A 72,089-nucleotide genomic window follows, 5' to 3' on the forward strand; every position below is an offset into this window, starting at 1 on the left:
GCAACACATAGAGTTCTTGAAACTTTTATCTCAATATCTTACTATAGAGTAAATTTTACTAAATCATTGGTTTTAGATCTAGGAGTAGATCCAAATCTTCGCAAAAAACGACAAGCTTCTTATGCATACACATGGAGTACTGAAGGAATTCCCTACCTAGGTATCCAATTGGTTGCGGACGTTACACAACTAGCGGATATCAATTACTCACTTCTTACTAGCAAACTATCAAGAGAGGCCCAAAAAATGACTAAATATTAACTTTCCTTGACAGGACGTTTGGCTGCCTTCAAAATGTTTGTATTGCCCCAAATACTGTACCTATTTAGGATGCTTCCCATACCGCTTAAACGAGCACAGTTCGCAACGCTCACTAAATGAATGAGAGCAGGGATTTGTCAGAACGTGAAACCCTGTAGCTCCCATGTCCAGCTTCTGAAGCACAAGTTTGCAGGGGGTATGGGCATGATTGATCTACAAGACTACTGGATGGTGACTCATATGTCTCAACTACGTTGCTGGTTCAAACCAGATACGAATAAAAGATGGGTTGATATTAAAAAAATCTGCACCTCTACTCCGTCTCTCAAGAATTTACTGCTGGTGGACACTTGAAGACCTGGCTCATTAAGACAGATGAGTCTTCCCACCCAAGCCTCATTAGAAGCTTGGAGAATTTTTCAGTCCTTAAAGCACCCCCTAGCACAAAATACCCTAGTCTCTGTTCCACTACAGGCCTTAGAATTGTAAATCCTGAACCTGTCTCTCCAAAGGTGGAAAGAGGAAGGGATTTTTGATCTAAGCCAAATACTCCAGGGAAGATCCCTCAAGCCCTTCAAAGAAATACCTAATACAGAGAACTTTACACACGTTCGGGTTCCGTACTCTATAAATTCTCTCACCTCCCCTGATATACATGTATACACACAAAGCTGGCAATACCTTACGAGTGAAACTTGCGCAATGAAAGGAACCTCTCTTTTTTACAATCTCCTGCAAGACAAACTCTCCTTCCATAAGTCTATACCATACATGAAATGGGAGTCAGATTTGGGGACCACATTTACTACTGCTCAATGGAAAACAGCTTTTAAAACTATCTATCAGGCCTCTAAGTGTGCCAATCATTGGGAACCCTCCCACAAAATTGCTCTGAGGTGGCATCTCACACCAGATAACATTTCTAAATTTCTCCCAACACATTCCCCACTTTGCTGGAGAGGCTGCGGAGGGGTGGGGCAGATTATGCATATTTTCTGGTCGTGCAAGCATTTAACAAGTTTCTGGAATAAACTGTTTTGTATAATTTCTGAGATCACTAAAATAATCACCCCTCCTACAGCAGCCCTAGCGATATTCAATATTGGAATAGACTTGTTCCCCCTGACTGTCGTAGAATTGTTACTCATATTCTATTAGCTGCAAGAATGCTTATAGCAAGAAAATGGAAGACGAACCTAGCACCCAGTGTATCTGAAGTAATTAACATGGTGCAGTATAATTTTTCCTTTGAGAATATATTGGCATGTAGACAAGGCACCAAAGGGCCTTTTGATTATCACTGGAAGCTATGGACGTCCTGGACAAAAAACACAGTAAATTAAAGGGAATTACTCTGATTGGGCTGAGATATGGCTCATGGAGTTGCCTATACCTATACTTATACCTATACTTACACTTATACTTATGTTTATACTTATGCCTATACTTTTGCCTATACTTATGTGAGAATCTCAATATTGTCTGGGTGGACCTACAAAGTCACAAAGTTACATTGTTACAATGTTACCGTATATGTCAATGCTAATGTTTATGTTGCGTGAAAAAGTTTTTATGGCTGAAGGTTATTACCGTAACTTCCAACTCTCTGGACGACTCATGATTCAATAATGTACTGAGATGGCGAGATTATCCCTACTAGTTTTAGGTTATTCAATCTGATTCTTGTTTCCTCCTTTCTTTCTTTTTTTTCTGTACCACCCAACCATTTACAATGAGGTTTTTGCCATCAAACAATGATTTCTGAATGAATGTCTCTAATGAGAATATTGATATCACGACTTTGTTAACATGTATTGCAAGCTTAAGAATGTAAAATTTGTGAAGAATAATAATAATAATAGCGCAAAATAAAAAACGCAAAAAGAAAAGTGCAAATCAACACTCACCAAAATTCTACTAACATGAAATTAGCAGAAGGAGCCCAAAGGGTGGTGCTAAAGAGCTGAAAATCCATGTAGTACGTCTAGTATGTTCCCACATTCGTAATTGTTGGCCAACATTTGTGTGACCGTGTGTATGCAAGACAAGTTGGAGCAAACATTCTTCAAACAAAATTCCAGGCTTTTGTGTTAGAAAGTCAGATCGTGTGTACAGGGCATTAATCCTCATAAATGGCATTACACCACAATGCAAAGACCTACTGTAAATGGGGCACGTAAGTGACTTCGTAAAAAACCTCTGCATTTTGCATTGCTTACACGATAAGCCTGACTGTATATCATATGAATATATCAAATTCATATTCTGGCTTAACTCAATGCATTTATGCGCACATTTAAGATTTTACTAAAAACATGCAGAAAGTCATGGAAAAAAAATACAAAAATGTTGTTGCAAAACATATTGTTCAGCAGCTTCTACAAAAGGTCAGCTCAGTATAAGGCAAAGGGATTTTCAGAGTTTTGCAATGAGAGCAGTCTCTGTCCTTTGGAACTGATGACTTAGCTGGGAATAAGGGAGCAAAACTGCCAGGCAAAGGCTTTCTGTAATGTAAAATGTGATTTTTTTTTCCCGACGTCAAACACAGGCGAAGAAGATTTGTGACTTCAAAGTAAAAGGAAAGACTTGGAACCCGGCGTTGTCTATAAAACAGGGGGGGGGTTCAATAATGCCAAGAAGGACAGAATTGCATCTATTGATCACAAAGCCTTAATATTTTCTTAGAGTCACAACCCTATGAGAAATCATTATATATTTACTACTAAGATGCTTAGACCATTCGATTTGTGCTCTTACAGCCTTGATTTGATCTGTTGTACGGCTGTAATACATGAAGAATCAACAAAAATACTCTAATGCCCCATATACACGGTCGGACATTCCGACCGCAAAATCCGTCTGATTTTTTCCGACGGATTTTGGCCGAAACTTGTGTTGCATACACACGGCCGCACAAAGTTGTCGGAAACGATCATTCTGAACGCGGTGACGTCAAACACGTATGTCAGGACTATAAACGGGCCAGTAGCCAATAGCTTTTGTCTCTTAATTTATTCTGAGCATGCGTGGCACTTTGTCCGTCGGAATTGTCTACACACGATCAGAATTTATGCGACTGGATTTTGTTGTCGGAGAATTTTAGATCCTGCTCTCAAACTTTGTGCTTCGCAAAATCCAATGGAAAAAGTCAGATGGAGCCCACACACGGTCGGATTTTCCGACAATATGATCCGATCGCACATTTTCCATCAGAAAATTCAACCGTGTGTACAGGGCATAAGGGTTAACGCTAGACCAATGTGAAAAAGAAAGGATAAGCATATTAGTTTTTGATCAATTGTATTTTACTGTTTTAGGTTTACAAGGTATAAATTTATATTTTATATATGTATTTTTTTTTAACCACTTGATCTGCGGAAGATTTTCGGCAGCTCTGCTGTAGTTCGTACTGCGCAAGCGCTGTGCCTGCGCAGTACAGGGGGGACATTATCCACTGGAGAGACCTTTCTCGGCAGAACACCGCCACCCGCTGATGGATATCGAGTGTGTTTAATTACAGCACGACCAGGCCACCGGCGCCCCCTACCCGGAAGTGCCAGATCATGTACCAAGTACTGTACGTGATTTGGAACAGCCGAGCCACCTTACTGCTGTATATCTATGTTATACGATCGGTAGAAAGTTAATCTGTACAAAATCTGCAAAGTGGAAAAAAATGGTGAACAGGCAGGAGTTTTAATACAGAAGAAACATATTGGGGGAGATTTACTTAGGCTGCATTCACCCATGATGGCGGGTGGAATCACCGCGATTCCGCCCTCCGCAATTTCAAATGGCTGCAAAACATGCCGTGATTTTGCGTGGTGGATTACAACATGTGACGCTTATCGCTCAAAAAGTAACATTAGCTTATTTTGGGTGACAGCGCCATGCTTTGCGATTTCACGCTATTGTAGTAATGGCATTGCAAATTTGGAGCCATATAAAATTGCTGGGCGTAATCGATGCAATTCCACCCACAACCATGTGTGAATGTAGCCTAAAACTGGAGAGTACATAATCTGGTGCAACAACTCTGCATAGAAATCAATCACCTTCCAGGTTTAAGGTCTGGGACACATGAATGCATTTTTTAGTGCATTTTCAGTTTTGCAGAAACACACTACAGTCCATTTAACCACTTGCTTACTGGGCACTTAAACCCCCCTCAGTCCCAGACCAATTTTCAGCTTTCAGCGCTGATGCACTTTGAATGACAATTGCGCGGGCATACAACACTGTACCCAAATGAAATTTTTATCATTTTTTTCCCACAAATAGAGCTTTCTTTTGGTGGTATTTAATTACAGCTGGGAGTTTTATTTTTTGCTAAACAAACAAAAAAAGATGCAAAAATAATAAAAAAATCATGTTTAATAGTTTGTTATAAAATTTTGCAAACAGGTCATTTTTCTCCTTCATTGAAGTGCGCTGATGAGGCGGCACTGATAGGCTGCACTGGTGGGCACTGATAGGCTGCATTGGTGGGCACTGATAGGCTGCACTGTTGCATCCTGCCTGTGGCCAATTATGGCTCTCCTCGCTGCCGGCGCTGTAAATGGCCAAGCATGCGGGGGACACAGTGCATGTTTGGCCAATCATGAGCCAGCAATGCACTGCGATGGCGTAGTGCATTGTGCCACACGAATTTGGTGCGAACGGTCCACAAAGTTCTGAATTTGCCGGCTGGGGAGAAGCTGTGAGCCATTTCCTGAATGGAGAGGAGCATGAGATGAGAACAGCTCAGGATGGGGAAGTGTCTGTGCTGTGTGCTGGCAACATGCAATGGTAACCGAGCTCAGCGAGGCAAGAGGAGGAGAGTGCCGTCCTGTAGCCACGATGGGACCGATGTCACTGGTGTGGTATGACACTGCTCAGTGTCTCCTAGTCACCATCTGGAATTCTCTGTACCCCACCCAGGGATGTCTACTTACCCCACTTCCCTGACTACTAGGGAAGAGAGACACACACCTCCGGGAGGTGACCTTCCCCCCACACCTGCCAACACTGATAGAGAATCCTTCAAAAATTGCTAAAGCAAATCCCTTAACACCTCCTCGAGGGACCCCTGAAGGGCTGCAGGCTCCCAATTTTGTGTCACATGGCTTTGCCCTCCCAGATCTAAGTTGCCCCCCCAGAAAGCCCCCTGACCACCCCCTCCACCCTGCATGCTATGCCTGGCTGCTGAGCTCCTTTCCCATTACAGCACTCTATACTGTTCCTTCTCCACAGGGCTGAAATCACATTTCTTTACAACACAGCCAGTTAGCCATGATCTGCACAGGGTATATCTGCCTACTGCACCTACACTGCCATTCCTACCAGAGAATTTCACACACATTGTAAATAGTGGGGGGGGGGGGGGGCAGGTCAACTTTTGCATCAGGGCCCAGAAGCTTCAAGCTATGCCTCTGCCTGGAGAGATTGTTCTTTCCTCAGCACAAAAGGTTACAAAAGCCTCTAGGGCTGCTGACCTAGGAGGCAACCCATGGACTGTATAGCTGTTCTTGTAGACCTTGGCCATGGCAGAGCTGAGGGTCAGCTTGGAGTGATCTTTCTAAGGAGTTAGCTATAGGACTTCACCACAACGGATCAGTTCTGGGAAAGGATTGTCTCCCTCACTGGCCTGGAGGAACCTGGAAGGTGTGCAGCTGTCCTGAGGACCTGTGAGTAATGACCCTAAAATGATTCATGATGACTGTGTGCATTTTTGGGATGTAGGTTTCACAGGTTACTATGGACTGAGATGGCTCTCATAGGGTCTCAAAATACTGGCCACTCCCTGTCCTCAGCAGAATCCTGGAGTGGGAGCCTAGAGAAGTCCTCTGTTGCTGTACAGCATTTTGGAGCACCCCATGCCTTAACCCCTCTCTTGTTTAATGTTCTTCAAGCAATGCATTTCAAAAAGACATACCTTAGACAAGTGGTGCTGACCTTTCAGACCTCATGGACCACTAAATTCACAATTCTGAATCCCACGAACCCTTAACAGGCCTTATACACACAATGTTCCAGCTCTCTGCCCCCCTCCCCCTAGATCACACCGCTGCCTTATACACGCAATGCTCCAGCTCTCTGACCCCCCCACAATCTGCATCAGACTTCTGCCTTCACAGACTCATCATTGGATTTCACTTCCTTATCCAGCCACGTGCTTGAGCTCCATGCTCCCTTTCACAATCTGTGATCAGTGCTGCCATTGGAAGACCCTTCCTTCTTCACCTCCCGCTCTCTGCACTACTCCCAGTGCCTCCCTCTGAGTTCACAGGAGCCGGAGCTACAGAGGAGGCATCTGGTATCAATGCACACTGACAGTATTGACTGTTAATGTGCATTGAGAACAACAGTGGAAACAACATGGGGTGGTATACATCCGCCACAATGTTGATTTGTGGTAGAACCTCTGGGGACCACCACAATTTTTTTTCGTGGACCAACCACAGACCACTGGTGACCACTGAGTTATTATATCCGGTGTTTGCTTGTTGTGCTGGGCAGCCTCTATACTAGTTAGGAAGAACCAGCTGTGAGTAGCAGCCAATTGCTGAAGTTAACTGGAGATAATTGCCTTTCATCAGAATCGTTTAAGTTGTGTGTTGTGTGTGCAATCTGATCTCTCTCACCATTTATCCAGATGTATATATTTCAGGTCTTTACAGTGCCTTGAAAAGGTATTCATACCTCTTAAAATGTTTCGCATTTTGTCATGTTATACCCAAAAAAGTAAATGTATTTTATTGAGATTTTATGTGATAGACCAGCACAAAGTGGCACATCATTGTGAAGTGGAAGGAAAATGATAAATGGTTTTCAAATGTTTTTACAAATAAATATGTGAAAAGTGTGGCGTGCTTTCGTATTCAGCCCCCCTGAGTCACTACTTTGTAGAACCACCAAGTCGTTTTGGGGATGCCTCTACCAGCTTTGATCTAGAGAGTGACATTTTTGCCCATTTGCAAAATAGCTCAAGGCAGCTCAGATTTCCGATCTGGTAAGGATTTTAGGGGGGTCCAAACACAGTTCTTTGTGTTTTACATAAAGTTCCCCCATAAAAACCGACACCAGGTCTGAAGGGTTTCTTTGCCATTCTTGCTGTAGGATATACTGCAGCAAAACACACACTTAAATTGTTAGCAAAATTACATTTTACGTCTGGCTTTCTTTCTTTGTTAAAACTGCATGGTGGCCCCCCAAAGATTCCATACCGTTTTTTACAAAGAAGAAAAATCTTGAAGAGAGCTGTCTTACAGGCATTTAGTCTGCATTTTTCTTCTTTGTAGATGTCAGTGTTGCTGTAGTAGGTTATATACATCATACAGATGCACCACTTCACAGCCAGGTTTCAGGCACTCCTCAGGCATGTTATTTAAAGGGAAGGCACATTTTGGTGATAACCTCTTTTAACTTCAAAATACTAGAGGAGATATCATCCTTACAAATTTATTAATAAGATTCAAAAGGTTTTCTTGGAACTTTGTGTATACCTCCAAACGTAAATACACCTTATTTAAGAGCATCAAAATGTTATATTGTATACAAAAGAGTATAAAATCATGTTTGTTACATATATCATTAAAAGCAATATATGTCATATGTACAAGGTCAATAAGAGATACCAACAATATATATATAAAAATATGTAGCGCTACCCCCTTTTTTTTTTTATAATTAGAACACCTATCAAAGTGTAAATAAGTAAACTAGCTATAGTCAATACATAAATAAATGTGCAAATATAGCAAAACACTGTGCTTTCATATACATGCAGAACACAATAAAGTGTACAAAAGTGCAAAAACGCCTAAATCTAGCGTGATATAAACAAATAACGTAGAATGTGCAAATATCGCAAAAACACTATGTGACATAAATCTAGCTTTGGTCTAGGAATTTGATCTGAGCATGCGTGGCACTTTGTCCGATCAGAATTCTCTACACATGATCGGAGTATGTCCGATCGGAGCATTTTGGCGGAAAATTTTACCAACAAGTTGGAAAAGTTGGTCCGTCGGATATTCCGACAGAAACAGTCCAATGTAGACCACAGACAGTCGGAATATCCGACAAAACGGTCCGATCGGACACATTCCGTCGCAATCTCCGACCGTGTGTACAAGGGTTAAGAATGAAGGGTAGGGAGCAAGTGTACAGGGTCAATAAGAGATACCAACAATATGTCTCCCACATGGAATGCCCCAAGTTGGAAAGAATAAGATTGGTGCGTTTCGCTGGACACTCGCTTCCTCAGGACCTCTTTGACCTCTCTTCTATCCACATATCACTAAATTTATAGCTAAGAATAAGCAAAGTATTCAATTAGTATCAAAATAACAACATTAATCCTGTGCAATGATAAATACAGTTCAAAATGGTCTAAGAATGAAGGGTAGGGAGCAAGTAAATGTCAGCGTTGCTGCGGTAGGTTATATACATCCTACAGATGCACCATTTCACAGCCAAGTTTCAGGCATGATTTTTAAAGAGAATTGGGCATTTTAAATATTTCACTTGTAGAGCTACCCCGTAGGAGCTGACGGTGAATAGGGATCCTCCACCCTGCGCAGCCAGGCACACTGAATTTCCACAGCACTCTAGAGATAAGAAACAGGAGCAGAAACCATTGTCCAAAGTGGCAGTTTTTTGGAGTTTTTTTAACTCTTTATATAATTTTTTTATTTTATCCTTAGCGTTATCCCAATTTGGGGATCCAGTAGCGCCATATTCACAGTAATTCTTGTATATTTGTTTGACAATCCCTAGCCTAATATCCCAGAAAATAGCAATTATTGATATTACAGATTTGACTCCCATTGATTTCAATGGGTTTTAGATTTTGTTATCCAAACTTATCTAATGTTCACCGATCCCTGCTCAAATTGAACCCAGGTACGTTTACCACTACCCAGCATTCTTGCATTCTTGGTGGTTAAACAATTCAGATTTTACCCCCTCCCTGACCAGAGCAATTTTGTGATTCGGCACTGCGTCGCTTTAGCTGACAAGTGCGAAGTTGTACCCAAACAAAATTGACGTCCTTTTCCCCCCACAAATAGAGCTTTCTTTTGGTGGTATTTGATCACCTTTGTGGTTTTTATGTTTTGTGCTATAAACAAAAAAAGGCCGTCAATTCTGGGGAAAAAAAAGCAATATTTTTTTACTTTTTACTATAATAAATACGGAGATGGAGAGTGGGGGAAGGGGCTAGTAAATATGTAATTTACCAGTGCCTTCCTTTTGTAAATAAACACAGTGAACACACTCACTAAACTGTCATAACTGAAACATAGTGAACTATGTTTACTATGCTTCAGTTTGTGAATAAACAGAAAGCCGCTCAGCACAGAGCAGCTCCTATTCATTCACTCTCCAGTGCAGCTGAGGCTGCAGAGAAATGCCTGTGTGTTAGAGCTTTAAGGCAGTGGTCATCAACTCCTGTCCTCAGAGCCCACTAACAGGCCAGGTTTGCAAGATAACACACACAGGTGAGATCATAGGTCTGCACAGCCTATTGCATTAGGGTGTGCACACCAAAGCTCAAACCTATATGTGTGTGTACATGTGTATATATTCTGACAGTGTCCATAGAGCAGTGGGCAGTGTCAGTAGGGCAGTGGACTGTGTCTGTATTTTTTATTATTATTATTATTATTATTATTATTATTATTATTATATATTTTTTTAACAGTTTTATTTTTTTTACAATATTTTTAGGAGCTTTTTTAGGGGGCCTTAGTGAAATACCAGGGGTCTAAACAAGGGGAATCTGTGCCACATAGGGTGATTAGGGTACACCCTGGGCGCAGGGGTGGACTGACAACTCATGGGGCCCCCGGAAAATAGGCGATTATGGGGCCCCTGGGCAATAGGAGATTATGGGGCTTCTGGGCAACAGAAGATTATGGGGCCCCCAGGCAATAGGAGATTATGGGGCTCCCCGGGCAATAGGAGATTATGGGGCTCCCCGGGCAATAGGAGATTATGGGGCCCACGGGCAATAGAAGATTATGGGGCCCCCAGGCAATACGAGATTATGTGGCCCCCGGGCAATAGGAGATTATGGGGCATCCGGGCAATAGATTATGGAGCCACACAGTATACACACACACATACAGTATACACACACAGACACACAATATACACACACAGTGTACACACAAAGGTACTGGAGAGGCGGAGCAGCTATAATCTTGGGATTTTTTTAAAAACACAGATTTTTACATACTGTTCCTGGTTTTATTGAGGCTGGCAAACCCGATGGGGCCCGAGCGCCCGATTGGTCAGTCCGCCCCTGCCTGTGCGCACGCCTATGGGTGATATCATTTGCTGCTCAGTGATTGCAGTATTCTAGTCTACATCTCCCCAAGTTAATACATAAACCCTGGCCTGTTAGTGGGCCCTGAGGATAGGGTTGCTGACCACTGCTTTAAGGTGCTCACCCTAATGCAATAGGCTTCGAAACACCTATGGGTACGCCCATTTGCCTGCCTGTGCCATTCTGCCGACGTACACCTGTGTGCGGCGGTCGGCAAGTGGTTAATTCACTTCCTAGTGTCCCAGATTTCCAGTACAATTTACCCAGGTTCTCTTCTGATTTAGGTGACATTTCATTTCAATTTTTTTTTTTTTTTACTTCACATACCGAGTCTCACCTCACAAAAATCCAATTATACAAACAGGCATAAAGATGGCCTGACACAGATAATAACTGCACATGACAAGTTCATTTCAATTATAGTTTGGTTGAAGGGCTCAATTAAAAAAAAGGAGTAGATCATGAGCGACCCTCTACCTAGCTAATTTCACTGTGTCAGCACCGAGCCAATGCCTGCTGGGCCATACCGGCTTCAGAACTGATAGATGTGTGCAGAGTGGGCGCTCCTTCTTGCAAATATCCTGTGGCATTCAATGTGAACAGTGAACTATTTATAGTGCTCTAGATCAATACAAAAAATACAGATCATCAGATATTTAACCACTTCAGCCCCAGAAGGTTTACTCCCCTTCCTGACCAGGCCACTTTTACAATACGGCACTGTGTTACTTTAACCGCTAGGCGACCAGCCGCCGCAGTTGTACTGCGGCAGCATGGCTCGGCTGTGCGAATGGCCGTTATGCTACGTCGTAGCATAAACGGCCACTAGGGGGGGGTGCTTGCGAGCTGATGTGAGTGCCCGGCGGTCTCGATTTCAGTGGCTCCCGCAATCACTCGGGCACACGGAGAACCGAGAGCTGTGTGTGTAAACACACAGTTGCCGGTTCTCTAAGCAGTGAACTGACAGATCGTCTGTTCATACAGAGTATGAACAGCGATCTGTTATGTCCCATACACACTATCAGTTTTTCTGCTAAATTTTTCATTCAGATTTACCAAAACCATATAATATGAGGTCAAACCTTAAGAGTTTCAATTTGTATGCAATCAGGCAGACCCTTCACTCAATAATCAATGCAATTTTAATCACACTGATCGCTGTATTAATGCCAATGGTCCCAAAGATGTGTCAAAAGTGTGTCCGCCATAATGTCGCAGTCACAATAAAAATCGCTGATCACCACCATTACTGGTAAAAAAAAAAAAAAAATATTTAAAATGCCATTAAACTATCTCCTTTTTTTTAGCCACTCTATCTCCTTTTTTTTAGCCGCTATAACTTTTGCGCAAACCAACCAATATACGTTTATTGCGATTTTTTTTTAACCAGAAATATGTAGAAGAATATGTAAAAAATAAAAACGGCAGAGGTGATCAAATGTCACTAAAAGAAAGCTCTATTTGTGGGAAAAGAAGGACGTCAATTTTGTTTGGGAGCCATGTCGCACGACCGCACAATTGTCAGTTAAAGCGACGCAGTGCCTAATCACAAAAAGTGGTCTGGTCTTTGGCCAGCCAAATGGTCTGGGGCTTAAGTGGTTAACAATTGCGAGGTTGTAACGTTGCACCCAAATAAAATGAATGTCCTTTTTTTCCCACAAATTGAGCTTCCTTTTGGTGGTATTTGATCAACTCGGTGGCTTTTATTTTTTGCTCTATAAACCAAAAAAAAACTATCATTTTGAAAAAAAATATATATATTTTTTACTTTCTGCTATAAAACATACCCAATCAAAAATCGAATTTCTTCATCAGTTTACGCCAATATGTATTCTGCTACTTGCTTTTGGTAAAACAAAATCCCAATAAGCGTATATGGTTTGGTTTGCACTAAAGTTATAGTGTCTACAAACAATGGGATAGTTTTATGGAATTTTTATTTATTTTTTATTTTTTACTAGTAGCGATCACTTATAGCGAAACTGCGACATTGCAGCGGAAAAATCAGACAATAAGTGACACTTTTTGGGGACCAGTGACACCAATACAGTGATCAGTGCTAAAAAAAATGCACTGGCACTGTACTAATGACAATGGCAGGGACGGGGTTAACATCAGGGGTATTCAAAAAGTTAAATATGTTCCTAGGAAGTGCTTCCTAAATATGTTGGGGGAGGTGCTTGTACTGTGGGAAGACAGAGATCCATGTACTTGCTTAGCAGAAACACAGGATCTCTGTCTTCCCTTGTCACAGACCGCCATTCTGCCTCTGTTGGGAATGAGCGGCGAGTCCGGGCAGACATTGGGTCCACGGACCTGCTAATTGGCTCCCACTGGGCCCAATTACAGCGGTAGCTGGTTGCTGGCGGCACACTAGGATCACGTTCCTGTACGTGATTCTGCCTGTAGGAGCCACCGCCCCTCAGTATATATACGTGGGGCAGTCAGAAAAGCTGTTAAAGAGATTCAGTCCATTTATCCATTCAGGGCAAAGCAGTAGAGTCTCTTGTAAGCCAACTCCATGGCTTACTCGGTACTGTCGGGACTGGTCCTGTGCGCCAGGTTGTAGGCAGGTGCAGGTTGATCTCCTGACACATCCACATCCACCTTGCTGGAAGAGTGGAGGATGGGAGGAATACTCGTTCCTCTTATGCCTTGTACACACGGTTGGACATTCCGACCACGAAATCCGTCAGATTTTTTCAGACGGATTTTGTCCGAAACTGGTGTTGCATACACACGGTCCGACAAAGTTGTCGGAAAATCCGATTGTTTGGAACACGGTGACGTTTGTTGCATACGACGGGACTACGTGGAGGCTAGTAGCCAATAGCTTTGGTCTCGTAATTTGATCTGAGCATGCGTGACACTTTGTCCATCGGAATTCTCTACAAACGATCGGAAAAAGTCAGATCGGATGTTTTTGTCGGAAAATACTCTATATGAACAGACGATCAGTCTCTTCTCCCCTCAGAGACCCTGAAACTGTGTGATTACCCACACATACATACACACATTACACAAACACATTCTCGGTGTGTCACCAGCGATCGCGGGATCTAGAATCAGCTCCGGGGGGCGAGAAGCGGGCACACGTGCGCCCCTAGTGGCCACAGGGCGAAGTGACGTTACATAATGTCGTTTCGCCCAGCCGTACAATTCTGCCACAGTAAAACTGTGATGGCTGGTCGGCAAGTGGTTAAAGGAATTGCTCCTTAAATTCCATTCTTGACTTACATGGTCTGGAATGTATATTGGGGGGACTCTACGAAATGTTTTAATCATTCTTGCTGTAGGATGTGCTACAGCAGAAGGGACATTTACAGAAAAAATTATACAGTTTAACCTGTCTGCAAATGACATTTTATTGCCAGCTTCCTTAACCACTTGCCGCCCACCATATAGCAAAATGGCGATGGCAAAGGGGTTGTAATATCCTGACCGGATGTCACATGACGTGATCAGGATATAAAGCCGCTGCGCGCCCCCCGGGGCGCACATGGCGGCGATCGTTGTTGCGCGGTGTCAGTCTGACACCCCGCAACTATGATCTCGGTAAAGAGTCTCTGACTCTTTACCATGTGATCAGCCATGTCCAATCATGGCTGATCACAGTGTAAATAGGAGGAGCCGGTGATCTGCTTTTCCTAACTCGCATCTGTCAGACGCGAGTAGAGGAGAGCCGATTGGCTGTTCCTCTGATGGTGGGGTCTGTGCTGATAATCAATCAGCCCCCCCCCCCCCAGGATGCCCTCACTGGACCACCAGGGACGCCACCAGTCCACCAGGGATGCCCAGCAACAGGTATGCCCCCCAGACCACCAGGGATGCCAGTCAGTGCCCACAATGGATGCCAATCAATGCCCATAATGGATGACAATCAGTGCCCACAATGGGCATCACTGATTGGCATGCATTATTGTTTGGCACTGATTGGCATCCATTCCTATACAATACTGTACACTACAATGCCCATCCGTGCCACCTATCAGTGTGAATCAAGCCTTGAAGTGGTTGTAAACCCTTACAAACCACTTTGACCTACATTAAGGCTTACCTGTAGGTCCAAGAAATATCTCCTAAACCAGCGAGACCCACGGAGACCCACCAAGAAGATGGACGCTCGGAACTACAGGGGACAGCGGTGACTTCGCTGGCTCCTGTGTCAGGTAAGTGACACATAATGGACTACTGTGCGATGCATAGTAGTCCATTATGCTTTGCCTTTGCAGGGAATCAAAGAGGAAGTAAACCCATCAAGGTTTACTTCCTCTTTAAAGGGGTTGCAAAGGCAAAAGTTTTTTTCTTTTAATGCATTCTATGCATTAAGATAAAAACCCTTCTGGGTGTAGCAGGCCCCCTAACACAGACTTTTTTTTGGGGGGGGGGGGGGTTATTTTTTTAATAAAGGACTAATCCAACATTTGAGTGTCTGTACTTCTGGGTTGGAAATCTTTTTTTGTACAGGAGGCCCCCGAATTACAAACCTCCGAACGACTCTTACTTACGAACGTGAGGCAGCGCACTTTTCAACGGCGGGCACATCGGAAAACATCGTAAAAAACATTGCAAAACATCAGAAAACGACATTTGCGCATGTACGGCTACTTGACAGAACGTCGAAAAACATCGGAAAACCACGTCTCTGCCATTCTGCCCATGCGCTTCTGACTTACGAACAAATCTGACTTCAGAACATACCAGCAGTCCCTAACTCGTTCATAACTCGGGACTGCCTGTAAATGAGTAGGGGTACTATGTAACCTATTCTTATTCTCATAAAAGGGATGTTATCTTACCCTGAAGCCCCTTCTCTATCCAGCAATGTCCACGATTCCCTCGGCCATCTGGGACTCTCCTCCGGATTGGCTGGGCCATTGGCTCCCGTGGCTGTCAATCAAAGTCAGTTTAGCCAATCAGGGGAGAGAGGGGGCAGGGCCGAATGGCAGCTGCGTGTCTGAACGGACACACACAGGGCTGCAGATTGGCTCGGGAGCCCCAATGGCAAGCTGCTGTCCTATGGGGACACTCGTCAGGAGGTAGGGGCCAGGAGCAGCGAAAAGGGACCAGAGAAGAGGAGGATCCGGGCTGCTCTGTGCAAAACCAACTGCATAGAGGGGGTAACATGTTTGTTATTTTGTTTTTAATTTTTTTAACATGAGACTTTAAGTATTTCACTGCTCCTGGCTACCCGCCATGCTTTTTTTCCACCCTATTTGACACCTATTAACCCAGAAAAGGTACATTTTTAATTTGATTTTAAAAGATTTTAGCTCCTATTGATTTCAGCGGGATTGAAGTTCAGCATTCAAACTTCTTTGAAGTTATGTGAACCCTGCTTGAACGAAATACAGGGCGGTTGGGCTCATCCCTACTTGACATATTCAGCTCTGTAATTTGAATTGAGAATGGTTAGAAGTGACTGTATTACCGTTGTGTTTGTTGGTTTTGGTTTGCAAATTCCAACTATCACCCGTTTCTGGAAAAGGGTCATATTTGCAAACGTGACCCTAGACTGCATTTTATATGCAAATTTAACTTTTTTCCATAAAAGAGCAGTTACACTTTAAATGGTAATCTTGCTATTGAAACAACATTTCTAGATATGGGAATCATCCCGCGTAAACGGTTTGCTTTAAACATAGCAAATGCTACAACCTTCCCTAATCTCCATATTTAATATCAGGAATTAACTCTACATGTCTCATCACAATGACTGATTTGTTTTTTTATGCAAAGATATGTGTAACCTTTTCATAGACATAATCTATCCGTTATCATCAAATATTCTGGAAAATGCTACAGAGGAGATCCGAAAAAAAAAAAAAGTATCTTATAATATTATTTGTGCCTTAAAATGTCAACATAAAATGTTTGGACGGTGCATAGATTCACATTTAAAAATTAGCAGATTTTGTCAGTAATGTCATTTAAGGAGGAACTCCGGTCTAAGCAGAAAAGGCCTCCATGGCTAGCAGAGATGTTTAGATGTCTTCCTATAACTAATACAAGTAGATGAAAACCCAAAGTCAATGATATTTGTAGGTCTGCACAGCCTTTTGCATTAAGGTGTGCACCCCAAAACTCAAACACACATGCCTTTTTCTGCAGCCGCACCTGCACTGGGCAGTGAATGAATGGGAAGTGCTTTGCACCGAGCGGCTTCCTGTTCATTCAAAAACTGTAGTGTAGCACCCTCTAGTGTAGAGTGCTAGTTAGTGTACATAGGTTTTTGTAGTGTAGGTAGATTGTGTGCCTTGGCTGGCAACCAAGCCTGTGAATCTAGGTCAGGGTGAGTGACTCAGGGAGGCTGGATGACTCATCAGGCAGCATCTGATGCCTCCACTACTTTGGAGAAACTTCCAGAAGAATGGGAGGGAGATTAGGAGGAGCTGCCTGGAGTATCGATGAAGGCCCCAACCAATCTCTGGTAAAATGGGCTGGCAGGGGGAGGGCACCTCTTAGACATGTGCACTGACGAAACATGTGTTAGTTTTCCTTTCATTCATTTTTATTTTTTTCAGGACATTCGTTTTGATCACAATTCATAAATTTGTAAATTTGTTAGCTTGAAAGAATATGCAAAAATTCAAAAGAATAACTAACTAACTAACAATAACTAACTATTACATTAAGGGTATTGGAATTTCCTTTCAAATTTGGCTGTTAGTAAACGTAACAAATACGAATTTATCCGAAGTTCTTAATTATCTAAAATAATGAATGCTGCATCTAAAAAAAATGGAACGGAATAAATTAATAATAAATATTAAGAAGAGTAATAAATCGTTTTTTATTATTATTATTGTTATGTATTATTATTAATTTGTTAGGCTCCATTTGTTTAGATACGGCATTCGATATTTTGGATAATTCGAAACTTTGTATAAATTCGTATTCGTTATGTTTACTAACAGCCAAATTTGAAAGGAAATTCCAATACCTATAATTTAACAATTAGTAATAGTTAAGTTATTATTAGTTAGTTATTATTTCAGATGTTCACATTTTCAGAATTTTCAAATTTCGGAATTTCCGAATTTTAAATTAAATTTGAAAATGCGAAAATCCAAAAATAAGAAAGAAAATCCGAAAATTTGAAAGAATAACTAACTAACTAACAAATAATAACTAACTATTAAATTATAGGTATTGGAAGTTCCCTGGTAAATTTGGCAGTTAGTGAATGTAATGAATACGAATTCATGAGAATATTTCCGAATTTGTTGAAATTCGTTAAAAAACTAATTTGGAATGGAAAAAATTGCACATGTCTAGCCCCTCTTAAATATTCTGAGTCAGCCCAACAGGGGCAGTGTGGAGTGCAGGTGGAAGCTGGAGATGGAGTGCTGAGGAGGCCATTGAGGGTTGCCCCCTAGTCTGGGGGAGGTGTGACCTCGGGTGCTGGAGGGATCCTCTGAAAGCACAAGGAGTAGGCCTGTCCAGAGGCACAGGAACAAGAGTGAGAACAGTGGGAGCAAGTGAACATGTCCAGGAGATCTCCAGGGAGAAGACAGCCTGAGAGGACTGAGGAGTGTCAGTCTGAGATGGTTGTAGAGTCAGTCTGGGAGGACTGCGGAAGATAAGCCAGGAGGGCTAGTGAAAGGGGCAGCTGCAGCCAGGTGGACTGGCAGTGCCTGACGAGGAGGTGCTGGGATCAGTAGCCACAGGGATCTGGACTTTTCTACACACCAAAGGGGCCAATGGTCCCTGCCTGTAAAGGGCTTTTGCTGGATCTGGCTGAGGGCCTTGTCAGATCCCTTAAACAGTGTTCCAGCTAGTTTCTGCAAGCAAGTGATATGCTGGAGGAAGAGGAGTGTATGTATATGAAGTGTCCCTGAAGAGACTTTGTTCCAGTCAAGTGAGAATCACATAATACCCCTATCCCCATTCAAGTTATTAACCCTTAAATAAAAAGACAAAACAAAGCTGTGAGCCTGTAGAAAATTCAGTGTGCCTGGCTGTGCAGGGTGGGGGATCTCTATTCACCAGTGGCTCCTGCGGGGGATGTGCTGCAAAAGCATAGTAAACACAGTTTACCATGCTTCAGTTAGAATATATGCAGGGAATGACTGTGTTCATTTAGAAAAGGACGCGGCTGGTAAATTACATATTTACTAGCCCCTTCCCCTGCTCTCCATCATGAAATATCCCCCCAGAGTAGCCAGGGGAGAGGAGCGGAGGGAAGCCAGCATCATTGTGGGGCAGGGGGGCCAACACAAGGGGAAGCCCGGGCAGTAGAGGAACCGGCATCGCGCATATTGATTAGGGTGTGCCCAAGCACACCTGGCGCACCCCCTGCACACGTCTATGAACACATTTAATGTACATCATAGGCAATTCAATTTGTTTTTGTTAATAAAAAACCCGTATTCACCTTTTTTCATCCATTGTTGCATCTCAGTACTGCTGCTCTCAATCAACCTTTTTGCAGCCACTTTCTGTCTACATGCACTCCAGCAAGGGCTGCATGATATTTATCTGTCTCTCAATTCAACCAAAAACTTGTGTTTCAACTGAAACAGAGAAAATTCAGGATTTCTGCCCTATCAAACAGGAATGTGGCTTGTGTCAGAGCTGTGTATATTTTAGAACTGGATGGACAGAAATACAAATCCTGTGGGAGATACAGTTGTGCTCATATGTTTACATACCCTGGCAGAATTTATGATTTCTTGGCCATTTTTCAGAGAATATGAATGATAACACAAAAACTTTTCTTTTCACTCATGATTAGTGTTTGGCTGAAGCCATTTATTATCAATCAACTGTTTTTACTCTTTTTAAATCATAATCACAACAGAAACTACCCAAATGACACTGATCAAAAGATTACATACCCCAGTTCTTAATATCGTCTATTGCCCCCTTTAACATCAATCACAGCTTGAAGTCTTTTGTGGTATTTGTGGATGAGGCTCTTTATCTTCTCAGATGGTAAAGCTGCCCATTCTTCTTGGCAAAAAGCCTCCAGTTCCTGTAAATTCTTGGGCTGTCTTGCATGAACGGCACATCTGAGATCTCCCCAGAGGGGCTCAATGATATTGAGGTCAGGAGACTGAGATGGTCACTCCAGAACCTTCACTTTATTCTTCTGTAGCCAATGACAGGTGGACTTGGTCTTGTCTTTTGGATCATTGTCATGTAGGAATGTCCAAGTACGTCCCATGTGCAGCTTCCTGGCTGATGAACGCAAATGTTCCTCCAGTATTTTTTGATAACATACTGCATTCATCTTGCCAACAATTTTGACCAAATTGCCTGTGCCTTTGTAGCTCACACATCCCCAAAACATCAGCGATCCACCTCCGTACCTTTCATCATAGGCCTTGTTGACTCCTCTTCAAATATTGCTTTTCTGGTTGCGGCTCCATTTTGGTCTCATCACTCCAAATGACTTTGTGCCAGAAGGTTTGAGGCTTGTCTCTGTGCTGTTTGGCGTATTGTAAGCAGGATAATTTGTGGCATTTGCATAGTAATGGCTTTCTTCTGGAGACTTGACCATGCAGCCCATCTTTCTTCAAGTGCCTCTTTATTGTGCATCTTGAAACAGCCACACCACATGTTTTCAGGGAGTCCTGTATTTCACCTGAAGTTATTTGTGGGTTTTTCTTTGCATCTCAAACAATTTTCCAGTTGTGGCTAAAATTTTAGTTGGTCTACCTGACCGTAGTTTGGTTTCAACAGAACCCCTCATTTTCCACTTCTTGATTAGAGTTTGAAAACGGATGATTGGCATTCTCAATTCCTTGGATATCTTTTTATATCCCTTTCCTGTTTTATATAGTTCAACTACCTTTTCCCGCAGATCCTTTGACAATTCTTTTGCTTTCCCCATGACTCAGAATCCAGAAACGTCAGTGCAGCACTGGATGAAAGATGTAAAGGTCTGTCAGGATTCCAGAAACTCATTGACCTTTTATACACACTCACTAATTACAAGCAAACAGATCACAGGTGAGGATGGTTACCTTTAATAGCTATTCAAACCCCTTTGTGTCAACTTGTGTGCATGTTATCAGGCCAAAATCACCAGGGTATGTAAATGTTTGATCAGGGTCATTTATGTTGTCATTATGATTTAAAAAGAGTAAAACAGTTGATTGATAATAAATGGCTTCAGCCAAACACTAACCACAAGTGAAAGAAAAGTGTTTGTGTTATCATTCATATTCTCTGAAACATGGCCAAGAAATCATAAATTCTGCCAGGGTATGTAAACTTATGAGCACAATTGTAAAACAAATAGCTCCCATATATGGATGGTGTGTATTTAATGTGCATGTTTAATATCAATATTTTACAAGAAGATGTATAGTATTAAGTCAGCAAAGCAAAATCAGAATTTGGCATTTCTACATAGACTGAGATGCTGTTCCATTCTGCCTGCTTCTTATGCCATGCTTTTCCCTTTTCCCATACTCTGTAATGCCCGTTTCCCTGTAGGGAGATCAATCAAACAAGTTGCACTGCTTTTACTTAAGTGTCATTTATCCTATTGCTCAGACGGTGCATCTTCAGGGGCTGCTCTTCCACCCTCCCGATCTCTCTATGACATGGATTTTTGTGTAGGAGAACACTTATTTATTCAGTGAGCTGCTTGCTTGCCTTCCAAGTCCTTTAAAATGAAAGACTAATGTTGAAGATGAGACACCGGCGCCGTTAGCCTCGTTCAATATATAGCGCAAAGAGCAAAGCGCTAAGTGGTTAGAGCAGACCGAGAAAATGTGTAACAAACCGTGGCAGTGCAATCCCAGTACATGGTGATGAAACACACCCAGAGACTATCTTCAATTAAATTTTTGTGGATCAATAGATCCACAGTAATAGGACAACCCAAATGGTTAATAAGGCATTACATTCAGGCGAGGTTCACATCTATGTGTGTTGCAATTGATGTGTTTCTGGCATGTTTTGAGGTCTTTTAATGTGTGTTTTTGTCTTGTTTTTGCGTTATGCTTTATTTTTGGTTAAAGGATTAGGGTTAGTAATAATCATTATTGTTAGAAGTAATCATTAGGGTTAGGGCTATTGGTTAACATTAGACATGTGCACACTGAAATATTTTGTTTTCCGGAATTTCATTTCGTCCAAAAAATTAATTTATTTAGTTACTCTCGAAATTCATTTTTATTTATTTTGTTTCGTTAAAAAAATGCATTCGTCCCAAAAAAATCTAAAATAATTAAGGTCGAATCTGTCATTGAAGGCTTATGGTGTCTGTCGAATGTTCTAAGAAGATTTGATGGACAGATAAACTGTATGACGCCGCAATCATACATTTCCGGTCGAATGTTCCGCCTACAAGCTATAGTAGAATTCTAATGTTGTATGACACAAGTAATAATTATATTTATTAATTATTATTACTAGTCAACCAACATTAGAATTCTTCTATAGCCTATGGGCAGAGCATTTGACCATAAATGTCCGCTCGCAGCGATTGCTTCGTGGAATCTTCATGTCAAATCTTTTCTCTCTATGTAGAATAATCTTGGACTAATAGAGTTAGGTTAGGCACATTTGACCTTTTTTGCTATTGTTTCTATAATGTTGAATATTTTCTCTCTATGTAGAATAATCCTGGACTAATAGAGCTAAGGTTAGGCACATTTGACCACAGGTTTGATGGACACAGATCGCTATTGTCAGCGTCATGTCGAATCTCCTATCTATATTGAACTGTTGTCGCAATGAAAACGAAAATAATGTCCTGTACACGCGGTCTGAAATTCCGACAGAAGTGGTCTGATCGGATTATGTTGTCAGAAAATCCGATTGTGTGTGGGCTCTATTAGACTTTTTCCATCGGAAATTCAGACGGAAAAAGTTTGAGAGCAGGATCTAAAATTTTCGACAACAAAATCCGATCTGATTTTTTCTCGTATGAGACGAAAGCTATTGGCTACTGGCCTCTCCGTAGTCCCGTCATACGCAACGAACGTCACCGCGTTCAGAACAATCGGATTTTCCAACAAATTTGTCTGAATGTGTGTATGCAACACAAGTTTCGGGCAAAATCCGACGGATTTTGTGGTCAGAATGTCCGACCATGTGTACAGAGCATCAGGCATTTGGACTGTGCACGTTCATTATCGTTTGTTAAAACAATAACAAAAATACCCAAAATTCGGATGAAAATGCATTTGGATGAAAATGAATGCACATGTCTAGTAAACATTAGGTTTAGGGTTAGTGGTAATCATTAGGGTTAGAAGTAATCATTAGGATTAGGGTTAGATGTAATCATGAGGGTTAATGTTAGCAATAATCATTAGGGTAAGGGTTAGTAGTAATCATTAGGGTTAGGGTTAGTGGTAATCATTAGGGTTAGAAGTAATCATTAAGGGAAGGGTTAGTGATAATCATTAGGGTTAGGGCTAGTGGTAATCATTAGGGTTAGTGATAATCGTTAGGGTTAGGGCTAGTGGTAATTATTATGGTTGGGGTTAGCAGTACTCATTAGGGTTAGGGTTAGAAGTAATCAGCAGGGTTAGAAGTGATCATTAGGGTTAGAGGTAATCATTAGGGTTAGGGTTAGTAGTAATCATTAGGGTTAGGGTTAGCGGTAATCTTTATTTTTAGGGTTAGTAGTAATCTTTAGGGTTAGCGGTAATCATTAGGGTTTTGGTTATTGGTAATCATTAGGGTTAGAAGTGATCATTAGGGTTAAGGTTAATGGTAATCCTTAGGGTTAGCAGTAATCATTAGGTTTAGGGTTAGTGGTAATCATTAGGGTTAGGGTTAGGGTTAGCGGTAATCATTAGGATTAGGGTTAGCAGTAATCATTAGAGTTAGCGTTAATGGTAATCATTAGGGTTAGGGTTAGCAGTAATGAATGAATGAATGAAATACTTGTATAGCGCACAATGCGAACTAAATCGCCTCTAGGCCTAATCATTAGGGTTAGGGTTAATGGTAATCATTAGGGTTAGGGTTAGCTACTGGTGTGGATCCATTGAAGTCTGTTACGTGCAAAATGCAATCTGCTACTGTTAAAAAGTCCCTGTTCCTTTCCAGAAAACTCATTGGCTCAAAACTCACAGATGTGAGGAAACCACGTTAAATCGCCTCTAGTGCATTTCTGCAAAACACACTAAAAAATGCATAGGTGTGAACCAAGGGTAAAGGGTACATGGCTGCTAACTGTGAACATCTCTTATTTACTCCCCATCAGTCTGTTAAAGCAATATTAACAAAGGGTGGGCCAACTCGATATTGAACCCTACGGAGTAAAACTGGGATGCCATTAAAGGTCACGTGTGTGTAAAGGCAGGTGTCCCAATACTTTTGGTAATATAGTGTATCTAGAGTTCAGCTCTAAAGAACCACCTCAGTAGTGATGGACGAACTTCTGACGGGACGTTTCACGAATGCGGCCAAAATTTCACGAACCGCAAGGTTCGTGGCGGACCCCATTGACTTTAATTGCAGGCGAACCTTAAAAACCTGCAGGTCATATTTTCAGCCACAAAATACTTACTAGCTGTGCACACATAGTCCTGCAACATGGACACTGACATAACAAAAGTATTAAGTGAATCTGGGATCGACAACGACAAGCATTCTTTTTTTATCTGTGAAATTTTCACAATTCAGGAGCACATGAAGGCCATGGAGGAGAGGCAAGGTCAGGGAAGGCTATGAAGGGGTGCAGGAGATGATCAGTGCCACAGTCATGGCAGCGCAGTCCTGTGCCAGTGTCCCAGTGTGCCAACCTGTGCTTGAGCCCCTCCCTCTGCCCGGCCCTTACCCCCACCTATGCAGGGCTCCACTGTGGTGGTCCGGAGGTGCCAGTCCAGTGCTGATCCTCAGCCATGGTGCTGGCACTGCCTGCTGATTAGCTTCTTCGCTGCTATCTCCCTCACTGTCTGAAACCAGCACTGCGATAGAGACTGAGCACTGGCACCAGCACCGTGATAGAGAGCACTGACACCAGCACCGAGATAGAGAGCACTGACACCAGCACGAGATAGAGAGCACTGACACCATACCAGCACCGAGATAGAGAGCACTGACACCAGCACTGATACCAGCAACTCGCTGCGGGACCCAAAAGTATGACACCGCTCAACCTCTTCAAACAGGAGGGTACGGGCATATAGTACGGTGTGCTTTTTTTGCACAAGGAAGTGAGCCAAAGGTAGAAAAAAGGTCCATGTGCTAGATTAAATAAATAGTTTATAGAGTTATACATATACATGGTCTACTGGTCACATGTGTTGAATTCCTCCGAGATCCATGTCTCATTCATTTTTTATAAATGTGAGTTAGTCAACGCTGTCATGAGCTAGGCGAGTGCGCTTCCCCCTGCTGCCCTGAACGTCCTTTCGGACAGGACACTGGACGAGGGGCAAGCCAACAGTTCCATTGCAAATTGGGCAAGCTCTGGCCAAAGGTCAAGCCTGCCCACCCAGTAGTCCAGGGGTTCATCACTCCTCAGAGCGTCCACATCGGCCGTTAACCCGATGTAGTCGGACACCTGTCGGTCTAGGCGTTCCCTGATGCTGGATCCGGATGAGACCTGTCGATGGGTCGACTGAAAGAATGACCTCATATCAAAAGTCACCAACACATCTTCAAACCGGCCTCTTCTTGCAGGCGCTGTTGGATTGGTACCCGCAACTCTTTCTCTGGGAGTGGGAATTCCTCCTCTGCCAGCGCACGCAAAAGAAGAATGCAGCATTTCTCGATGCAAGGCCTGGAAGTGCTCCATTCTGACAGCCCTCTGTGACGGTGGTAACATTTCCGTCATTTTGTGTTTGTACCAGGGGTCTAAGTACGTTGCCACCCAGTACTGGTCCTTGACCTTTATGCTTTTTATACGGGGGTCCCTGTTAAAACACTGGAGCATGAAGGCCCCCATTTGCACTAAACTGGAAGCGGTGTGGTGGCCTGGCTCCTGCTCATCATCCAGGATAATGTCATCCTCCTCGTTCTCCTCTCCCCATGCACGCACAACAGGGATCCCAGAAAGGTTTAAAGCATGCTCTTCTTGCTCCTCCTCATCCGCCCTGGCACCATCCTCCTCTGACTCCTCTTCAGACTTCTGTTGTTGACTTGTCTCAGATAGAGTAGCCCCCTGGGAATTCATCCAGCATTGCGACTTCTTCATCTTCCTGCTCCTGCTCCTCCACAGCTTGATCAATGACACGATGCAATGCATGCTCCATAAAGAAGGCATAAGGTACCATGTCACTGATGGCACCATGGCTGCGACTGACCAGTTTGGTGGTCTCATCAAATGGTCGCAGAAGTCTGCATGCGTCGCGCATGAGCAGCCACTGGCGCAGTGAAAAAAACCAAGCTCCCCTGAACCGGTTCTGCCGCAGAGTTCATACAGGTAGACGTTAACTGCACGTTTCTGCTGGAGCAGCCTATCAAGCATATAGAAGGTTGAGTTCCATCGCGTCGGGCAATCGCAAATAAGACGTCTGACCGGCAGATTGTGTCACCGCTGAATGTCAGCAGGGAGAGCCATGGCCGTGTAAGATCTTCTGAAATGGGCCGAGATTTTCCTTGCCTGCCACAAGATGTCTTGGACCCCAGGGTATTTGACAACGAATCGCTGCACGACCAAGTTTAAGACGTGTGCCATGCATGGCACGTGTGTAATTTTGCCCTGTTTCAATGCGCTAAGCAGATTGGCACCATTGTCACACACCACTTTACCAACTGTCAAATTGAGCGATGATAGCCACTAATCTGCCTGTGAACGCAAAGCTGAAAGGAGTGCAGGGCCAGTGTGGCTCTTGGCTTCCAGGCACAACAGACGCAGCACAGCATGGCAACGGCGGAAGAGACGCTAGCGGCGGAAAAGGAGGAGTCAGCCCAGAAGGAGAGGGAGGAGGATAGAGTAGGAGGAGAAGAAGAGCCAGACCTGCATGCAATCCATAGTGGTAAAACCAAATCTACACGGGTGCCATGGGTTACATGCTTGATGGCCGTCAGAAGGTTCACCCAGTGGGCAGTAAAAGTTCTATACCTTCCCTGCCCGTGTTTGCTAGACCACGCGTCTGTGGTCAGATGTATCTTGGCACCGACACTGTGTGCCAGAGATACATTCACTTGCCACTGAACATGGCCATATAGCTCTGGGATGCCCTTCTGTGAGAAATACTTCCTTCCTGGGACCTTCCATTGTGGTGTTCCAATGGCCACAAATTTTCGAAAGGCCTCCGAGTCCATCAGTTTATATGGCAGTAGTTGGCAGGCTATCAGTTCTGACAAGCCAGCCGTCAACCGTTGGGCAAGAGGGTTATCCGGCGTCATAATTTTTTTACACTCGAACATTTGGCCCACGGAAATCTTCCTTTTTCCAGAAAAACGTGTGGACGGCATGATGGAAGGTGGAGTGGAGGATAATTGTGAGGAGAGAGGAGAAGGAGAAGTAGAAGACGAGGCTGGACAGTGGGAGCCTGGAGTGTGGCTTTGTGGATTCCGTTGCTCCCACTGGGCTCGGTGATGGCAGCTCATGTGCCTTCTTTAGGCGGTCGTCCCTAGGTGAGTGTTGGGCTTACCGCGACTTATGCGTTGACTGCAAAGATTGCAGATGGCAACACTATTGTTAGCAGCGGACACGTTAAAAAAAGCCCACACTGCGGAGCCATGTACCGGCGTCCTGGGAGCGCCAGATGTTACCGTACATGGTTGATGCCTCGCTTCTGATATATTAGAAGTCTGCTTTGTCCCTCCTGTGCAATGTAAGTTTCACCTGATTCTCCTCCCTATCTGCTGGTCCATATCTCCCTCTGAACTCCCCTCCTCTTCCTCTCTTGTGGGCACCCACGTGACATCACTAGACACGTCATCATCGACGTCACCTTCCCCACCGCTATAATTACAGATTTCAGAGTAGGCAGCAACACCGGGGACCAACCTATCTTAGCTGACCTGGGTACTGTCGTCAGACTGCTGAATGGCGGTTGTTGCTGCCTCCTCTTCCTGATCCAATGCCAAGAGTGGCTGCGCATCGACAATGTCTTGTGATGGATCAGAAAATAATTCCTGTGACTCAAGCGGAGGGTATATGGTGGTGGTGGTGGTGTTGGTGGTAGTGTCTTTGGAGGTGCACATAGCAGAGAGTGCAAAAGAGGGTGTAGATCGAGAGGATGAGGAGGGTGCAGAAGAGTAAGGCTGAGTGAGCCACTCAACCAAGTCTGGTGTGTCCTTTGACGTAATCGAACGCACCTTCTGCAATTTCCCACTTTGGCTCAAGCCTGTTGCTCCTGCCCTACCCCTACCACCCCTGCGGAAGGGCCTGCCTCTTCCTCTGCCTGTCATTTTTTAAATGACCCTGTGACAAAAGTCTCTAGAGAAGTGCAGTATGTATGTGGAAGAAGGTATATAACACCCCGCTTCAATCAGTCATTTTGGGGGGCCACTGGTCTATCACACCAGTTATAATACTTTTTTTTTAATTGAGTTTGTCACTCTTTGTACTATCGCTGCAGAACCGCTCAGCAGTCACAATTTTGCACAGTGGAAATGCACTATACTATGCTTTCTATATTTACAAGTATTTTATATGTGTATTACACCCCTATATACTGCACACCAAATAGTACACCTATACCAGTGCTTAAAAGGACCTTTGTGGACCTAATAGTAGCTAGCTAGTAGCTAGTGAATTGCAGACTGTCCCTGCTCCAAACACCAAACTGTCCCTCCCTACACTGACAAACGACAGCTGCAGAATCGGTTAGCAGCACAGCAGTGCAGTGTACTATAATATGCGTTCTATATTTGAAAGAAAGTATTTTATACATGTACAACCCTATATAATGTACACCTATACCAGTCCTTAAAAGGACCTTTGTGGACCTAGTAGCTAGTGATTTGCAGACTGTCCCTGCTCCAAACACCAAACTGTCCCTCAGTCCCTACACTGATAAAAGACAGCTGCAGAATCGGTCAGCACTCAGCAGCACAGCAGTCAGCAGTGCACCATAATATACTTTCTATATTTGAAAGAAAGTATATGATACGTGTACAACCCTATATACTGTACACCTATACCAGTCCTTAAAAGAACCTTTGTGGACCTAATAGTAATAGCTAGTGATTAAACTGACTGTCCCTGCTCCACACAGCGTCCTGTCCCTACACTGACAAAAGACAGCAGCAGAATCAGTCAGCAGTGCACTCAGCAGCACAGCAGTCAGCAGCATTGCACCAGAATATACTTTGTATATTTGAAAGAAAGTATATTCTAAGTGTATTACAACCCTATATACTGTACACCCATACCAGTCCTTAAAAGGACTTTTGTGGACCTAATAGTAATAGCTAGTGATTAAACTGACTGTCCCTGCTCCACACAGCGTCCTGTCCCTACACTGACAAAAGACAAAATTTAAAATGGCCGCCAGATCAGGTCTATTTATAAGGTAGTGTCCAATTGTCCATGTGCTGAAATGTCTCAATTGGCTGTTCTGTACCCCATGATGGATGTGTCATCATGGGTCAAAGTTCTTTCAGAATGTAAACGCATATGTCTGCCGCACGAACAGTGCCAGAAGTCCGTCGGTTTGGCGAATCGTGAACAAGCAAAATTCGCCGCAAACTGACCGCCGGGCGAACCGCAAGGCCATCTCTACCCCCTCAGCAGTGGAGGGGCAGACATTTTGACTTTATAGGAAAAATTTCCATATACAATAACTTCAGCTACCTACTGTATAGCGTATCACTTGATTTATTGATGATTTTCAATGAAAATTATGCACAGCTATGGTCATTTGTTTACATTAAACTGCACAGGATTATGAAATGTTAATTCAAATCAGACTAATATAAGGTGCATTCTGAATGACTGTAGTTTGTGCTTTTTTAATTGCATTAATGATTGAGGTGGGTTAATTGAGCGATCCAATGCTGGTCATATACTCAGCACAGTAATTGTAAAAATTGGAAGGTTTCCATTAGCTTTCCACCTCAGTAATCTGCCACTCACATAGATTCCCAATTTCAAGTTTAACGACTGCAGTTGTTTAAAATGATCTCATCCACTGCACTGCCACCCTAAATATGGTTTTATTAATATTATTATTATTATTATTTGCCAATTTCATTTTTTTTTTTATTACATTTCTGTTGCTAAAAGCTGATGGAAGCTTTCCAAATCTGCCAATCATATCAGAGTTGATATGGGGGTCAACAAAGACTTAGCATTAGGTTTAGTGTTAGAGTTTGCATTAGCATTATGTTTAGTGTTAGGGTTTGCATTAGCATTAGGTTACCTACATTCCTCAGTATCTAAGCTAATATGGGCCATTTTATTTGTAGCACACCCCTAAGGAGCCCCAGATGAACTCAGACCCCAACCCCCCCCCCCACCCTGCCCAGCCAGGCACACCAAATTTTCACAGGCACTCCAGAGACAGAGAACAGTCATTGACTTTGTTTTTGTGATATATTAAGGGTTAAGAACTTGGATGGGGATGGGAGTTTATGGGATATCAACTTGATTTCAGCAACAAAACTTGGCAACAACTTCTGCAACATCTTCCTACACACACAGTCTATATACAGTCTATATACTTGACACTCCCCCTGAACTTTACTTGCTTGCAGTCTCCAGCTGGATCACTGTTAATTAGACATGTGCATTCGTTTTCGTCCGAATGCATTTTTGTCCGAATTTCAGGTATTTTCATTATCGTTTTGACAAACGATAATGAAAGTGCAGAATCCGAAAAACGAAAGATCCGACATAAATGCTTTATTTTCGTTTTCGTTGTTACAACAGTTCGATATAGAATAGGAGATTCGATGTGACTCTGACAATAACAATCTGTGTCTATTGAACCTGTGGTCGAATGTGCCTAACCTTACCTCTATTAGTCCAAGATTATATAGAGAAAATATTTGACATAGAGAGAAAAGATTTGACAGAGAGAAAAGATTCTAAAGTGCTAATTTTAAAGGCTAATATGCAAGTTACTGTCCTAAAAAGTGTCTGGGGACCTGGGTCCTGCCCCAGGGGACATGTATCAATGCAAAAAAAAGTTTTAAAAAACTGCAGTTTTTTAGGGAGCAGTGATTTTAATAATGATTAAAGTGAAACAATAAAAGTGTAATTTTCCTTTAAATTTCATACCTGGGGGGTGTCTATAGTATGCCTGTAAAGGGGCGTATGTTTCCCGTGCTTAGAACTGTCCTTGCACAAAATGTCATTTCTGCAGGAAAAAAAGTCATTTGAAATCACTCGCGGCTATAATGAATTGTCGGCTCCCGCAATACATGCGTCAAATGAAAAAAAAATTGACGTGGGGTTACCCCTAAAAATCCATACCAGACCCTTTATCCGAGCACGCAACCTGGCAGGCCGCAGGAAAAGAGGGGGGGATGAGAGAGCGCCCCCCCCTCCTGAACCGTACCAGACCACATGCCCTCAACATTGGGAGGATACTTTGGGGTCCCCCCCAAAACACCATGCCCCCATGTTGATGGGGACAAGGGCCTCATCCCCACAACCCTGGCCGGTGGTTGTGGGGATCTGCGGGCGGGGGGCTTATCATAATCTGGAAGCCCCCTTTAACAAGGGGACCCCCAGATCCCGCCCCCCTGTTTGAAATGGTAAGGGGGTACAAAAGTACCCCTACCATTTCACAAAGAAAGTGTAAAAAATAGTTAAATAAGACAAACACACTTTTGAAAAAGTCCTTTATTAAAAAAAAAAAAAAGATTCCAGTGGTGGTAATCCACTCTTGCTATCCAGCGACAGATGATCATCTCTCCGGGGTCCAGCAATGGCTGATCTGATCCAGGGCAGCGAATCCATCCATCTTCTGTCTCCACGTAGGAGACACTGCTGTATCCCGGCGGTCTGACGCTTCTTATATGTGGAGGGCGGGCCACCTGTCGCCTGACCCCGCCCCCTCTGACGCAAATGGGGAAGCTGGGCTTTCCCAATGACGTGTGGGTGACCCCGCCCCCTCTGATGTAACCGAAACCTGTGTTACATCAGAGGGAGGCGGGGTCACCCATATGTCATTGTGAAAGCCCAGCTTCCCCATTTACATCAGAGCGGCGGGATCAGGTGACGGGTGGCCCCGCCCTCCACATATAAGAAACGTCAGGCCACCGGGATCCCGCAGTGTCTCCTCCGTGGAGACAGAAGATGGATGGATTTGCTGCACTGGATCACATCAGCCATCGCTGGACCCTGGAGAGATTATCATCTGTCGCTGGATAGCAAGAGTGGATTACCACCACTGGAATCTTTTTTTATTTTGTTTTATTTTTAATAAAGGACTTTTTCAAAAGTGTGTTTGTCTTATTTAACTATTTTTTACACTTTCTTTGTGAAATGGTAGGGGTACATTTGTACCCCCGTACCATTTCAAACAATGTGGGCCGGGATCTGGGGGTCCCCTTGTTAAAGGGGGCTTTCAGATTCTGATAACCGGCCAGGGTTGTGGGGTTGTGGGGATGAGGCCCTTGTCCCCATCAACATGGGGACATGGTGCTTTGGGGGGGACCCCAAAGCATCCTCCCAATGTTGAGGGCATGTGGCCTGGTACGGTTCAGGAGGGGGGGCGCTCTCTCATCCCCCCCTCTTTTCCTGTGGCCTGCCAGGTTGCGTGCTCGGATAAAGGGTCTGGTATGGATTTTTAGGGGGACCCCACGTCAATTTTTTTTTTTAATTTGACGCGGGGTTCCCCTTAATATCCATACCAGACCTGAAGGGCCTGGTAATTGAATTTGGAGGAACCCCTCGCTTTTTTTTTTATCAATGAGTGTTCTCTGTATTATGGGAGCCGACAATTCATTATAGCCACGAGTGATTTCAAATGACTTTTTTTCCTTCAGAAATGACACTTTGTGCAGGGACAGTTCTAAGCACGGGAAACATGTGCCCCTTTACAGGCATACTATAGACACCCCCCAGGTACGAAATTTAAAGGAATATTACACTTTTATTGTTTCACTTTAATCATTATTAAAATCACTGCTCCCGAAAAAACGGCTGTTTTTAAAACTTTTTTTGCATTGATACATGTCCCCGGGGCAGGATCCAGGTCCCCAAACACTTTTTAGGACTGTAAGGCCGTGTACACACGGGCGGACTGTTCGCTCAACTTTGTCCGCTGAACAGTGTTTCAGCGGACAGTCCGCTCGTGTGTGGGGCTTCAGCGGACAGTTTCAGCTGACAGTTTGACGAACAAAGTTTTTCGGAAATTCCGAAAAACTGTCCGCTGAAACTTGGTTTGAGCGGACAGTCCGCCCGTGTGTAGGCCACTTTCGAAATGAGCAAACTGTTCCGGCTCGGAGGAAAGTCTGCTCATTTCGAGCGCGTCTCCAGGTAGGCGGGGCCCGCGAAGGAGACGTCGCGGGCCCCGCCGCCTGGTATGGACTTAAAGGGGAACCCCAACGCCGAATCGGCGTGGGGGTCCCCCCAAAGTCCACAACAGACCCTTGTCCGAGCACGCTACCCGGCCGGCCAGGAAAGTGGGGCGAGCGAGCGCGCCCCCCCTCCCGAGCCGTACCAGGCCGCGTGCCCTCAACATGGGGGGTGCCTTGGGGAAGGGGGGGCCGCGCGGCCCCCCCACCCCAAAGCACCTTGTCCCCATGTTGATGAGGACAAGGGCCTCTTCCCGACAACCCTGGCCGTTGGTTGTCGGGGTCTGCGGGCGGGGGGCTTATCGGAATCCGGGAGCCCCCTTTAATAAGGGGGCCCCCGGATACCGGCCCCCCACCCTATGTGAATGAGTATGGGGTACAATGTACCCATACCCATTCACCTGTAAAATAAAAGTACCCAAAAAAAAAACACAACACACGAGATAAAATATTTTATTGCACAGCTCCGGGGGTCTTCCGTCTTCGGGGGTCTTCTGTCGCCGCCGCTTTCCGTTCTTCTGCCGGGCCACCGCGCCTTCTTATAGCTCTTTTACAGGCGGTGGCCCGGTCTTCTGTCGCCGCTGTCGCCTTCCGGTCGCCTTCCGTTCTTCTTCTTGTTCTTCTTCTTCTTCTCCAGGAGATGTTGACACGTCGCTCTCTCCGGCCGGAATGCCAGAGCCGCGCTGCGCGGCCACTTATATAGTGACAATGGGGCGGTGTCACATGGTATATGTCACATGGGTTGGTCACATGGGTTGATGTCACATGGGGACTATGTCACTTTGTAAGGGGGCGGGGTCACAATGTGACCAACCCATGTGACATATACCATGTGACACCGCCCCATTGTCAGTATATAAGTGGCCGCACAGCGCGGCTCTGGCATTCCGGCCGGAGAGAGCGACGTGTCAACATCTCCTGGAGAAGAAGAAGAAGAAGAACAAGAAGAAGAACGGAAGGCGACCGGAAGGCGACAGCGGGACAGAAGACCGGGCCACCGCCTGTAAAAGAGCTATAAGAAGGCGCGGTGGCCCGGCAGAAGAACGGAAGGCGGCGGCGACAGAAGACCGGGCTACCGCCTGTAAAAGAGCTATAAGAAGGCGCGGTGGCCCAGCAGAAGAACCGAAGAGGGGGACAAGACCCCCGAAGTCGGGAGAAGAGGCCGGCGGCGGGGAGGAAGAAAGCCGGACTCCTCCGCTAGCAAAAGAGCTACAAGAAGATAGCGGAGGAGTCCGGCGAGAAGACCCCCGAAGACGGAAGACCCCCGGAGCTGTGCAATAAAATATTTTATCTCGTGTGTTGTGTTTTTTTTTTGGGTACTTTTATTTTACAGGTGAATGGGTAGGGGTACATTGTACCCCATACTCATTCACATAGGGTGAGGGGCCGGTATCCGGGGGCCCCCTTATTAAAGGGGGCTCCCGGATTCCGATAAGCCCCCCGCCCGCAGACCCCGACAACCAACGGCCAGGGTTGTCGGGAAGAGGCCCTTGTCCTCATCAACATGGGGACAAGGTGCTTTGGGGTGGGGGGGCCGCGCGGCCCCCCCTTCCCCAAGGCACCCCCCATGTTGAGGGCACGCGGCCTGGTACGGTTCGGGAGGGGGGGCGCGCTCGCTCGCCCCCCTTTCCTGGCCGGCCGGGTAGCGTGCTCGGACAAGGGTCTGTTGTGGACTTTGGGGGGACCCCCACGCCGATTTTTTTCGGCGTTGGGGTTCCCCTTTAAGTACATTCCAGGCGGCGGAGCCCGCAACGTCTCCTTCGCGGGCCCCGCCTACCTGGAGACGCGCTCGAAATGAGCGGACTGTTGCCTCGTGTGTGGGCGAGTCCGTTCATTTCAAAAGTTGCGCGGACTTAGTACGACGAACAAAGTTTGCCGTATTTGTCCGCTCAAAAAGTGCCGTGTGTGGGCGTGTTCGTTCATTCAAAAGTTTGAGCGGACTGTTTGACGAACTTAGTTTCGGCAGACAGTCCCCGCGTGTGTACGCGGCCTAAGTTACATATTAGCCTTTAAAATTAGCACTTTCGATTTTGAACGTTGGAGCCCCATAGACTTTAATAGGGTTCTAAAGTTCACACAAAGTATGGTATATAGAGTTTAGCAGCTCCGTCGAATTTTCTTTATGCATTCGACAGACACCATAAGCCTTCAAAGACAGTTTCGACCGTAATTCATGTGGATTTTCGGATGAATGCAATTTTTGAACGAAAAATGAAATAAAAATAAAAAAGTTTCGGGAGTAACTAAATAAATGTATTTTTCGGACGAAAACTAAATTCTGAAACAAAATATTTCACTCTGCACATGTCCACTGTTAATAGATCTGACAGGCACAATCATATTTAGAAATGGCCCTTTGCAGGCAGGAACTTGAAGCCCCTTGTTGTGTAGCAGAATACAGGGATCAACTTACACTCACTCTCCTGTAGCTACTGGTCCCAGCTCCACCTCTTCAGGCACTGCCAACCCCCCTGGCTGCAGCGGCCCCTTTCACTAGCCCTCCAGGCTAACTTTCCTCCACAATCCTCCAGATTGACACACACCAGCCCACCTGGCTGACTCTGCAGGAGATCTCCCAGAGAAGTTCTTCAGGGAGAACTGGCTACATGTGGCAGTCTCCCCCTTGTAAGTCCCAAGTAGTGCTGATCTACTCACACTGTCCTCTCTCTTGCTCCTGTGCCTCCAGGAAGGGCTTCCATTGTGTGTTGTGGTAGGATCCTTCTAGCACCTGAGCCCCGGCCCAAGGTCACCGGCCCCCAGACTAGGGAGTACCCCAAAGTGCCACTGACAGCCTCCACAGCACTTTATCTCCATCTTCTACCTAACTGCCCCTGCTAGCATGGTTCATGCCTATTTATGAGGTAAGCTTTGCCTCCTGCCAGCCCTTTACTGGGGATTGGCCGCGGCCATCATAAATATTCCAGGCAGCTCTCCCTAACCTCCTCCCACTAACTCTAGAAGTTTCTACAACCTTCCATACAAGGGGGAGGCATCAGAGAGGCTGCTAGGATGAGTCATCCAACCCTGACTTTCTGAACTCTGACCCAGATTCACAGCTCAGGCTCAGCCCCGTGCCAACTAAATTTACCTATGCTAACAAACCTACACTATAAAACCTAACCTACATTTAGCACACACTAGAGGGTGCTATGTATGACACAAGAACAGGCCCAGACTAGTTTACTCCCTTAACACCTACCGGAGGTCCTTTAATTGGGTGTTAATACCAGGAGGCAGTGTGGCTTCTGTGTTATGTGACTGCTGCCATTGGCTCTTACTGTAGTCACATGATTGGCAGCCCATCCCAATGGCTCTTGATTATAACTAGAGACTGGGAGCTGTTGGTGATAGCTTGGTCACAGTGCTGAGATCATACAGCCACCATGGACAAATATTTGTGGTGTTAGGGCATTAAGGCCTACCCTCTTTGCTGCTGCACGTATACATTTTGTAGTTAAAGAGACTAGTCATGTCATGTCAGTGACAGCTTGACTAGTATGTTGGGAGCTTGCTATGAATGTGCTCTCAGCACACAACCTCCTGCCACCTTGAACCACCATGTGCAGGGGCTAGGCATTAAACCCCACCTTTCTTCAGCTCACCATTCCAAGCTTAAAAGAGAAGTATGGGTTTCTTTTTTTCCCTAATTATACCTACCTAGGTGGATGCAGCATTAGTCCAATGCTGCATCTGTCCCCCAGAGCTGAAAACAGAGTGATCGAACACCGCCGATGGCTCGGTTTTCAGAGCTCCGTGAGTAGTCATCTGCTCATCTCCCTCCGCGCTCATTGGAGCGCTAAGCTGTGGAGGGGGGAGGAGGCTGTCTCAGGCTCCAGGCACCTGGTGGATCCAGACTTTATTGTCACGATAAGGCAGTGCCTAGACTGATATCTGTGACGTCACAGGAGTGAAAAACAAATTGCACTCCTATGATCCATAGGAGAAGCCCAGCCAAACGAGCTTTGGCTAGACTTCTCCTTTAACATGCTTATTACCACTGAAGAAATAGCAGAAGCGATTAGACATTTACTATGGCACAAATTCCCTGGGCCAGACAGCCTTCCTTATTCATATTACAAGACATTTCTTCAAATATTGGCCCTGCATATGTTAAACCTCTTTTCTTCTCTGATGATAGGTGTTATCCCTCACTCCCAATTTCTACATGCATTTATAACAGTCATCCCAGAACCGGGCAACGACCCTTCTGTCCCCGACAATTAATGACCTATTGCATTGTTAAATTTATAAAATATTTACAAAGATCTTAGCAAATAGGTTGTCACTTCTGCTACTGTCATTGATCCACAGAGAGGCTTTGTCCCAACTAAACATGCTGGAGACAACATGAGACGCATTATAGACCTTATAGACCTCTTGACTATAACTAAACGCCCAGCCCTAGTATTAAGCTTGGATGCTCAAAAAGCTTTTGATCGCATAAGTTGGCTATTTATGTTTGGAGTTCTGTCTCACTATGGGTTCTCAGGCCCTACAGGCACTATATTCGAAACCTACCTCCCAAGTGCAATTATCTTCTCATTTGTTGCATGGTGGTTTTGTAGATGAGCAGGGCTACGTCTTTTCACTAAGGTGATGGGTGATAAGTCGCTGAAGATTTTAATCTTGATTCCTTTAAAGTCTAAGGGAGTTTTATTGCGTGCAGCTACAGTCAGAGCCTCTTTACTCTCATAGTAGGGAAAGCGAACAATAATATCTCTTGGGTTAGTCCCTGGGGGCAGTGTAGGAGCCAAGGATCTGTGGGCCCTGTCAAGGTGCCAATCTATATCTGGAATGTAGGGGGCCAGGATGACAAACAGGCTCAGAAGATAGGGGCGTATTTCTTTTTGATTGATAGATTTAGGGACCCCACGTATCCGCAGATTTTGGTGGTGTTCCCTGTTTCCTTGTTTTTCTTGTTGCAATTGGATTTGGGAAACTGTGTGTTTGAGGGAAGCATTATCTTCTTGAAGGGCGTGTACATTATTTTCCAATGTATCAGTACGGTCCCCTAGTTCATTAATTTTCCCTCTGAGCTCCTGTGTAATTTTTTCCACTTTCTTAGTGATATTGTGGGTTAGGTCCTATAATAGGGTATGTAGCTTTAAATCCAATACTTCCACTGTAACCATTGAGGTGGGCTCAGGCAACTGAGGTCGATGGCCCCTCTGTAGCAGACCCTTGGCAGATGTAAGGAGGACGTGGGCTCCAGCGGGTCTTCTGGATTACCTGAACCTGGAGATTGTGGCCTGAGCAGGAAGCAATCCATGAGCTGTGAGGGCTGGGACTTGTGCTCTGTCAGCAGGATGTGCCTCTGATAAATGTGCTTCTGGAAGCCAGTCTTACCCATGAGATGCCCGGGTGCCTCCGGGAATGGGTGGTATGGCTCCTGAACCGATGATTGTGGGTGTAGCAGTGCAGGAGCCTCCAAAGGGGAGACAGGGATCATAGCCGAGATTCCACACGTCCGCCATCTTACAAGCCGCACATATGCCCCAAACCCCACCTTTCTTGCCACCGCATATATGTGCTACATGGTCAGGAAAAGGTTAAAGGTGCTTCAGTAACCCTCATGAGTAATTTAAAGTTAAGTACACCCTTTAAAAAGCCAAAACTGAGCTCTGGTAAAAATGAAAAATCTCCTATGCAGAGGCTATTTGCTAGTTTTTTTTCTAGGGGAGAGGTGAGCCCAGATATACTTACCTAATCCTCTGATCCTCCCAACACAAGACCGGTCTGGCACCCCCACCCTTCAGTGGCCTTTAATAGTGGACTGTTCCTGACATCATCACTCCTAGCGCAGGTTCCATGAAACAGCAGTAGTACACTGATCTTCCTATCGAATGGCTATGCAGGAAGGTTTTTTATCACAAATCTATTGGAGGATATGCAGGCTGTGATTCCAGCACAGCCAGAAAACTGACCACGCTAGAAAGGATGTGCTGTCATGCCTAGCATAGCCAATTTAAAAATAGAAAAAAGGTAAACAGAGAGCTTGCAGAATCACCAAGTATTTCACACAAAGGAAGCAATACAAAGAGAATGGTATATGATTTAACACAAGTACATGGTACAACAGACACATATCCGCAATATGAAATGTTGCTACAAAGAAAGAAAAAATAGTCTCAAAGTCACATAAACACCCAATTTTGCACATCTCTATTGCTTATCTTTTTTTTTTTTTTTTTTTTTTTTACAAAATTCTTGGACCTAGAGACTCTCAAACATTGCATTCCCATTACTGGTGTTATTGGAGTAAAAAGCGGGGGGGGGGGGGGAGGCATTGTTGAACAGGGAAGGTTATGTGTAGACAAATTCAACACAACACAAAGAAGAGCATCAGTCACTAACACTAACTTGTACGACTCAATTCAAATTAGAACCATAGTGCTTGAGGCCCTTTCAGAACACTTTCCAAATACATTTAAAATGCAGATCCCCAATGCCCTTGTACACAAGCGCTAATAGTTTTGAAATGTAATTTTAATTTTAAATTAAAAGGAAAAAACAAAACATGTTAGGAGAATGGACTTTGATTTATTTAGTAGCTTGTTTTAGCTTTTTGTAAGACATATAGCAGCTGAAAAAGAAACAAACATAATGTTTTCCGCACCTTGTTATTCTGTCTCCTCCAGCTGCTGCTTATCAGCAGTTAATAGATGAGGCGTATGCAGACAGAGGATTTCATTTTCTTAGGCCCCTTTCACATGGGCTGTCCAATCAGGTCTCGGACCCTCCAGTCTCTTCTATGGAGCGGCGTGTATCAGTGGACTCATGTCTGCTGGCACCCACTGCTATCCAATCCAATCCTGTCTGCCAAAAACAGATGGATAGTGATCGTATTCACCATCTGTTTGGTGGATCAAATCAGATGGCATTGAATGGTAATGGACAGGTGGTCCATTACTATCTGATTGCCGCTTAAGTTACTCTCTTTCGGAGCCAGGTCAGTGGGAGTGGCCCTCTCGCTGTGCCCTCTGGGAGAGGGTATTTAAGATACGGACGTCATGTGGTTCGGGGTTCCGGTCCAGTATGAAGTGCTGATTACATGAACCTGGTCTTCCTGACCAGCCCCCAGGAAGGCTATGGCCTGGGGTGCGGTTCCACCCGACTTTAATGCCTCGGGGCTGGCTAGTTCAAGGCATGGAAACTAAGTAAGGATTCTGAGGTGGATGGGTGCCGTCTCCAGACCGGGAGAGACCCATTGAACTTCGAGCATTCCAGGGGAGGCCTCTTTAGAAGAACACCACGTGTGAGTTTGGTTTTCTTAACAAGAGCCTGAAAGGGCTGAAGTAACCGAGAGAATCCGGTCTTGTGGATATCGCCAAGTAGGCTGAAAGATCCAGGTATCCTAAAAGTGTTCTACAGCTTAGTTTCCTATGTGTTCTGCAACAATGTCAGTGATAAAGACTTTGTTCCTGAGTAAGCAAATTGTTGGCTGCTAGGCCTTGTGAGAGAGGGACTGTCCAACCTGAGTGATCATCCAGCTACGAATGGCTATTCTCTGAATGCAGTCAAAGTAAGCAAGTTCCTTAACGTTTATAGACTTTGACATTGAGAGTACCTGAATTCCTTCCCAACCCTCTGATCCCAAGTTGAACGACTGTTCAATAGTTGAAGTTTGCAAATAAAATCCATTCAATTGGATCTATTGTCAGTCTCAAGTTACTGGGTCACCGACCACGGGACATCCCCTAGACGTGCAACAAGGAGAAGCAGAAGGTAATGGTTAGCCCAAAAATAACCAGCAGCTCCTTCAGGGGTTAGTGCTACAAAAGCGTCTTCAAAGCATCCATAGAAGTCTAAGCCCTTGTACACACGGTCGGAGATTTCAACAACCAAATCCGTAGGATTTTGTCCGTTGGATCTTGTCCGAAACTGTTGCATACACATGGTCGGACTAAGTTGTCGAAAAATCCGATCTTTCAGAACGTGATGACGTAATTTCGTTACGATGGGACTACATTCAGGCTAGTAGACAATAGCTTTGATGTAGGAATTTGATCGGAGCATGCGTGGCACTTGGTCCGATCAAAATTCTCTACACATGATCGGAGTATGTCCGATCGAACCAGTTGGTCGGAAAATATTTCCAACAAGTTGGAAAATTGGGTCCGACGGATATTCCGACGGAATCAGTTCGATGCATACCACACACAGTCGGATTATCCGACAACACGGTCTGATAGGACACATTCTGACGGATTCTCCAATCATGTGTACAAGGGCTTAGACAAAGCTTACCACTTGCAGATTTTGAGAGGCATTAATTCAGCTTTAGCTTCTCTTTGCTTTGGATAAATTTCAGGTATGATATATCAACACACACACAGGGCTTCTGCCAAGCTTTATTAAGGGCTTGTCTACATTTGCTTCAAAACATGGCTTTGGACATGCGTTGTTAAAGCTCTCTGAAAGCCAGTCAAAGCCCTTGTCACTACATAAATAAAGTTAGCTAACAGTCCTGTTTACACCTTGTGTTTGCTTTGCTTTGCTTCAGCTTAATTTCAAAAATGATACCCCATATCATTGTAGTGGTGTTTCAAAGTATCTTCAAGGCCTCCATAGAAGTCTATGACAAAGCTCAATCGAAGTACCTGAAGCTTTTAAAAGGCTTTTATTCAGCTTAAGCTTTGCCTTGTTTTGGAGAAATTTCAGGAATGAGAAATCCACACACACACACAGGGAAGCTACCAAGATTCATTAAAGCATTATCAAATCACCATTGAAACAGCATCAAAAACACATCAAAAAAGCATGTTGACGTGGTGGGCGCTTTAATGTGTGTTGATGTTAAAGCAAGTGGAAATTAGCCCTACAGTTTCAAAAAGCATTGTCAAAGCTGCATCAAAGCACCACAGAAGCACCAAAAAGCCCTAAAAAAACATGTTGAAGTGGTAGGTGCTTCAATTTGTGTTGAAGTTGAAGCAAGTGTAAATGAACCCTAAGGGAAGCCCTTTTATCAGCTCTGCCTCTGCTCTGTTCCTATTATAGCCTATATAGAGGAAAGTTATAAGAAAGTGATGGCTTCTCATTTAGCTAGAGCCCCACTGTGGTGATGTCATTGATGAATTAATACCCATATATAAGCCTGATTGGGGGGGGGCCTTAGTGCACTTGGAGCATGGGAGCTAAACACCCCACACCTATGTGGATGTAAGTAGACCCTGGATAAGGCAAGAGGCCGGAAGAAGTGGGCCTGTACTCAGGAGGAGTTGGCTGTAGTCTTTCTGTCCCTTATGGAAGTGGGGCTCTCGGGTGGATTGCAAAAGACCTTTTAGGCCAGGCCACGAAATCCCTGTGTGAGGCTGCTTCCCTGAAGGGTTCCAGGGGGAGATGTACGGTACCTAGTGAGAAGGTGACTACAGAGTGCACAGTCCTGCAAGTAATAATGATTCCGGGTAGATGAGAAGCTGCAAGGGAGATGGCTACTGAAGTGCTACATATGCTTTCACATGTGATTACTGCAGACCTTCCACTAAATGTGAATGTGTATCACCACCATATCGATCTAACCCTCCATGGCAATATGCATACTGGGCCTGATAGAGGAACTAATTCCCACTGTGGCTAGCCGTACTCTGGTCAGGCTGCTTCTCTTTTACGCTCCACAAAGCCATTGCCCTTAGCTGGCGTAAGCCCACTCCTCCTCCTCTCTCTTTGTGGAAACAACTAGTCAACAACAGCCTGCCCCTATATAAAGACTGTTATGCTAATAGGGGTTGCCCCCAAAAATATAGTAAGGTCTGGTCCAAATGGCTGGCAGATCCCTCCACGGCCTCTGACTTGCCCCCTTCTTAACCCGACACCCTCACCCAATGAATAAGAATTTGCAATTGTAAATGTAATCTTAGTTTGGTGATAGACGTTCTAGCCCCATGGCGCCATCTTACCCGTGAATGCCACCTTCTGGGACCATTGTGGGGTCTTGAGCTCACTGCTATATTACATGTAATTGTTTGCCTCATCTCATGTCTCTGTAAGTACCAAAGCCCACTATTGTCATGACCAATGTGTGCTGTTTTTTTTTGTTTTTGTTTTTGTTAATTGTTTTTTTTTTTTTTTGTTAATTGTTTCAAAACTCAATAAACAGATAAAAAAAAAAAATGTGAATGTGTAAAGTCAAGTGACTCTGAAATGTATGTCCCTGTGATGTGGCTGTTATGTCATTTCATGAATTACACCAGTAAAGTGCAACAAAACTACTTTTTGAGGATATGAAGGTCAACGGCCGGCAATGTCGTGTGGAGGCCTCTCGAATGGAGTTGGTTACAAACTGGTGGGGGGTTCGGCCTCAGCAGGAAGGATAGTGTTCCAATAGGAGAGGAGCAGACGTGGGAACTCATGCTCTTGGCCCCAGATACAGCCAACCACGAATACCCTCTTACAGACCTGTCAGATGTTTTTTAACGTTAACACCCCAACAAGATTGCTTACATTAACTAGATTACCATCACATTTACATCTGTAAAAAAAAAGGCTATAGTTTTGCTTTTGCATATTCATGTGTTATACAAATCTGCAATCTTGTGTGACAACACTCTCCCCAAAAACCAAAAGCACAGTAATATATTCAATTCCTCTTTTCCAACTAGAATGAGAAATTCGCTTTCGATGTGTTATTTTCGGCATGTATTTTTATCTTGCTTTATTTGACATTGCCGGTTTATTTTCTTCATCTAATTGGAATTTGTGTAGGAAAGCAAGCTTGTTTTCACTCCCCTATCAAGCGTGGCTGTAAAGTTGTGGCACTTGTGATGAATGTGTGAGATTCTATTCTGGTGGGTATGATTACGATACATGCTGTTGTGAGAGAGCTATATTTGGACATAAGCTGACTTCACTTTACTCTCCAAAGAGACATTAAATGTGTTGACTGCCCTGCCAGCAGTATTACCATGTCTAAGGCGGATTAACTTGTCTTTATTATTTTTTTCTCTCTCTCCCCCTCTAGAGATGGAATCGTCATATCGGTAGCTAGCTTTAAAGAAGACCTATCATGCAAAGTTGGAAAATCTTCTGTAAAGGGAACCGTGGACTCCTTCAACCTCTAAGAATGGATTCATCCCTATATGTGTGTGTTACCTTGAACTTATGAGTAATCTCCACCAGAACACCTTTTTGGAAGAAATGTCTGTCTTTATTCATCAGAAAAAAGAATATCACCAACCAATGTTTTGGGACCACACAGATCCCTTTCTCAAAGCAAACTGATATTATCAAAGATACTTTGATCCTGCACTACAGAATAACCTGCATCTACCTCTGCTGCTGCTTACTGATACCGATCTTCTTTTGTTAAATGAAAAATTACATTTCTACTGGTTTGTTTTTGGTCAAAGAATGTGCCTGAGGCTCTTATTCTTACTTATTAATATATGTAGTAAAATAATCTTTTACAAGATCCGTTTTTTTGTCACATGCATTTGTGATACTTTTACATTTTTTAAAGGTTAACCTTAAAGTAGTACTCTGGTAAAGTGTTGAACATTCAACTATTTACATGACTAGGGTATTGCTTTGTATTGGGGCTTGCATGAGCTGATACCTTACCCCCACCCAACTAAGTCCCCCTTTTCCCCAAAACAAACCACTGGACACAGATTTTTGGGTTGAAAGGCCATAGCTCCCCGACTAGCTATGGTTGACTTTAAAGCTTGCTTCCATGGCTCCCGCATTTATGGTGCTTGCCCTTTCCTGGGGCTGCTCTCCTTTTCTCTTTTGTTTCTCTTCCCTTTCTTCTCTTTCTCTATTTCCTCCTTTTCTCGCTTCATTCTTGATACCAAGGATATCAATACAGATGGCTGTTTTCCAAGGAGAAGAGTATTATGCCCCATTTTGTCAGAAAATCCGATCGTGTGTGGGCTCTATCGGACTTTTTCAATCGGAATTTCCAACGGAAAAAGTTTGAGAGCTGGATCTAAAATTTTACAACAACAAAATCCAATCAGACTTTTTCCAATCGTGTGTAGAGAATTCCGACAGACAAAGTGCCATGCATGCTCAGAATACATTACAAGACGAAAGCTATTGGCTACTGGCCTCTTTATAGTCCTGTCGTACGTGATTTACGTGACCTCGTTCTGAAAGATCGCATTTTCTGACAACTTTGTGCGACCGTGTGTATGCAACACAAGTTTCCCCCCCAAATCCGTCAAAAAAAATCCAACAGATTTTGTGGTCAGAATGTCTGACTGTGTGTACAGGGCATTATAGCCTGTAATATCTACCCAATACCTAACTTGGGCCTCTATGGTCCTGTAAACAGTTTTTTTGTTATGTTATGCATTACATGTTCATACGTTGTTTCTTCACAAGCTTGTTTGAAGATCCCCCTGCGTGGGCAAACCATGGCATGCTATGGTTCTTAAAACTTTATTAAAAATATTGAAACAGAAAAGACCATAGCAGCCATTTCTTAAACAACCAATCCAAAAATTACAAACTTTTAAGATGTTCATTTTATTATCACATTTTCTAACAACAATCCTAATAAATGTCTGACCTATTTTCTGATCTAGGGTCTCTGAAGGCACATTTCTTTTACCAACTTGCTGTATCCACCCCAATTCCACTTCAAGGCCCTCAGCCACAACTGCACCGACTGAACAACAATTTAACTCCATTTATCCTTGACACAGCCACACAAATCTTAAATATAGAAGATACACCCATACTTGCAATGAGCCCAACCATTATTGTCCAAAATATTATCACCATCTCCTGCCTTCAAAGACCCTTAAAATGAACTAAAGTCTCATTTTTTTTCTTTAAAAATAACAAACATGTTATACTTACGTGCTCTGTGCAGTGGATTTGCACAGAGCAGCCCAGATCCTCCTATTCTTGGGTCCCTCTTCGGTGTTCCTGGCCTCTCCCTTTTGTCGAGTGCCCCCACAGGAAGCAGCTTTCTATGGGGGCATCCGAGCTGAGCCACAGCTCTGTGTTTCCATTCAAACACTGAGCCGAGGTTCGGCACTACCCCCTCTCTCTGATTGGCTAACTGATTTGCATTGACAGCAGCAGGAGCCAATGGCACCACTGCTGTGTCTCAGCCAATAAGGAGGGAGAGTCCCGGATGACCAAGGCACTCGTGCACATCGTTATAGGAAGATCGGGCTCAGGTAAGTATTAGGGGGGGCTGAGCGGGGCTACTACAAACAGAAGTTTTTTTTTATCTTAATGCATAGGATGCATTAAAGCGGGAGTCCGCCGGGACTCCGCGTTTTTTTTTTTTTTTTAAAAGCCAGCAGCTACAAATACTGCAGCTGCTGACTTTTAAAATAGTGACACTTACCTGTCCAGCGCGCCCGCGATGTCGGCACCCGAAGCCGATCTGTAGATCGTCTCTCGGGTGCTGCCGCCGCCATCTTGGGTATGGGAATCAGGAAATGGAGCCTTTCGGCTTCATTTCCCGGTTCCCTACTGCGCATGCGCGAGCCGCGCTGCGCAATAAGGACGGTCCCTGCTGCCTCTGGGATCTGTGTGTTTTCCCAGCAGGCAGCGGGGCACTTGCGGAAAGGGGCGGGCACTTGCGGAAAGGGGCGTAATATACGCCCCTTTCCGCAGAGAGCTATCCCGGAAGTGGGTGCAGATACCTGTACTGTACAGGTATCCGCACCCCCCTCCCCCCTGAAAGGTGCCAATTGTGGCTCCGGAGGGGGGGAGGGTTCCGATGAGCGGAAGGTCCACTTTAGGGTGGACCTCCGCTTTAAGATAACAAACCTTCTGACTTTACAGCCACTTTAAGAACCCTGCTGCTACAACATTATTACAATAACATTATTGCAATAAATCCCATTAGAACTCGTATTGTAGTTTTGATGAGCTTCCGTTGTCGAACCCAGAATTCCCCAGCGCTGAAACTCAGTTCGAAATAAGACCTACATAAACAAAAAGGAGAAAAATTAAACCAAAGCTAGTCAAAATTGTATGGATGGAGGGAGAAGTTTTTCTGTCCCTATTCCTGCTCCAACCATCCATGAGGCAAGTGACCGCCCCTACTAAGACCACTATGACCCCACCCTGCCACACCTCTCCTCTATCCAATAAAGTACGACCCCTTTAAAACCCATCAACCCTATTTGTATCCCAGCCACCTGCAACCTAGTCATGTAGGCATTCCACTTAAGCTGCTCCTTCAGCTTTAGGCCTATCTTTTATTCTTCAATAAACTCTAAAACAAGCCCTTACTGACCTTTGTAGCTGCAGGTAATTTGAAGCCATTCATCAAAGTTCACCAGAGAAGCAGCAAGGCTAGATTTAGACCTTTGTCTAAACAGCTGGTCTTCTGAAAAGTTATCCACATTCAGAAAGCTTTTCAGAGCCACTTGACAGGCAGTGAGGCAGGATTTTGATGCCTCCTCACATCTGTTTTAACTGCATAGTTGCTTCACAAATGTGCAACACAACTGTGGCATGTGCTGTTGTGTGGCATTTTCTGCACCTTCTCATTTGCTTGAATGGGTCATGATTGGTGGGCTTGCTGCCCATCGAGCGGGACATGTCAGATAATTTTGCCACGGGCATAAAGCATCATGACTGACTGTGGCATATGAACCCCCCCCCCCCCTGCCCCTTCCCAAGCCAGGCTATACAACAAACTCCCCCAAACGCGATGGATGTTTTTTGATGTTCTTGTTCAATAAACATCCTAAATGAACTTCCAAGCAAGACAACCATTTTAATAGAAGGCCCTGACTATATTTTTAAAGTTGTCAGTAGAACAAGAGGTGAGTGGTGATCTTGCAATTAGGACAAATGTTCTGGTTACTACTGTCTAAGCCCTTGTACACACGGTCGGAAAATGTCCGATCGGACCTTGTTGTCCAATAATCCGACCGTGTGTGGGCTCCATCGGACTGTTTCCGTCGGAATATCCGACTGACAATGTTTGAGAGCTGGATATAAAAATTTTCCGACAACATGATCAGATTACACTTTGTCCGATCGTTTGTAGAGAATTCTGATCAGACAAAGTGCCACGCATGCTCAGATCAAATTCCTAGACCAAAGCTATTGGCTACTAGCCTGAACGTGGTCCCGTCGTAACGAAATAACGTCATCACGTTCCGAACAATCTGATTTTCCGACAACTTTGTCCGACCGTGTGTATGCAACACAAGTTTCGGACAAAATCCGTCAGACAAAATCTAAGCTAAGATAGGATTTCTAAATAATGTTTTAGCTCCTCCCTACTCCTCCTATACTTTGCATACACTTTAGGAATGAATTACCCCATGGTGCCTGCAGATAGAGAGGTCAATGAGGGCTTCTTCTGCTGTTACATAGTTACATAGTAGGTGAGGTTGAAAAAAGACACAAGTCCATCAAGTCCAACCCATGTGTGTGTGATTATATGTCAGTATTACATTGTATATCCCTGTATGTTGTGGTCGTTCAGGTGCTTATCTAATAGTTTCTTGAAACTATCAATGCCCCCTGCTGAGACCACCGCCTGTGGAAGGGAATTCCACATCCTTGCCGCTCTTAGACCACGTACACACGGGCGGATTGTCTGCCCAACTAAGTTTGTCAGACAATCCGACAGACAGTCCGTTCAACTTTTGAATGAACGGACTTGCCCACACACGGCACTTTTTGAGCGGACTAATACGGCGGACTAAGTTCGCCATACAATCCGCCCTACTTTTGAAATGAACGGACTCGCCCACACACGCGGAGAAAAGTCCGCTCATTTCGAGCGCGTCTCCAGGTAGGTGGGGCCCGCGAAGGAGACGTCGCTGGCCCCGCCGCCTGGAATGGACCCGGCCGGCCAGGAAAGGGGGGCGAGCGAGCGCCCCCCCACCTCCTGAGCCATACCAGGCCACGTGCCCTCAACATGGGGGGTGCCTTGGGTCTTGTCCCCCTCTTCGGTTCTTCTGCCGGGCCACCGCGCCTTCTTATAGCTCTTTTACAGGCGGTGGCCCGGTCTTCTGTCGCCGCTGCCTTCCGTTCTTCTTCTTCTTCTTCTTCTTCTTCTTCTCCAGGAGATGTTGCCTTGACGATCTCTCCGGCCGGAATGCCAGAGCCGCGCTGCGCGGCCACTTATATAGGGACAATGGGGCGGTGTCACATGGTATATGTCACATGGGTTGGTGTCACATGGTGACCCCGCCCCCTTACGATGTCATAGTCCCCATGTGACATCAACCCATGTGACCAACCCATGTGACATATACCATGTGACACCGCCCCATTGTCACTATATAAGTGGCCGCGCAGCGCGGCTCTGGCATTCCGGCCGGAGAGATCGTCGAGGCAACATCTCCTGGAGAAGAAGAAGAAGAAGAAGAAGAAGAACGGAAGGCGGCGGCGACAGAAGACCGGGCCACCGCCTGTAAAAGAGCTATAAGAAGGCGCGGTGGCCCGGCAGAAGAACCGAAGAGGGGGACAAGACCCCCGAAGTCGGGAGAAGAGGCCGGCGGCGAGGAAGAAAGCCGGACTCCTCCGCTAGCAAAAGAGCTACAAGAAGATAGCGGAGGAGTCCGGCGAGAAGACCCCCGAAGACGGAAGGCCCCCGGAGCTGTGCAATAAAATATTTTATCTCGTGTGTTGTGTTTTTTTTTGGTACTTTTATTTCACAGGTGAATGGGTAGGGGTACATTGTACCCCATACTCATTCACATAGGGTGGGGGGCCGGTATCCGGGGGCCCCCTTATTAAAGGGGGCTCCCGGATTCCGATAAGCCCCCCGCCCGCAGACCCCGACAACCAACGGCCAGGGTTGTCGGGAAGAGGCCCTTGTCCTCATCAACATGGGGACAAGGTGCTTTGGGGTGGGGGGGCCGCGCGGCCCCCCCTTCCCCAAGGCACCCCCCATGTTGAGGGCACGTGGCCTGGTACGGCTCAGGGTGGGGGGGGCGCTCGCTCGCCCCCCTTTCCTGGCCGGCCGGGTAGCGTGCTCGGACAAGGGTCTGTTGTGGACTTGGGGGGGACCCCCACGCCAATTTTTTTCGGCGTTGGGGTTCCCCTTTAAGTCCATACCAGGCGGCGGGGCCCGCGACGTCTCCATCGCGGGCCCCGCCTACCTGGATAGCCGATCGAAATGAGCGGACTTTTCTCCGGGCGGAAAAAGTCCGCTCATTTCGAAAGTACGGCGGACTGGCACACACACGGGGGGATTGTCCGCTGAAACCAAGTTTGGACGGACAATCTTACGGAAATTCCGTAAGACTTAGTCCGCCAGACTGTCCGCTGAAAAAGTCCGCTGAAGCCCACACACGAGCGGACTGTCCGCTGAAATGTGTTTCGGCGGACTAAGTTGGGCAGACAGTCCGCCCGTGTGTACGCGGCCTTACAGTAAAGAACCCTCTATGTAGTTTAAGGTTAAACCTCTTTTCTTCTCATTTTAATGAGTGGCCACGAGTCTTGTTAAACCCCCTTCTGTGAAAAAGTTTTATCTCTATTGTGGGGTCACCAGTATGGTATTTGTATATGAAATCATATCCCCTCTCAAGTGTCTCTTCTGCAGAGCGAATAAGTTCAGAGCTCCCAACCTTTCCTCATAACTAATATCCTCCAGACCCTTTATTAGCTTTGTTGCCCTTCTTTGTACTCGCTTCATTTCCAGTACATCCTTCCTGAGGACTGTTATTTTTCAACTTTCTTTAACAGACAGAGCTGTGCAGCAAAAGTGTCAGTTAAAGGTGTGACAGACCCATCCAGGACAGGGGCTTTTGGAGGGGACTACAGGCTAGCATCTTGCATACTGACTATGGGCCCTGACGTTTTTAGCGTGCTCTATTTTTTGGGAGCTAAGTGCCTGCAGGACCCTTGGAGTAGTTTTACTTTGGATTCAAGTCCATTTATCACCAAAACACACAGACTGTGGGAACTGGAGGATTTGGATACAGATTTGGGGCCTCTAGGCCCAAACCAGAATATTGACTGCTTTAACTCCTAGACTCCTGCTATAATCTGTTTATTAAAGAGGAAGTAAACCCTGATGGGTTTACTTCCTCTTTTGCTCCCCACAAAGCCTGCAAATGAAAAGAATAATGGGCTAGTATGCATTGCATACTAGTCCATTATATGACACTTACCTGCAAATTAAACCCGCACTGTCCCGTGAGCAGGTCACGTCCATCTTCCTCCCTCTTTCTTCAGGGGCCACAGACTCCAGCTCTGTGACTGGCCAGAGTCGCGTGACGTCACGCATGCACGCAGGAGCTGTCAGTCATGGCACACGCTGGGGGAAGAAACGGCACGGTGGTCCGTTTCTTCACAGCGTATGCGCCGATGACGATATTGGTGCACTACAAGTGAAATATCTCCTAAACTGCTCACGTTTAGGAGATATTTCCAATACCTATAGGTAAGCCTTATTCTAGGCTTACCTATAGGTAAAGGTCACCAAAAAGGGCTTAGCAGGGAAAGGAGGAGGGAGGAGGAGGGAGCCCCATGGTGATGTCAGGGGCCACGACCCGGGCTACCAAATGTGGGAACAGAATACCTGTCAAAGACAGATATTCTGTCCCCCCCCCCCTCCGAAAGGTGCCAATTGTGGGCGAGAGGAGACAAATGAGCAGAAGTTCCACTTTTGGGTGGAACTCCGCTTTAAGTGTGCCTCTCCCATTGTGTGCCCCCTAGGTGTTAATTCCAATTGTTAGTTTAGTTAATTAGGTCACCTATTGTTTCTGTCTGTTGGCTAATCATCTTGGAGGTTCCTACATGATGAGATTAGCCTTGTGTCAACTTTACCTTGTTATCTAACCATTGTTAGGGATGGGTGAATGGTTCGGCCAAACTTTCATTGTTCAGACGTTCGACCTCCCCCCCCCCCCCCCCCCCCCCGAATTGACCACAATGCTTTGCGGAGCTGAACAATGCATTGCAAGCCCTGATTGGCTGAAGCAATAAAAGCTTCAGTCAATTAGGGCACAGAGTCTGTGAACTGTTTGACTTTTATAAAAAGGAATCAGTCCTGGATTACCAGCTATGAAGCTCCTGATGCCGATGTCATTGATTAAGTCTTTCTGGGATGTGGAATCTCTGTAGGACTTTGAGGGTGTTCAATCATTTCATCTGGAAGAAAGTTTTTGGTATAGGTTTCATGGGCACAATTAACACCCAAAGATCAATTTTTCAGCACCTGTCTGACAGGTGCAGAAAGAGAAAACAAGCAACTGTTGCAATAGGAGCTGCCCCCTTGGACTTTTAAGGCAGAAATGGGAGTAATAGAGTATGTAAAAGGCAACCAAGTGCCACTTTTATTAAGTACAAAAAATGATCTTTTATCGTCAAAAAACTGTCACTTTAAAATATACAAATCACACTAATGAATTAGTTATTCATAGATATATATATATATATATATATCAAAGCTAATAATCAAGACACTGTCAAAGTCAAGCTGAAGTCAGTCCGTGAAGATATGTAGTGTGCATCCCGACATGTTTCAGAAGTTTTTATTGGTACATATTTTCCTTCATCAGGGAAGATTTATTTTTGCGTGTCTATATCTTTATCTGCAACATAGACAGGTGCATATTATTGCAATTTTTTTTGCCTTCATAAAGAGCACCTCTATAAGGTTACGGTGGGAAGGCACCCCCGACACCCAAAGAGTAATTTTTCTGCACCTATTTGACAGGTGCATATCATTGCAATTTTTTTACAGCAAGGCCAATTCTTGCTTTCATCAAGAGTACCTCTATAGGGTTATGGTAGGAAGGCGCCACAGACACCCAAAGACCAGTTTTTCTGCACCTGTTTGACAGGTGCATATCATTGCAACTTTTTACAGCAAGGCCAATTTTGACACACCCGTTACTTCTATCCAAAGTCAAAGTGACACCAGAATGTATCCAAAATATGTCTAATCTTGTTCCCAGTGCACTACATTGTGGCCTCATCATGCACACTTGCTCCCCAGCTGTTTCTGAGCAAAATAAAGGCAGCTTGCAGGGAAAATGTCATTTTTTTGGCTTTATAAATGCAATTATTGCTGCAGCAGATTCTAGACATGGTACAGATCTGCTACTTTACAGGTAGACTAAGGTGACCCCCAGGCACGATTTTGGAAGGAATTTTACATTTTTATGCTTTCACTTTAAAAATCAAAATCAATCACTGCTTATTTAAAAATTACATTTTTTACAAACTTTATTTTATTGATACATATCCCCCAGGGGAGGACCTAGACCCCTATAACCATTGCACGCCTAATTATTTGCATATAAGCCTTTAAAATGGGCGCTTTTGATTTTTGACATTCGAGTTCCATTGACTTTAATGGGGTTTGTTTGGCCCATCCCTAACCATTGTGTGATGTTATGGGTAATATTACCCTGATTTTATTGTTCATGTGGTGACTGACCTACTTTTGAAGTGTATAAAAAACCTATATTTCTTTTAGACAAACAGTCATTCCTTTGGTCTTACCTCAACATCTTGTCTGTGTTAGAAGAATTTGGAGAGAAGGAGGTACTGTTTGTCGGAAGCATCCAAGCTGAGTGCCAGGCGTTTTCCATCACAAGAGGGTTGAGACAAAACATTTGACACTGACAGGGGTGCTTACATTGGTTAGCTATTATTCATTTATGTAAAACTTTTATTCAATTAAGAAACTTGAAAATAAAGTGTATGGCGGTGGACCTCTAACAGCAGACATGCATTACTGCAAATAAGCTCAAGAACCTACACCTGAAACACCATGGTCTTAAGTAATGTTTGCTTAAATGTGGTCAGGTCCTGCTCCTCTGCATCCCCCAGCAGGCCTAGTATGTGTAGAATATTTAATTGTTCTGATTATCAGCTTCCTCTGGAGTCTTCATAGACCTGACTTGACCAGATATGGAGGGTAGCCTCAGAACATTTTCTGATATTGAGACCCACTGCTTCACATACATGATCCATTCTGGAAAAGGCATTTAGGTTACACAGGGTTTCAGACCAATATCCAACTGAAGGTGTCTGGCAGAGATAGCCTGCATCAGCACAGTGTGCAGACTCCAGAAAGTCAGGGTCAAGTGTCTCAGTCTGGGTAGCCATATTGACGCAGCATGCGCTGTTGTCTCCTGCTACTTTTTGCAGGACTGTGATGTGTTCTCTATGGCAGGATTCAGTAGAGTAATTCCTTCTGTTCATGTTCCTAATGGTTCAGGAGACGAAGGAGGACAGATAAATATTGAAAAGGGTCCTCTGCACGCTAAAATACAGCAGATAAAATGCTCCAGGTAGCAGAGCTCTGTAGCGAGACATCTGTTGCCACCTTGGACATGCCCCCCAGTACATGCTTAATTTACCAATACTAAGCCCTGATAAAGGTGACCTTTTGAATTATAGTGCTACTCCCCGGGGGGGCTGCTGAGGATTTATCCAGATCTCCGAGGGGTTTAGGGTCATAGGATACTCTGAAACATTATAAGAAATCAATGTGAGGACATTCCTAGTAGAAAATTCCTTATAGGAGCAGCACACACTACAGTCCCAAAACAGATCTTATTCATAATGTCCCAGAAGTTGTCTGCCACATAGCCTCCACAGGTAGATCCTCAGTGAGGGTGATAAAAGATGTTCTCCAGACCAGGACTTCTGGACGGTGCCCTCCAGCAAAATGTAATTTAGCAATCTCCTCTAAGCCCTCAGCCCAGATCCTGCTGAGGCCCAGATGGTAGTCCCTCATCTCAGTAGCTCTATCTTAGTGGTAGCAGCCCCAGGAGAACTGGAACCCTCCTTAGAGAGGAAAGAACACTCTGCTCAGGCCTCCCAAACAGCTACCTTCTGGACACCTCCTTCTAGGGATTGGCCGGAGCATTGTAAATATCCATGCTGGCTATTTGAATCTCCTGGCTCTATGTTCTGGAAGCTTCTTCTAGAAGTAGGCAAGATAAATCAAACACCAAGCTCAGGAAACCCTGAACAGACAAAAACAATCAATTGCTTCACTACCGATTACAGTGAAGCCAAAAACTAAGTTTAACCAAACAGCCCACCTATAGGAGGGTGCTAAAGAACCAACAAAAGGTGTTGTCTTAATATAATACAAGATTCTAAAAAAAAAAAATTCTGGAATTCAATGACTTGGAGCTTTCCTCCTTGTACAATTGGCAATAAAAATCGGACAGAGGTTTTAACCCTTCCCCACAGTTTCCAAAACAATTAAAAATATTGTTTGCCAAAAAAATCTCCTTTATCTATGTAATGATTCAAATACTTAGAAAATGCTTTTAGCAAATGGCAGCACAAAAACCCATATATCATGCTATACAGGAGATATCGCTTTGCATTTCCTATGCACAAAATATATGCACACTGCCAGCAGTACAAAATTCATGAATAAACTTACAGGGTGTAATTAACTTCCTTATCACCACCAAACACCTCTTATATCAGTAATTATTTTATGTCTGATAAATCCACCCTTGTGTTTTGTAGTCATTTTGCCTTTAAATTAACAGTCAGCCGCTTTTGATAAATAACTCCAATTACGGTGCAATGAATCGAAGTTCCTCTTCCTATCCCAGCCTTCATATGACATGTAAATGGCTTTAAATGGCGAGTTACTAACAACAAATAAGCTGTAAAAAGCCACTTTTCATCTGACCTTTATGCTATAAAGTGTTCTGTTCAGGAATTGGCTGCCAACGGGCTTAAATTCAATTCATTGTTACACAATTAATCCACTAATTAAAACAGATTGGGTAGCCACTTCTAGTGGTTTGGGTAATTGATCTGTTTAACTAGCATAAATTAAATGATTAAAGTTCAGTTAATATCTTAGTTAATGGATAATGGATTCTGAAGGAATATCAATGGTCACAATTTAGCAAAAACAAGGTGGTGCAACCCAAATTTCATTTTGGATTTCAATGGGGGCAAGGTCTTTGTTGATGTGTATTAAGAGTGTGTCTGGGTGGGTGGAGACAGAAAAAAAATTGCAAATACTTAGACATATGGTCCATCCAATTAATTGCTGTTCATTGTATGTAGACAGAGATATTACATCTGCCAGCAAAAAAATACCAAATAAGTGTATTCTTTTTCCAGCCTACTGATCCTCAGGATTTGACTGGTGGAGACAACAGAAGTTTTACAAAATGGCTAATTAATAATTAGGGGAAATATTTAAACTTTATCCTAAATAAATTATTTACAAAATGGGAGAGGGAGGGATTAACTAAAACTGGAGCATACCAAATCTATTGGAGCTCTGCACAGAAACCAATCAGCTTGCAGTTTTTTTTTTTTTTGTTTTTTTTTTCGTCAAAGCCTAATTAAACACTTGCCTACTGTGCACTTTCACCCCGCTTCCTACCCAGGCCAATTTTTAGCTTTCAGTTTATTTGAGTCATGCAACACTGCACCCAAACAAGTTTTTTTATCATTTTTGTGAGACAGATAGAGCATTATTTTGGTGTGATTTAATCATCACTGGGGTGTTTTTTTTTTCGCTAAACAAACTAAAAAAAGACCAAAAAAAATGTTTTTCTGATGTGCACTGATGAGGCAACACTGATGGGGCTGCACTGATATGTGGCACTGATAGGAGGCACTAATGGGTACACATAGGCATTACTAATAGGCACTGACAGGCATCACTAATGGACACTGATAATCAGGAAACCGATGATCAATGTCCTGATTATCAGTGTAGATGTCCCCTGTGTGGATTGCCACTTATCGTCTCTCCTTTCCTCATGCGCTGCAAGCATGAGGAGAGGATTACCGATAACCAGCAAATCCTGTTTACACTGTGATCAGATGTGATTGGACACAGCTGGTCACATGGTAAAGAGCCACTGTAATTAGCTCTTTAACTTGATCCCTGATCAGTTGTGTCCAAAGGACACCGCGATCACCGATCACTGCCGGTGCGTGCCACAGGGGGCATAAGGGAGGCGTGATCACAGGAGGGACCTCATATGATGCCCTCCCAGCAATGTGCAACCGGGCTGTAGCCCTCACTATTATGTGGTCACGAAAGGATTAAACAAGTTGAAGTTAGTAACTGGCTACCATGCACAGCTGCACCAGATTCCAAGTGCTCCAGTTTTAGTAAATTTTCAGTTTTACTGGAATCATTTTACTATGCACATTATCAGGCCCCTTTGAAGAACGCTGAATGTTTGTCTAAGGCCCCCTGTTAACGTATATTGCAATAAGGAAAGACATTTATTTTGAATGGGTTGTCAAGACCTCCAAGACCAGATCTGGCCCAGATTGCAGTGTGTTACTGTAGGCTATAAGGCAAGTACTTTGCTTTATTGCCATTGGGGTGGCCTCTAAAATGAATGATACCAAAATGCATCAACAGCAGTTGATGGTATGGCAACACATGTGATACGACAATGCAAAGATGCAAAACTGGGCCTTCCATGAAAAGGCTCATGTTAACGCCAGTCAATCCTCCCAAAAATACAAATGGGTTAAAGAAAGTTCTTACAGGAAAAATGCTATTCCCCAGCTCTGGACGTTTGGCTCAGATCTTGTCACTGTTGTTTTCTAAGACAGCTTGGCATTCTAAATCTCATGGTTCAAGCACCCTACTCACCCAGAACTCACAGCGGTGTTAGCCACACATCCCAGAAGCATCAGAAGCCTTAGTCATTTTTTTGTTAAACTTTAATTTTCTATGGATTTTATTATCTTCTTGACAACCTCATATGCATCTACAGCAGCCTAGGTTATGCGCTGAGAGTGCCCTTACTGCGCTGACACAGGCACACACCGACAGCTCTTGATCAAGACCTCTGATTGGGGGCCAGCCGGATGGGCTCCTGATCATATAACTGACTTGAGGGCCAATCACAGCAGTAACATGATTTAAAAGCTGCGCCGTCTTGAAACTTCTTTTAGTGTTCTAGACAGAGGCGGCTGGTGCTGTATATTTTGGGGGTGGGGGGTGGAAAACAAGACACCTGTAATGTAATTGCCAGGAATCAAATGCACAAGGATTACCCTGCCGGGACTATTTGATGATTTTTGGGCTCAGGAGAAGTAATCCCGGGGGGCTGCGGTTCCCGACAATTACATTGCAGATTGCTATAGCAGTGGATGTCGGGATGATTAAATTGTCAGAACTGCTGAAGATAGATAAGAACATGTGCTTGATAACTTTAACTAGTCTTGATCCTCCCCTGGCCACCAGCTGAACAGATGGAGCCCAGAACCAACCCTAGGTAAGAGACTCAGGGGTTATAGGCTCCAGATTCGGGGCTATAGCCCAGGTAGCCACCCCCTAGCGACAGTACTGCCACAAGGTTTAGGAGTGTGTCTATGGGTATATTTGACCATTCTTCCAGAAATGCAAATGAGGCCAGGCACTGATGTGGATCAAAAGGTCTGGCTCACATGTCTCCAGTCATCCCAAAGGTGTTCTATCAGATTGAGGTCAGGACTCTGTGCAGGCCAGTCAAGGTCCTCCACCCCAAACTCGCTCATCAATGTCTTTATGGACCTTGCTTTGCGCACTGGTGCGCAGTCATGTTGGAACAGGAAGAGACCATCCCCAAACTGTTCCTGCAAAGTTGGGAGCATGAAATTGTTCAAAATTTCTTGGTATGCTGACTCCTGAAGAGTTCCTTTCACTGGAACTAAGGGGCCAAGCCCAACCCCTGAAAAACAACCCCCACACCATAATCCTCCTTCCACCAAATAATTTGGACCAGTGCACAAAGCAAGATCCAAAAATCAACTGTGCAAAAGCTCTAACTGAAGCTCCCCGCCCATTCCTCTGTGATCCTGACAGATGAAGAAGGATGTTATCTAAATTCAGCACTTTTGAAGGGAATGCGAAAAAAAAAAGACTTCAGATAAACAAGTTATACTTATGTGGAAGCATTTGTTACATCTTTGTGTATCATCTGAGGCCAGTCACGTCACTGGGTATATGTAAGGGTTTACAACCACTTAAAGTGGTAGTAAAGTGGTAGTAAAGTCATTTTGTTTAACTTTTACCTACAGGTAAGCCTATAATAAGGCTTACCTGTAGGTAAAAATAATATCTCCTAAACCTGTACGGTTTAGGAGATATTCCCCATGCAATGAGCTGCTGACTTCAGCAGCACATGCGATCCGGGGATTCTCAGCTGAAAGTCCGGCAGATGCCAGACCTTGGTGGAAAGAAGTCTCCCACGCATAAGTGTGGGAGTGATGACATTGCGGCTCCGGCCACTTACAGCGTCAGAGCTGCGATACCCGGAAGATACGCCGAGGGAAAATGTCAGCTCCCTCGGCGTGGACTGGGTAAGAAACCGACATCTCATTCTAAGGTAAATATTTAATAATCAGCTTAGTATGCGGTGCATACTAGCTCATTATGCCTTTTCCCTTACAGGTATAGAAAAAAAAAAGTCAACGGGTTTACTACCATTTTAAAAAAAATAAACAGAGAAACAAAATAAGAATTACAAAAATAATTCTAAAAGCACAACACGTTCCCTTTAAAAAAAAAAAAAAAACATCAAATAAGTGTGCATAAGTTGTATTATACTACCTTAACAATACATACCAGGACTTTTAGATTACTTGAGTCACTAAATTTGAGGGATATTACGATCACATCTGGTGGGATTGTTGAGTGGTAAAGCTATTTTGGCAGGAGCCTGAACAAATGATCAATAGAATTCTATCTAGACAGATAATAATTATCCTTTCAGTCTGCTTTGCTAAATGACATTTTTGGGACAATGCCCAAACCCACCCGCAATGTTTTATTAAATATAATAGTGGCTGTTAAATGGGATAAAGTTAAACAATGGCATACACAAGATGTGCTAATAAAATTATCTGTAATAAAATAAATGTGATAATGATCAATGAAAGGTTAATAAGTTCACTTTTAGATAAAACAGCTGCATATAATTTAATTTTGATATCCTTGTTTAAACCCATTTAATAGCTCCAATAGCAGTTGTTGACAAGCCTTTGGAATAGGGTGTGAACATTGCTCTATAGCAGGGATCTGCAATTAGTGGACCTCCAGCTGTTGCAAAACTACAAGTCCCATCATGCCTCTGCCTCTGGGTGTCAGGCTTGTGGCTGTCAGAGTCTTGCAATGCCTCATGGGACTTGTAGTTCTGCAACAGCTGGAGGTCTGCTAATTGCATATCCCTGCTCTATAGGATACCTGTATATTTTTCAAGCTCCGTGGATAGAAGATATAAATCTTTTATTAACAGGTTGACTTTGGGTGCCTCATTTCAGAGGGGTCTCTTATTATTGCAAAATAAAACTGAACTCCACAGTGTAACTGGTGGTATATTTGGTTAGTACGCATTTTTAAAATGCATCTAAAGCAAAAACCTTAGTTCTGAATAGCATGTGAAAGTACTTAATCCCTATCTATTGTTCGATTGTTGTCTGTGTCGTAACATCATTTCTCCAAAGGTCCATGGCCACGAGGACAAAAAGTGATCGGAAAATGTAACTGTTGCCACCCAAACAGGAGGTATCATGTACCTTGGTTAGAGGATGAGATGAAAAGAGGGTTTTTCTAAACCTTTGGTCCAAAAAATTCCTGGAATGGGGAACAACGGATGATAGGGCACAGAGTAGCATGGGTGCCAAATGTCCAGTCCACTGAAGCTCACTTTTGGCATAAGACTTGATGTGAGGTGCAATGCAGACTGATAGTAAGATCACCAAAATGCAGGTTCACAATGACAGGAGAAGTCACAGTGGCGAATTGTTGCTGGCAGAAACACTGGAACCCACGACTGGCTGCAAACATTGACTGAGACAGGCCATGGCTGGCAACCATGAACACAGACAGCGGGCAAGACAAAGTTTTGTCTAGGGGGCAGGCTGAGATCACACCTGGGGGCAGGCCAAAGTCACACCAGCAAGTCAGCAGAGATTAGCCATGGTCACGAACTATCCAAATCAGCAATAATAAGACAAACTAAGACAGGGTTTAGATCAAACTTGGTCACAACAGGAAGCAGATTTGAGTCCAGAGGCAGGCCAAGTCAGCAACAGCTAAGACTACAGATGCAAGTTTGGCTTGCAGGATACATACATATTTACAGTGCCTTGCGAAAGTATTCGGCCCCCTTGAACTTTTCAACCTTTTGCCACATTTCAGGCTTCTAACATAAAGATATAAAATTTAAATTTTTTGTGAAGAATCACCAACAAGTGGGACACAATTGTGAAGTGGAACGAAATCTATTGGATAATTTAAACTTTTTTAGCAAATAAAAAACTGAAAAGTGGTGCGTGCAAAATTATTCGGCCCCTTTACTTTCAGTGCAGCAAACTCACTCCAGAAGTTCAGCGAGGATCTCTGAATGATCCAATGTTGTCCTAAATGACTGATGGTGCTAAATAGAATCCACCTGTGTGTAATCAAGTCTCTGTATAAATGCACCTGCTCTGTGATAGTCTCAGGGTTCTGTTGAAAGCGCAGCGAGCATCATGAAGACCAAGGAACACAGCAGGCAGGTCCGTAATACTGTTGTGGAGAAGTTTAAAGCCGGATTTGGATACAAAAAGATTTCCCAAGCTTTAAACATTCCAAGGAGCACTGTGCAAGCGATCATTTTAAAATGGAAGGAGTATCAGACCACTGCAAATCTACTAAGACCTGGCCGTCCCTCTAAACTTTCAGCTCAGACAAGGAGAAGACTGATCAGAGATGCAGCCAAGAGGCCCATGATCACTCTAGATGAACTGCAGAGAACTACAGCTGAGGTGGGAGAGTCTGTCCATAGGACAACAATCAGTCGTACACTGCACAAATCTGGCCTTTATGGAAGAGTGGCAAGAAGGAATCCATTTCTCAAAGATATCCTTAAAAAGTCTTGTCTAAAGTTTGCCACAAGCCACCTGGGAGACACACCAAACATGTGGAAGAAGGTGCTCTGGTCAGATGAAACCAAAATCGAACTTTTTGCCCACAATGCAAAACGATATGTTTGGCGTAAAAGCAACACAGCTCATCACCCTCAACACACCATCCCCACTGTCAAACATGGTGGTGGCAGCATCATGGTTTGGGCCTGCTTTTCTTCAGCAGGGACAGCGAAAATGGTTAAAATTGAGGGGAAGATGGATGCAGCCAAATACCATCAGGACCATTCTGGATGAAAACCTGTTGGAGTCTGCAAAAGACCTGAAACTGGGACGGAGATTTATCTTCCAACAAGACAATGATCCCAAACATACAGCAAAATCTACAAAGGAATGGTTCACAAATAAACGTATCCAGGTGTTAGAATGGCCAAGTCAATGTCCAGACCTGAATCCAATCGAGAATCTGTGGAAAAAGCTGAAAACTGCTGTTCACTGAGCTTGAGCTGTTTTGCAAGGAAGAATGGGCAAGAATTTCAGTCTCTCGATGTGCAAAACTGATAGAGACATACCCCAAGCGACTTGCAGCTGTAATCGCAGCAAAAGGTGGCTCTACAAAGTATTAACACAAGGGGGCCGAATAATTTTGCACGCCCCACTTTTCATTTTTTTATTAGTTAAAAAAGTTTCAAAAATCCAATAGATTTCGTTCCACTTCACAATTGTGTCCCACTTGTTGGTGATTCTTCACAAAAAATAAAAATTTTATATCTTTATGTTTGAAGCCTGAAATGTGGCAAAAGGTTGAAAAGTTCAAGGGGGCCGAATACTTTCGCAAGGCACTGTATATAAAGTATATAGTTACATAGTAAGGTTGAATAAAGACACCAGTCCATCCAGTTCAACCTGAGTGAGTGTCTACAATTGTCCCTATCCCTGTACATTGCACATTCACATCGGTCCCTACCCTCAAGGAGCCCACAATCCAAGGTCTCCATTCATATACTAGGGCCAATTTTGGACAGAAACCAATTAACATACCAGCATTGTCTGAAGACAATCCATCAAATTCCTGACTCAGCTCTGTTTCTTAAAAAGGTCATCTGGCTCCAAGACCGGGATTAGGTATGTGTATAAATTTGTCTGCATGCCCATAAATCTGCACAGCATGACTTATGACTTAGCTTATTTACACAAATTGTATGCATGCACAACCAACTAGCGATGACCCTTATTATGTGCATGTCATCTTCCCATGCTGTCCTTCTCCTGAAGGGAATTCTTTTAAATGAACACCTATTCCTGTGACAGACGTCTATGAGGGGAGAGCCCCTTACCTTGAATAAATTACCTCCCACTTCCTGTTCCTGAAAAGGAAGTGAAATCTCCCAATGTGACATGGACAGCACAAACTTTACAAGGGTCTTACTCCTTCACTACTTTACCAATTTACTTATAGAACTCAATTTTAAAAATTAGAATAACATTTTTAAAAGTACTGTTTTATTTTATCCAATATTTGCAGGCAGTGTGAGGAAGAAAGGTAAGCTATGCTTCCATTATTAAAGACCCACTTTGGGCAAAATATATGTAATAGCTGCACAAAAACATTAGACGACAGATGTTTAATAGTTCTTATTTAGACCCAGTCCCTAAATCTTACCAATTTTTGGTCATCCTAATCTTCCAGATAGACTCTCCCTCTCTCCCATCTTTACCTATTGATAATCTTCCCTTCCCCCTCCTTCCTTCACCCTTTTCCCTTTAATCTCCTTGTCTTTCCATCTTCTTTCCATCTATTGTTCTCCAATGATTCTTGCTTTATCTACTGCCTTCTCATTTCGCTGTTTCTTTTTTTCCTCCCTACTCTTTTATTATTTTCTTCTCTGTAAATTAAATGTTATACATTCTACACAATTACCTCTCACAGTTCATTATTGTATCAGCCTTCTCTATGCTAGAAACAAAGACTCTCAGTCATGGTTTTCACATTTAAGCCTAACGCCAGGAAAAAACATCCTTCTTCTTTTTATTTATCCTGAGTGAAACAGGAAATAGGAAGTGAAAAACAGATCCCAGCCATAACTAGCCCTCAATTCATATCCCTAGAGGGCCCAGTGAGCTCCGCCTCCAACGTCATGTGTGCGTAATGAGGCACAAACGTGAACGCCGCTAGCTGCAAATGGGGGCGCGCCTACACAGACGCCCACAGTCACACGTGCTGACATGCCATGCAATAGCAGCTCACACCAGGAGTCCGGCGCATCTCCGTTCACCATTTCAGGTCCAATTTCAGCCTGAATTTAGTGCTAAATTCGGACCTGAAATGTACCAAAAGATGCACAAGGCTCCTGCGGAAGACGTGTGCACCAGATCTATAGCGAGCCGGTCACGATCTCCTGCTATGCAAACTGGATACGGGTAAACCTGCTTCCAATTCGCAATACTGTAGTGTGAACCCAGCCTAACGGATAAGTTTGCCTTTTGACAGAAAATAGTAAAAGCACTATTTTTGTAGGTAAGAAAATGTACATCTATTATTTTTTGTTTGGGAGCCTGTAAAGCATTGGACTAGTGATCAGATCACTGATGCCATGCAAGTCTTCTGTAGATCTGACAGTGTATCGGCTTCCTCGTACGAGCAAGCCAATATTTTCTGCTTGCTCGTTGCACCGTGGTAGTTCATTGAACACTACAAGCCAACATCCGCAAAGGCTGCTGGTCTTTGTAGTTTTTCTATTCACAGAGCACTGTCATCTGACCATAACACCTTTTTTTTCATGTGGCCTCAGAATCCTTAAGCTGTGTTTAAAGTGGTCAGAGGAGACTAAAATTGAATTATTTGGTCTCAACAACAAACAATAAATCTGGTGGAAATCAAATACAACTCTTCATCCAAAGAACATCAGTACTACAGTACAGCATGGAGGTGGTAATATCCTGTTATGGGGGTGTTTCTCTGCAGCAGGGACTGGAGCACCTATCAGGATAGAAGACAAATTAATTCTTGAGGAAAATCTGCTGTCCTCTGCCAGAAAGTTGTCAATGGGAAGAAGGTTTACCTTCCAACATGACAATGACCCAAAGCACACAGTAAAAATGACCACTAGGGATGAGCCAAACACTCCCCCCCTCCCCCCCGGTTCGGTTCTCAGCAGAACATGCGAACAGGCAAAATAAATTGTGCGAACTCCATTAAAGGCTATGGGACACGAACGTGAAAAATCAAAAGTGCTCATTTAAATATTGTGCCTGGGGGGGTTCTCCTTAGTCTCCCTGTAAAATAGCGCATCTTTCTCATGTTTATAACAGTACCATAGCAAAATTAAATTACTAGGAACTTCATGGAAAAAATGTAATTTAAAACTGCTCATGGCTGTCATGTATTGTCATGTATTGTCGAATCCTGGCACTATAGATAAAAATCATTGAAAAAAAATGGCGTGGGTCCCCCCCCCCCGTTCATTACCAGGCCCTTTATGTCTGGTATGAATATTAAGGGGAACCTCGTGCCACAAAATGGTGTGGGGGTCCCACCAAAATCCATACCAGGCCCTTATCTGAGTTTGCAACCTGACAGGATGCAGAAAAAGGGGGTGGGGGGACGAGAGAACTTTGGGGTCCCTCATAAAACTTCCTGTCCCCATGTTGATTGGGACCCTAGCCCGGTGGTTGGGGGGAGGTCTGTGGGCAGGGGGCTTATCTGAATCTGAAAACCCTCTTTAACAAGGGAGCCCCCACATTCTGCCCCCCCATGTGAATGAGTATCGGGTACATCGTACCCCTACACATTCACCCAAAAATGACAGGAGACAGTTTTGGACAATTCCTTTATTAAAAAATAATTTTAAAAAAGTGTCTTGCGATGTCAATCCACCTTCAATTGTCATGTCACATGACATCAGATGGGGCGGGGTCACCCATTTACGTCTCTGAGTAGCCCAGCCCTCAGCTATATAACAGCTGTCATCTTGAAAAGGCTGCAGTCGGCAGGACGCCTCCCACGGAGGCAGAGTTTTTCTGTCTTATTTTATATTTTTCTTGGGTCGTCGGGGCTGTGATTGAAGATGGATGGACATCGCTGGACCCTTTTTTTTTTTTAATAAATGAATTGTCCAAAACTGTCTCCTGTCATTTATACTTTTTTGACACTTTTTTTGGTGGACTGGGGGGGGGGGGAACTCGCGCCCTTTTTTAAAATAATTTGTATGTATATTGGCGGGATCCGACAATACATTACAGCCTCGAGCAGTTTTAAATTACATTATTTCCTTTAGAAATGTCATTTTGCTGCTCTCTTTCATTACAATATGTATGGCCATCGTATAAGCAGCTGAGCCTGAGCCATGATTGGCCAAAGGCACCCTGCCTTTGGCCAATCATGGCTCTCACAGCAGAATGTGCTGTGATTGGCCAAAGCATGCAGGTCAGGTGCAGGCTTTGGCCAATCAGCAGCTGTCAATGCACTGCGATCTCACAGTGCATTGATGATCTTCCAGTGCATTATGGGGCATTCTGCGGGCACACAAATTTCCCACGAACGCACCATAATGTTCTAAATTCGGCGAATGGTCGAACACCTGATGTTTGAGTCTAACTTATGTTAGACTCGAACATCGGGGTCATCCCTAATGACCACACAGTGGTTGAAGGAGAAAAAGGTGAATGTCCTTGCATGGCCTAGTCAGAGCCCAGACTTAAGCTTGATCCACACTAATGTGTTTTTTGATGCATTTTGCATTTTGCAGAAATGCAGGGAATTTTTTTAATTTATGGAAAATGTTCACATCAATGCATTTTTGTGCATTTTTGTAAAGGGCCGGGGACTTTTTTTCATGCAAAATGCAGCCTTTTGCATGTAATAGAAGTCAATGGACCTGCATTAAAAATGCAAGTACTGCATTTTTACCACGTTTTTTTACCACGATTTTGCGGTGATTTGCGTTTTTTATTATTATTATTATTTCTTTTTTTTCACTGTATATAGCTGTTTGCTACGCAACCACAGTATAAAAAAACGCAAAACGCGGCAAAATCGCGGTAAAAACGCGTGTCCAAAAACGCAACAAGCACCGCAAAAAGCACTGCAAAAACGTGCAAAAGCAACATGCATAGATGTGAATCGAGCCCAAGACTGCAGTCCATAAATTGTCATCACCATCATTTAAGGCTGGATTCACACCTATGCTTTTTTTTTTACTTTTTGCATTTTGCAGATTTGCACTACAGAACGTGTTCCATAGGAAACTATGTTAGATGGACTGTAGTGCAAATCTGAAAAATGCAAAAAGCACAAAAAATGCCATAGGTGTGAATCCAGCCTAAGGCTGGATTCACACCTATGCATTTTTAGTGCTTTTTACATTTTTCAGATTGGCACTACAGAACGTGTTCTATAGGAAACAATGTTAAATGGACTGTAGTGCAAATCTGCAAAATTTAAAAAGCACTAAAACTGCATAGGTGTGAATCCAGCCGAATTGAACTTGAGCACTTCTGCAAAAAAGAGTGGGCGAATATTGCAAAGCCTAGATGTGCAAAGGTAGTACAGACAATAGCCTAAAGGCTGCAAGTAAAGTAAATTCATTATTTTTCTCAAAAATCTACAAACAATACCCTATAATAACGTGAAAGAAGTTTGTTTGAATTATTTGCAAATGTATAAAATATATATATATATATATATATCCCATGTACATAAGTGTTCACAGCCTTTTCCATGACACTCACAATTGAGCTCAGGTGCATCCTGTTTCCACTGATCATCCCTGAGATCATGATGTGTTTACAACTTGATTGGAGTCCACCTGTGGTAAATTCAGTTGATTGGACATGATTTGGGAAGGCACACACCTGTCTATAAGAAGGAGAAAAAAAACTCTGCTTAAAATTAAAAAACTAAAATTAAGGCTGGGTTCACACTGCTGCGGGGGGAGATCCGGATGTGATTCGCACCGCAAATCACATCCGATCTCCGTAGCGCTGCGAGTTCAGCCATACAGATAGTATGGCTGAACTCGCAGCGGTCCCGCAGCAAACTCGCACGGGACCCTTTTTTTCGTCCGCAACAGAATCGGATCGCATGGGCGTTCACACCATGCGATCCGATTCTTGTGCGAGTCGGCAGATCGCACTGCGATATGCGATCGGATCTGGGGGTGTCATTAACATATCATTGACACTCCCAGCCGTTCGCATAGGGCAGTGTGAACTGCCGGCGGGAGTCGTGCGATGCGGGAAAACGCCGCGGATTCGCGGCGTTCCCGCATCGCAGCGGTGTGAACCCGGCCTTAAATACAAAAATCATGATTCCAAAAGCAGCAACTCAACTGCGAGACAGACACATCAACCAAACAAAATAAAAATAGAGCTGGGCTAAACATGCACTGAGTAAAAAAATGGATACAGTGAAGAAACAATATCCTATTGAATCCACCCGCAGAGGTATTATTTGTGATAATATACCAGTGCAATGATGAAGTTAAGTCAGACAATATTGAGAAAATAAAATAATAAAATTAAAAATAAAATTCCAATGGTCATAAAGGGAAATCTTCCAGGGGATGCTGGCGCCATCTAACACCGAAAGTGTAATGTGACCTCCATGCTTACCAGCTTTTATGGACCTCTTACAGAGAGAGGTCAGTAGCACTTGAGGCTTAAACATAGCCAGAGCCTTTATCGATCCAAGGAAAGCAAGAGATTGGCTAATCCTACCATACACAAAATCCAAGGAGAAGGTTCAGTAAGCATAATCCAGTCATGGCTGTAGCCCTCCACGGAACCCATACAGCATATAATCCAACCTAAGGGTATCACATGCAGTGACATTCCCCAAAAAGAATAAAACCCGCCATAGTGTAAAAAATGTATGAAGCATTAAAACTGCATATAAAAGATATAGCGGACCGGCTAATAAACATTCGTCTGTCCTTCCAGAAACACAAAAGCTTGGTGACATCAGCACATCACTCCCCCGACGTGTTACGTCACAAAACTACATCATTATGGTGCATGGGCAGCATATTGACTCATCGCATTAGATACAGAAAACAAAGACAACCACACCTGTAATGTACACAGGGTTTGGTGTCCGGTGTTAACCATCCGCTGGCTACAATACCAACTGCCCTGGCAGAATCCTCCTAAGAGCGGGCTGATAAGGAGGGGGGGGGGGGGGGCTACTTGCATTGGGCAAGGAGTCCGCAGAGGATAGGAGAGCTCCGGGGATCAGTAAAGGCCTTGGCTGGGCTATAGCCACAAGTGCATATGACCTCTTGTGGTGAGAGGTCATATGGAGCTGGAAAGCAGCCATTCTTGCCTCCGGTGGTGGCTTTGTTGCACGGATCACTTTCCATGGTGTTGGATGGCTAAGTTGCACATCAGTACTATCATCATTCACAAAAGGATTTAAAATCCTCTTTTAAACCTGGTACACATTATTTGTTTCTTTTTTTTCCAACATTAGTACAGCAATCTCTCCTGCTGTGCTATTGTGTTCTGACAGGGGAGACTACCCCGCTAAGGACAATCCAAGCCGATCAGGAGCCAAACGGCAGACCTATGATAAAAAAAAAAAAAAAAAAGTAAAAGCAAATTTGTAAATGAGAGCTTATGAATTGAGGTTACATGAGCTTGTATGTAAATTAGTAATTTATAAAGGGCCAATGCATCCGAAATATATTTCTGTTTTTGAAAAGCAAATGAATAACTTTGGACATTTCCTGGCTACTCCGATGGCAAGATCTCCATGCTTTCGTTTTTAGACCTCAGATATCTGACACTATTTTTATATTAGATTTTTTTTAGACATTATGGAAATGAAGCAGGAGGAATGAAAACATCCAAGATTTGTGGGAACGCCCAAGTTAACAACTTGACCTGAAGCAGTAACTATGGCCTGGAGATCCCTCTGCTGGAGCAGTAATGCCGCGTACACATGACCGGACTTCCCGGCAGACCAGGGCCGACGGTCTTCCCTATGGACTTTCGTGGAGTTCCAAATGACTTTCTGAATGAACAGACTTGGCCACACATGAACGGACTAAGTACAATCGTAAGTCCGTTAGTTTTGAATGTGATGACGTAAATGGAACTAGACAAGGAAGTTCAATAGCCAGTAGCCAATAGCTTCCCTTGCGTCGTATTTGGTCAGACGAACCAGCACACAGACAAACGGTTTTCCCGACTTTAGTCAGTCAGAATTGAGTCCGTTGGATAGATTAGAAACATTTTTTTTTCAAAAAAAGATCAGACTAGCCCACACACGATCGGATTGTCTGACGGACTAATCCCTTCGAACCTAGTCTGCCGGAAAGTCTGGTCTTGGGTACGCAGCATTAGATGACTCTGTAAACCCAGGGCCGTTTTTAAGGTAGGGCAAAAGGGGCAGCTGCCCTGGGCCCTGTCATTGTTGTGGGGCCCAAAGCAGCTGCCTCATACTATCCCAGTTTACATTTCCTTGTCTCTTGCTGTGTCCTGATATCTCAGTGTGAAGTGCTGCTGCTAATGCTGCCCAGCTCTGCCCTATTGTTGTGTACAGATGACTCACCTGCAGACCCTGTGTTTACATGTAAATTACCGGCATTCATATGTAAATAGCAGCAGCATTCATATGTAAATAGCTGCATCCGGCAGCATAGATATGTAAATAAAGGCAGCATTCATATGTATAGCATGACCCCTGGAGTGAGGAGATGGTGTGCTGTAACCTTTAGCAACGAATCAGTGAGCAGTATTACTGTACAGTAATCTCAACAAGCAGAAATCATGTGCTGTAACCTCTAGTAACTAATCAGTGAGCTGTAATGTGTGCTGTAACCTCTAGCAACCAGTCAGTGAGCGGTAATGATACACTGTAATCTCTGGCAACCAATCGCAATAGCTGCCTGATCTGATTCAGTAAACTGATTTTGAGTCTAGCTGCTATTTATTGTATGTCTCAGAGCAGATGGAGAGCAAAACTGCATGGGGGGGGGGGGGGGGGCAAGAAAAGTTTTGCGCATGGTCTAATCAATATTAAAGATGGCCCTATGTAAACCCCATCTAGAATTAAAAGATTCTTTCTACCTTCAGGTTTTTTAAAACTTATCATTCATTTCCCAAATATGTGATATAGCATTTCACTGTAATTCTTTTACTTTATCCTCTTGGAAAAAAAAAAAAAAGGGAAGGTTTAGTCATAGCAGGAGCCGCAGTAAGACAGAAATTAATTACTTTAAATGTAAAATGTCACCCATCACAGAACTTACAATAGGTGCCAAAAGCAGAATTCCATAACTAATATAGCCATAAATATTGTTACATGACAATTAGAAAATTGGAGAATAAATTAAAGTGGACTTAGACCTATTACCTCAATCTGTTATAATTAGGGACTTACATACAGTAGCTCAATGCAATTTGTGAGATCACTGAGAGAGAAAATAACAATTAATGCTGATTTATCTGGAAATTATTTTAATCTCATTAAAAGATACACTTTTTTTTTTTTTTTAAACATATTGTAATGACAGCTTTGTGGATTTAAAGGCTGACACTGGGATAGGGCAAAAATAACTGGGAACAATATTTCTAACCAGGTTATTTTCATATGCCATTACTTTTTTAATGTAAATTGCAATCCAAAAATTGACTGACGCAACGTAAGAATCACCACCTGCCGGCTGAATTTTACCAGTAAGGTTTTTTTAGTTGCAAATGATGTAAAGGTAAAAAGAAAAGGGTTCACAAATCTCCCTTCATCCAGGCTTGTCCAGATAATTAAAACAAATCTGCACTATACTTGATTAAAAAAAAAAAAAAATGGATACAATACAGGGCGATTACCAGTGTAACAAGCAGCTATAGCATGGGTGCCTGACCAATAGTGTATTTGTGCAATACAAATTAATTTTTTATTATCAGCATACAAGCCCTGATCAAGGAGGGTTTGTGAGCCCCTGAAACACAATATATTTTCACAATTACGTAATATTTATTAAAAAATATCCATACTGGGCTGAATTAACCATTGTTCTGCTCTCATTTTCATTCCAATACCATTCAGACATTTCCGATAACTCCTTGGGAAACCCCAGTCAACAAAGGGCAGTCTCAAAAAATGTCAGCAACTGCAGTAAGGAATGTGGTCTATTTAAGCAGTCTGGTGGTTCCTCCACCCTAAACTCACTCACCCATTTCTTTATGGACCTTGCTTCCTGCATTAGTCAGGTCACTGATGTTGAACGAGAAGGCCTGGCTTGCAGCATACGCTCAAATTCATCCCAAAGGTGTTCTATCGGGTTGTGGACCCAGTCAAGTTCCTCCACCCCGAACTCGCTCATCCATGTCTTGCTTTGTGCACTGCTCCAAATCATTTGGTGGAGGGGAGATTATGGTGTAGGGTTGTTTTTCAGGGGTTGGGCTTTGCCTCTTAGTTCCAGTAAAGGGA

Source organism: Lithobates pipiens, unplaced genomic scaffold (genome assembly GCF_037356315.1).
Source record: "Lithobates pipiens isolate NorthernLeopardFrog02 unplaced genomic scaffold, aLitPip1_a1.2 Scaffold_30, whole genome shotgun sequence".
Lineage (NCBI taxonomy): Eukaryota > Metazoa > Chordata > Amphibia > Anura > Ranidae > Lithobates > Lithobates pipiens.